The 72,089-nt window shown below is 40.7% G+C and overlaps 1 protein-coding gene across 1 annotated transcript; it reads right to left on the reverse strand.

The window, feature by feature from the left end:
• Positions 1–15,260: 15,260 nt before the first annotated feature.
• OLFM4 (olfactomedin 4) lies at positions 15,261–40,760 on the reverse strand. The gene is made up of 6 exons (XM_031615821.2): positions 40,673–40,760; positions 38,524–38,598; positions 33,649–33,801; positions 27,494–27,706; positions 26,419–26,572; positions 15,261–17,169 (listed from the first exon to the last, which is right to left on the reverse strand). Exons 1-6 carry the CDS (start codon positions 40,757–40,759, stop codon positions 16,376–16,378), a joined length of 1,476 nt encoding a protein of 491 aa, XP_031471681.2. The 5' UTR covers position 40,760; the 3' UTR covers positions 15,261–16,375.
• Between the last annotated feature and the right edge of the window lie 31,329 nt (positions 40,761–72,089).

Here is a 72,089-nt window from a genome sequence, read left to right on the forward strand (position 1 = left end):
CCCAAGGACGTTGGCTGGTTTATTCAGGATGCAGCAATGTGTTCTCCCTCCTCCCCACTGCCACCAGGTGTTGGTGGCTCCAGCTAAAGGCAGTTGGCAGGCAGAAGTCCTACAACACCTCAGTAGTGCTACTATTAAGTTTTTAAGCCTGCGCAGCTTTATACTGTAAGCTTGCACAAAAATTTGGCCCCAGTTGAAATCTTGCACCTATTCTACATTAAATTTTCAGAAGTCTTCCTGAGACGGCTGAGCGCTGTGATGGCTTTTGAAATGAGAACTGATAAGGGCTGAGTTGGGAAACAAAAAGGAAAAGGAGGTGGGAAGACCAATACTAGTGACATTGCCTAGGAAGAAACAAAAAGATTTTAGCATGATCGATACATTGGGATTTGCAGAAATTATTCAGGTGAGAAAAAAAATGGTTGTTTGATGTTCAGTGGCAGAGGAAGGAAAGAGGGCTTCAGAGGGGCTACTAACAGCTCCATTTTGTCTGCATTAAGCTTATGCTGATGGTTTCAAAAGCATAATTGCTTCTAAAATAGTCAAATTATGCATTATGAATACATTATCTCATGCATTTAGCCTTCTTTTTCTGCTGACAAATAATTCACAAAACAATCCTGATTTCTGCAAATGTATCCACTCAAAGCTCAGAAATTAGTCTAAAAACAGATCTTTAAAGCACTGAAACAAACACCTCCGCTAGTTCAGCTACATTAGTAGGTCAGATGGACCTTTCGTTAGATATTTTTTCTTGCTGTCTCTCTCTCACACACACACACACATACACACACACATAAGTCAGTACCTACTACACAGTCTCTATATTATGGCAGCCTCCTGAACGTTTCTCAGCTTACAACAGCAATTGCCATGGAAATGTTGTGACAATCCCCTCGAGGCAAATGAGTGGTCTACACAACAGCATTTCTGAGCTCAAGAGGTCCCTTTTCAAGGCTATATTGAATTGAGTAAGTCACACCATTACCGAGGCAGTCTCAAGACTGGCAGTGCAAAACTATACAGTGATCTGCCAGCCTTAATCGCTTTTCAGCTCTATGCAGCAGCCTTCTGGAAGTTCTGAGACATGCTTTTCCAACAGTTGTGCAGTATAACTGAAGCATTCATTGTTAAGAGGCTGTTTTCAATTTTTCTTAGCAGTCCCTTTTGTAGCAGGGTCAGCTTTTTAGGGAGGGTTAACTCTCCTTCGCTGTCAAAAGGACCCCAGTTTCCAAGAAAAAGATCCCACAAAATAAAAAGAATTCAATGGGCTATTTAAATAAAGTAGTAACATATTATCATAACTCTTTAGTTCTGTCCTTGTTCAGGACAGCTAAACTCATCTCCCACTTCATGCAGCTTTCAGGTATGAATCTTTTAGGGTCTACGAATTCTCTTTATCCTTTCCATTCTTTGGCTCTTCACATCTTTTCTCCTCCCAAGGTCTCTCTGTCATTTGTTTGATACATAGATATTAAAAAATAGTGCATGTCATGACCTATTGCATACCATCACCTTCCCACCACACTGGAACTGGTATAATCTACCCCACTTCAGAATATTGTCTTTTATGTGTGAATTTTATACTGGAGAGACTTAAGCTTTTAGTTATTGCTTCTAGGCAATGCACCTGGCAAAACAAATTTCAGGAACATTTCAACTTGGGAAGGGGATCTTGCTGGTTATACAGCCTGCCTGCAAGCTCTAAGTTCATGTCGTTTACACTCGGTATCCATCTCCTGGAATGGAGGATAGTCTACATCCGAGGTTTGGTTTAATGACATCTCTCACTGTAAGGGGATTAACTGAATATAAAAAGTGTGAGAGTGACAATCTGGGAATGTAGAAGACTTGCTCAGGGACAGAAATGACAGTGTAAGTAAGAACATGACAAGGACTTCAGTTCACAGCACATAACAGTGCTAAGTTTGAGGGGTCATGCCTGTAGGAATTGTACACATTCACTCCACCCTGACATCTTTGCTAATGTGACTAACAGGACTGAGTATTTTGGTGACAATGGTGATGTGGTGATAACTGTTTCTGCAGAAACCAAATTACAAAGATCTAATTTCATATAAGCCACCAAATGGCCATTTCCACAACCACAGCCCTTGGCATTTACAGGGAGGTCTTATTCACGATGCCCTTTCACCCTTTTCATCCCAGTTAGGAAATGATCATTATAGATCCCATTTTTAGAAGAGAAGAAACAATAACAACCTATGTGAATAACCTGCCCAAGAGGAAATAGTTCTTACAATTCATTCTCAGGGCATGTCACCTGGGCAGTTCCTCTCCACCAAAGAGACTTCAATACCTACATCCCTGAGTTGGTCAGACCCAAGACAGTCATGACAAGTTCCACAATCTATGTGCAAGGCATTCACTCATCCTGCCCAAATCTTAGATTGTCCTTGAGAGTCTCATTGCTAATGTTATAATGCATACTGGAAAATAAATGTACATATCTCATTGATTACTGGAACGACTGTAATAAAATTTCTTCCTCGTGCCTTTCTGTTGTCTTTCTTAGTTCTGCACATGTAATTTTCCACTCTATTGTACTTTCTCTGAACTCTGCTTTGAAGAGCTTTTCCATTTACTGAAATACTAAAAAGGCACAACAGTTTATTTGCACTTCCATTGTGCCTGCCTTCCTTCGAAGAATATCAACACAAATTACAAGCATTAGTGATTTTAGCCTCAATTCACTCCAGCAATATAATCGCTAGCCTACAGATGAGAAAACTAAAATGTGACTTGACCAAAGTCACATAGAAAATTCACTCCGGAAATTAGGGGTGTCTCAAGTATGCTGGAGGCCATAGGTACCACGAGCACGTGCACCAGAGAAATGCTGTGCATGCAATGAGACCAGCTGCTGAGAAAGGGGTGAGGATTTACTCCATATGAGTCTCTAGTCATGTAATGCTACGGCTCAGGAAGTCTGACCTATATTGGCAGCTAAGGGCTGCTTTAGAAGGAAAGGCTCAGAACCTAAGCCTTGATGTACTTACTATAAGTTAAGCCAGCACTGCCAAAAGCAAAAGGCTCTACATACAGGTTCCCGCCTGCCTAAATTTTAGACTAAAATGAAGAAAATGACTTGCATAACACCAAAAGCTTTCATTTCATTTTTTTTTCTCCTCTTGTCAATATCATCCCATGATACAAACAACTTATCTGCGCCAGGTAAAGCTTTTAATGATCCACTAAAACAAATTTCATAAAGTAATGCGTCACTTCTCTGTTTGGGGATTGTTGCTTTCTGGTGGATTTTTTTCCCCTTTTAGAGCAAGGAGAAAAAGCAATATAGGAATCAGCTGCTCTTATAGCAGCATATGCAATATACCAGTCTATAGTTTTTCTGACCCTAACTCTCACCAGTTGGCAGCAAACAATGCCATTAGACTATTAGAATAGAGTCCAGGTTGCTGATACTTGAGTCTAATTTAAACTTGAAATATTGGGTGTAAGATGAAGCTGTCCTACCAAATATTTTCAGTCACTAGCAAGTGTGGAAATGTGAAGACTTTGAAAGGGAGATTATCTTTCCAACTCAGCTGACCAAATAGGTGGGCTACATAAATTTTCAGAAGTTTATCAGAAACAACTAATTCATTCCCAAGTGCTTACATAGAGAATATCCTTATAAAAACTTAGATTCTTACTCTAGGATTGCTATACAAGTAGCTTGAAATTTAAGTTGATGTTAAATACAATAAACTAGAATGACTAGGCCTTACTTTATCTTTCTTATCTATTAAGTTGTGTTTTACTTTTACTTCAAGGAAAGCGTAGTCCAAAATTATTTCTGTAGAAGTCAAAATTGAGTTTCTATTCATATTATTACTGAATAGACATCAGTATCTATTCAGTAAAAATGATTATGTAGCCGACTTTCTTAACACAAATATTGTCGGTGCTGAATTTTCAGTCCTCCTTTTACAGTGTTAAGAGCCACAGAGAATGAAGTGTCATATTCTTCTTATAGCTGAATTCACACTGTGCTCGTTATATAAGTTGTCTGCTCACACATCAGAAATAGAGCTATCCTGAAAATGTAGGTGAATAATAGATTTGATAAAATATGTTGTTTTCATGCGATAGAAAGTATGTAAATTTGATTTTCATTTATTTGACATTTCGTCTGAAAAAAACAGGAATGAAACTTTCCAAATGGCACAACATTTCATTTCAGCATTTTCAAAAGGAATCTTTTCTGCATTTTTTATTTTAAAATGAGTTTTTCATATCAAAATTGACCTCATTTAAAAATAAGGAGATTCAACCGTATATGGAACATGTGCTTTTAGTTGACTACACATTTTAGTTATGTCAGTGTGGAACAAATTGTATCATTTTTGGGTCCCTGCATCTTCTCTACTGCCATCCCCAGCCACACCACTATAGAGGAGGAAAAACACTCCAGTGTGATATTAGTTGAGCTAGGTGTTTTTTCCCCATTATTTTTTGGCTCAGCCCTCAAACTGTGAATTCTGTACATTATTTTTTCTCATCGGGAACAAATCATTGGGTTAGATTCATTTCATCCAACTTAAGTTCCTCTGAATGCAACAGTAAATATCAGGCACTTACAAGATATGCAAGATGCAAGGTGTCTACACATGAAACGAGCTTGCAAGAAGCCAACTGAATACAGCTAATGGAGTCTAGAGAGATAATGAGGATGACCTGGAGGAAACACATGCATCTGAACAGCTGAGGAAATCTTGAGTTTCGCTGACCATGATGACTGAAGACCACACATTCGGAGCTTCTCTTGATCACTGTGTAGGCAACTACACATACAACTAGCTTAGATTTAACACATTCTCTAGATTGACAAAGTTGCACTAAAAAAATTATGTTCCATCTAATTAATGTGGATTTACTGTACACTAGCAAATGTGAATTTTGAATATTCACATCAAACTCAGCATACTGTGAGAACCATGAATAAAATACAACCAGTCACATCAAGTACTTCATGAGCTTTTTGATAACATTTCCCTAAAAAAGAAAAGTGAGTTTGTTTCTGTAATTAAAGTACTCATGCCAAATTAATTGCTGTGCTAAAACAAAACTACCCATTACAGCACTTAGTTTCACTCCTGGAAGCTTAAGCAGTGTTCTGACTGGCACCTGGGAGGTTGAAATTGTCATGTTTAGGCTGCCCAATGTAATGTCTGAATGAGGAGGCTGATTTCCCCAGGTTCCCTGAATAAATCACAGAGAAAGAACAAAAGGAACCAACCCCTTCCAACCCTACAGATGTTTTGAATTATTAGTAAATTTGTTCACTCACTCTCGTGGGAGAAATTAGGACTATGTGAGATGTCCTCAATTATCATGGCTTTCAGATAGGGAACCCTCACCCATCTATAACTGCTGTAGGAAAAAGTCCTACTCTTACACATCTCAGACATCTCTGGATCTAAACAACATTGTGGTCTAAGTGACATTCTCCTTCACCACAAATTTCCCAGATCTCCAATTACCCATGCACATTGAAAAGGACCTCTGTTTTGAATCTAAGCATTTATTGCCCACCCAAAACTCTATTGCCATCCAGGATTAGGCAGACAGGTGACGTTCAGGAGACTCAGTCTCGTTTTTTTCTCATCCGGCAGAAATTCCATGGGAAGCAAAATGTCCCTCTTGCTGAAAAGGCTTTTTGATGGAAGCAGAAAAAGGTAATGTACTGATTTAACGGTTATATTTGAAATTCACTTCAGTGTGCTGGGTCTTGTTCCCCCCACAATTGCCTCCCCCTTGTCTGGATTGAACAATCCCCCTGATGTGACTGCGGAGGTCCTTGAGATGTGCACCATATTTGGGACAAAATAATGCTATTATCATACAAATGATGCTGAAGAGCTGCCTCTGTTGTGCAGGCTACACTACAAAATGAATGAAAAAAAAAAAAAAAGATTAGATTCTGTGAGATCCTTCCTTGCAGGAACAATGTATTGTAAAGCAGATTTGCTTCATTTCCTTCAAAATCCCTCAGATAATGCAGGACAACGCTTTTCAATGGTTCCCACTATATGCACTGCGTGTCTAAGTAAATGGGAACATGGTACACTTCAGAAATCATTGTAAAGAATTACTGTTTATCTGGATAAGGAAGGGTAGGCTTGAGACCTGATTATGCCTACTGATCCAAATGCATTGAAAACTCTGTTCTCATTTTCACATTCCTCAAGTAGCAAAACTTGACATCTGTGCAAAAACTGTCCTGCCGAACAAAAAATATGGCTGCTGGTGCAACTAAAAGGGCTGGAGTTTGTTGCTAATGAAACTTTCCCCACATTTTTATCTGTCTTTCAGAAGAGTTTGCAGTTATTGTGTTTTGTTTTTTTTTTAAGTTCCCACAGGAAATCTCGGTGGTTTTATCTGCACTTTGAGGGTCATGTAAAAGGTTGGGGCGTGTTTGAATGCCAAAGAAATTATTCAAAATGCAGATTTGTAAATGAGAGCAATTATTTACTCAGAACAATTGAGCCTGGGCATAAAAGCCAGGAAGCACATATGCAGCAAGAGGGCTAGATGCCAGCTCTATGTGCTCGTTGCCTATCGGGGTGTCTCCATAGCCATATCTCTCAGCCAGTTACATTGAGGCATGAGGATTTTCAGTAACTCACAGGCTCTGACTGCTGCAGGGCTCTTTGCATCCTGAGGTCTGTGTGATTGTCATAGTCCATGTAAATACGGCAGCAGGGATATGTCACCTTGCACCTGGACCCCTGCTCCTGCCTGAAATTTGCGGTACTGGTTCTGATTGCTCTTATATCTCTTTAAAACTAAAGCTGCCACAGTCACAGTTATCTTATATGACTTGATGGTATCCTGGCAACAACCTTTGTTAAAGGACAGCAACACTGAATTTTCCTAAACAGCCTTTCCCATCCTGTACAATCTCACATGCATGCACAGAACACGCCTGCGATCTCCCTGGAATTATTGTATCTGTTTCATGTAGAGAAATGCTGAAATCAATTGTTTGGTCATTTGTGTAGTGAAATCTGTCGTCAACTGTAGTATGCAGCAGGCTGCAAATCATGCTGATATCATTATGCACAAAGAGCAGGTATTGAAATGATAGAGCATTCAGCTCTGCCTCCGAGAGATACCCCACTGCACAAAGTAGAGTCATATAATTGTTTAGAATGGAGGGGTACATTTTCAGAGTGCTTTGCTCAGCAGTTTATTCTCCTGACTCTGATTAAAGTTAATGGGAGTCGTGCAGCTGAAACCCCATGGATTGCACATGGTTTGATGACACAATACAGCTGCAAACGAAGGCAGGATTGTGAAGAGTCAGGTACAAAGTGGCAATTTTTCTCCATTTAACCATCATCTTTTTTTCAGCTCTCAGCACATTAACCACTTTTCTGCTGATCATGCCTGCAATGTCTAAAATCAAGCAGTGCTCTTTGGAGCAACCTGTTTCCATAGTGAGTGCAGTTACTAGTACCTACTGTAATGTCTATCCTGTGTTTTGTTCCCTCAAGTAGGAGGTTTTACAATGTGCACTAATGCAGGAGGGTTTTTGTTCTGTTGTAGACTACTCACAAAGTAATCCTTCAACAAGAGACATCAAATATCAGGTTGGATATTTGGAAAAATTTCTTCTCAGAAAGAATGGTAATGCATTGGAACAGGCTGCCCAGAGAATCATGGAGTCTCCATTCCTGGAAGTGAACCATATAGGTGTGGAACTGAGGGACATGGTTAGTGGGCACGGTGGTGATGGGCTGACAGTTGGACTACATGATTCTAGTGCTCTTTTCCTACCTCAATGATTCTACAATTCTAAGTACAATTGGCTTGGAAGGGAATGTTCCAGAAATGCTACCACTAAATTCTGTTAGGTGCAGTAGTGGTGTTTTTCAACATATGAAATAAACTTGTGTGTTTTAGGGTTACAACACACTTCTTGCCAAAAGTACTTCACAAAACTTGTTTTACAAGCTGTAAACACAAACTAGTTATTTAAAGGAAAAATGTGTTAAAATCTTACTTAATAGAGTATTTAAGTGCCAGAGAACTTTGGTTGAGCCTTATTTCTCTTGAAGACTATGAGCCCAGAAACCCTTTAGTTTAGGACATCCTGTCCAATACCCCACCACAGGTTGGCAGTGGAAAAATTTCTACGTCATATTTTCCAGATTCATTTCTCATACAACATGATTTCCTAGGCTATAAAAATGTATATCCATGACCTGCTTCTGAGTCAGAAATTCCAGTGGCGGAAGCTGAAGCTAAATACTGAAAAACCTATAATACTAAATAACAAAGAATATGGAACCAAGATAGACTGCTGGCCAACTACACAGTGCTTTCTTCCTCCCTTGCTCTGCTCTGAACCTCTCTATGAGTATTTCTTCACTACATCAATATGAAAGAGGTGAGGAAGTTCTCACTGATGTGGACCAGTGTCAGTTTGTGCCATTTGAGCTCAACTCTATTTCCCTTCTAATCTAGATAAAGCTAGGTTGTTTTTGGAGGGTTGCAAAATGCATTTTTTGTAATCTGCTTATGAATACACATTTCTATCCCCAGGAGGTGAATACATGCACTTAAAAAACCACTGATTTACAAATCTAGCTATATTAAAATGCTCATAGGAAAGCTGCTTTGCAACAGAAAGAAATTCTCTGCTCATACTTTTCGATGTGGAGAAAGGAAGAGGAAACAATGGTTAAAACAAAAAAGCAAGAGAAGATCCTTTTTTTTTTTTTTGTCTCCAGGTTCTTAAGCTGTGAACATTGTCCCACTTTCTGGACATCAGGCTAGAAGATCAGAACAACAAAAAAATAATTGCCATCCTTCCTGAACTCGATTCTGTGCCTGCAGAGGCACCTCTGAATCTCTCTGGATCTCTTCTCTTACTGGAATTACAAAGGAAAAAGCAGAAATTAGTATGAGCTAAGGGAAAGAGAAAATACTTTCTATCTCCCACAGAGAACAGACACACAGTTAAAGCCCCGAGGCCCTTGATAAGAAGACATGAAAGAATCGCTTCCAAAACATAATCCGGTTCCCAAAGATTTGCACTAAGAAATCCCTGCAGGAGCTGGCGGTGCCAGAAGCACTACCAATTCCCATTCCAGTTCCTATCCTGTGTGACAGGGCGCAGTGTGAAGCTACACAGAGTGCACCCCAAAGTTTCTAAGGGAGTCATGTTGCTTGAAGGGAAAAGACCCCAGTAGATTTCTCAAGGAAGGGGGAGATGTAAAAGAAAAGCTTTGCAGATAAAAAGATCTTTCACAACTTCCAGCTAACTTTCTCTTCTTCCCCATTTATAAAGGCACAGAATCTATCGTGAATATGAGGAAGGCTATTATATTTTCCCCTTCTTTGCATTGAGGTTTCCATGCTAAATTACTGTAGTGAAAGACTCCGAGGTCCGCAGATAAAAGGCACTATATGAAGAGCTAATCATTATTATTTCCATTTAAAAGAGCCAAAAAATATCTCCCCCCTTTAAAACAAACCTAAAATGGGGGGTGCAGGAAATGTTAAAACAAGGTGCATTTGATCTCTCCAAACTTTCCTAAGTTCCAAAGAGTCAGCGTCTTTAACGTCACTGTTTCTTGGGGGTATTTTTCATCACAATAAAACGATTCAGCAGAGAATGTTTCCATTCAAAACATTTCAAATTGCTTTCCTGTCAAATGTATAAAATGTCCTGCATTATGCATTAGAAGGATTTGTACCTCAGCTTTGCTAACATAAACAGTATTTCCAGCACAGGCAACTAATAGAACAGGTTAATGCTTTGGGGTCTGTTCATAATACAGATGGTAATGATTTGTGCTGCTTGTGTATGTGCTTCCCACATAAACATGAAGATCTGAGTTCTCCTATGTCAATCTTTCTAATGCTGATCTTCTCTCGCACAGGCAATTACACCACCTCTGTCTTTCCAGAGTTTTCTTTGGCTTGTCCTGGTTACATATCAGGAGATAAATCTTTGAGTCATATGGATGCATGCAAAATTAGCCAGGAACCTTGCAGGTTATCAAGGCTATGGCCCATCAGGTAGAGCCATGAAAAGTATTCCCATCTCTGTTTGCAGAGTGGCCAGCACAGGGGAAAGGCTCAGGAAGTAAATAGTCACATTAACATAGCCTGCTGTCCAAGTGCTCATTTTAGCAGCATGCTAAAAGAGCTATCTGGTTTTTACCTTCAAAAAGCTGTCTATTTTGCCAAATGAAAGAGAGCAGAGAGAACTCTGCCTTTGGTGCAAGAGGCACTGGCAACTTTACATCTTCTTTATTTAGGGCCAGCACTCAAGTGTCATTATAAGGAGCTGCACCACAAGGCACAGACATATCGTTGGTTTTCCATGCAATACAGGGAGACCTGAGCTTCTAAAAGGATGATGCAGAACAACTGTCATGCTGAGACAGCCAGAAAGAAATGCCAAAGGCTGAAGTCTCCTAGACAGTTGTGGCCACAGCCAAATCATGTACAAATTCACATAGCCCTCCACTCCTACAAAAGTATCAGAAGGGAATAACACAGGAGCTGGGTGCAGGGCTTGGCTGCAAATTCTCCACCTCTCCCCCAAAAACTGTATGACTATACAGGCAGGAATGCAATATCTCTGGAGCCTAAAAGAGAATGGCCACCTACTTCTGCTGAGTCTCTCTGATGAAAAGGGAATCCCAGGTCTTTCTGCTGTAATGGATACAGCTTAAGCCTGTTCCATATATACCATTCATGAATATTAGGCACAGCAGTAGACCTTGGAATTCTCCATGTTCTGCTTGGGCTACAGATTTAACCTCCTTTTTGTTTCTCCATTTCTTGATTCCTTAGAGCTCAATGATCTTTAAGTTTTTTTTTCAACCTAAGCCATTCTATTATTCTGTTATTCTATGATCTGGGAATGAGAAAACACTATCTATACATGAAAAGCATTTTCTTATATGTAAATGGTTCTTATGCAGATAAGAGTTAAGTGTGCCTTTGAATCCATTGCAGACAGACCAAAAAAACATTTCCAAGGTCCAGGTTAATAAGGTCATGTATAAAGATTGTCACTGCATCTTTGTCCTGCTCCAATACACAGAATGCTGAGGCAGCTGAGCCTATGGCCTGAGCAGCAGTCATGCTTATCTTTAAAATCTGCTTAATTTGCAGCAGATAAGATTTATGAAAGATTTCCCAGTTTTGAGGGTAGTTAAGTGCTCAAAGAGGCCACCTAGGGAGACTGTCACATTTCCAACATTTGAGGTTTTAAAGAACAGATTACACAAACAGCTGTCGAGGGCAGCTCAGATATGTATGTGATGCTGCCTTCAAGCAGAAGGGTGGACAAAAATATCTCCTTGGATCTCTATCTAGGATTCTTCCACTCTTTTGCACAGCTCCAGCCAGAAGTTTTGTACTTAGATTCTTGTTGAAGAGACACCTCCTGTCATCAGTGGGTCCAGTAGCATTGTCGTCTCTTTCCTTCTCTAGCATAGTATGTCTACTGAAGTCAGAGATGTCTGTGGGATATGACTCGGTCCTGCTGTTCCCTAGGAATCACATGCAGCAGGCAGAAGATAAAGTCTGGGAGCTGCTGTGCTGCTGACCACTTTCCAGCCTCATTGCTGAGGAAGAGCAATGATTTAAAGCCAGCTTTGCCATCACCCATGGCAAAATGCCAAGTACACTCCAACTGGCCTGTAGAATGTAGGCCAGTGGCAGGAGCCGTTCCCTGAAGACTCACAAGAACAGTTGTCCATACAGCTTTGCTTCCCTGTACGTGGTTAACAGCTTGCAAACTGGCAACAACCCAGCAAACAGAGAGGAAGGCAGGATTCCTGCTAGACACACACATTTGGCCTTACACGTGTTCACTTTTACAAAATGTAATGTTGTGATTCTTTAGTTCTGATCTCCCCAAACCCTGCTTGTCTATAAACAAGCACTTCACCCTATAAGAAGCAGAAGTTCTGGTTCTTCAACATCACAAGTTGTTTGGGAGTACTAAAAAGATCATGGCTGCAGGCTCAGCACACTTGTGCTGTTGGTCTTCAGCTCTCAGGGAACAACTATCATGCAGACACAAAAGTGTAAAGACGGAAAGGAAAGCAATCTAATATTTACCGGAGAAAAAGCAATCTTATCCCACAAGATACAAATTTGGGGAATCTTTGTAGCCATATTATCTGCAGATAGCTACTGAAACACTGTTTCCAGCAGAATGTTTACACAGTTGTCAGCAAGCATATTGTTCGCCTACTTTTCAAAGCCAATTTATATGCAGCACACGTAGCAGCATGCATGAAAATTCAGACAAAAACACAGATGCATGCAACAATCCCTGGCCAGATATTGCTGCTGTTTATTGTTTGTTGCTCAGAAGTGCCTAGGAGAGAGAAGGAAGGTAGCAGCCCATTGTGTTTGGCATTGTACCACCTCATGTTAAAATATAGGTATTTTCCACAAGGAACATAAAATCTCTACTTAAGATATAACAGACAGTAAGGGAGTGACATAAGGGAATGAATAATAAGAGAGTTTGTATGTGCCAACTTTATACTCCCATGTGCCAGCTAATTGAATACATGATGCAAATAAATACTAGTCTCCTACTGAAGGCAACAAGTTAGCTGTAATTAGCTGGCAGTTTATCAGGAGCTTCACAGAAGTTGACCTTGGTGAGAAATTTGAAGAAGCTCAGGCAAGGTGCTAGATAGATCTGTTTGGAGAGGGCACTACAGAGGAAAGTGTCACTGTGGGAGAAAGGGAAGAGTGTGTGGCTAGAGAACAAGTGAATGAAGGAGAGTGGCATCATATAGGCAGCAAAGCAGGAAGCACTTAGGTAACAGGGTAGCTAGGAGGAAAAGATGTGAAAATTCTAGAGTAAAGGAGGAGTTTGCATTTAACCTTCTTGACAGTAGGGGAAAATGAGAGACAAGGACTGCAAAAGGTAAAGAGGATGTATTTGTTGCTACCTTTGAACAGACCAGAGGGGAATGAGGTCAGTGGGTGACAGGAAAGCCTAGGTGAAAAGGCTCACAGGAAAATTTCTGTCACTACAGGCAAAAGCCATGTTGAAGAAATGGTATAGAGTCACCAATATAGTAACAGACAGTGCTGGGAAACATGCCAAAGGAGGAAGAAGGGGAGGAAACATCTTCCAGACAAAGCAGGAGTAACACTATCTACAAGAGAAGTGGCAGTGGGTACAAAGAGTGGAGCCTGCCCAAGGTTATGCGTAAAGGCCCAGTTCAAGATCATGCTTCAATTTTAGCAGTATTGAACCACATTCACCCAGGGCCCAAAAGGACTAGTCAAAGGGAAGCACTGAAAAGATGTATTACTCCCTCTTCTTGAAGTGCTCTGAATGGTTTTAAGAAGGCAGTGCTCTCCCTCTGTGTGTTTGCTTGTTGCACAGACCACAGCTTTGTCCCCTCACTTAGGGGCTGAGAATCAGGTGGCATGAAAACCACTAATCAACAAAATTACACTGAAGTCCCTGTACTATAGTTCACCATGCCACCATACAGACAGATGTCCTCTCTTCCAGGCTCTCTGGCAGGTAATATTTACATTCAATATTGTTTATATTCCCCAAAACCTCCACAGAGAGATGCCAAATCAATAGGCCAAGAGTTGGAATACAGTCATTTCATGCCTTTATTTTTTAAAATGACAGTTGTATTTCTACAATTCTGTAAAGCCTTTTAAAATGTTGAGAGAAGCACTGCTCCCTGCCAGGGCCATGGGGGGTAATAATGGGCCTGGTAGTCCCTGACCATGCCCAGGGCTGCCTGTGCCTTGACCAGCTCCCATGTCACCACCACAACCATCTGTCCCTCCTCCAGTGAAGCTGCAGCAGGGTCAGGCTCCAGCTCCCCACAGCCCTGCCCAGCCTTGCCATTGTCTAAGTGGGCCTACCCACAGGCCCATGTCCTCTGAGCAGCTACAAGGAGGTGCCCCACTGCTGGCTGGGGCTGTGGAATGGGTTCTGCCCACTAGGCTCTGCCCTAACGTCCCTATGGGGAGTCCCCATAGTGCCCAGCCCCAGGAAGGCCCTGCCACATCCTGGCACCAACTGCCTGAGAAGAACTGGGACAGGACAAAATCAAAGGACAATCCCAGCCTTGCTCTCCCTGAGCCAGCCCCTCCATGTGTTATATTAAATGTTTTCTAAATGCAGAGATGTTTCTTTTTTCCCCCTAGTCCTGAGCTACCAGCATCTCATCTGATCACGTCTCGTCTCATCTTCTCTGCAGTGATGTCGTGCTGTACACAGGAGACAGCTGTCACAATCCTGCCACCTCTGGGCCACATCACCCAAGCTCCAGCTGGAGCCTGGTGCCAGGTCACACTGGGTCTTGGTCACACCACAACAGAGTATGACAGGCATCTATCACATCCCTACCTCATTACCACCATGGAAGCATCTGATCCAGACACACTTGCTCCTTCCAAAGAGGAAAAGGCCAGACCACAAGAATCAACTCATGAAGAACTGCATGAATGGCAGTTCACTAGCCGAATCAGTCACATTCATGCTAATACCAACTCCCTATAAGAAGTGAGCTGAGAAACCTCAAGGTTTGTGTCTCCAGCGTTTCTCAGTCCATAAGTTAAATGCTGTTCACCTTCCATGAGACACAGAGATGTAGATGGAATTATTTATTTATTTACTTACTTATTTATTTTTGCAGTGTTTTCTCATTTCTTTTACAGCCAAGGCCTTACAGGAGCTTCTATGGATTATTCACACAGCAGCCTTTCCAGTGCTGACTGTTCAGATTACTGCATCAACACCTCCATGGCTTTCAAATTCATTTCACAGGTTTACAAGAAACAGATGCTGATACCTGATAAGTAGCAGCACCTGGCTTGAAAGCTTGTCATCAGTTCATCAGCTTCTAACATCTCCAGTAATATCTCAGCTTGCTGGAGAAATGCTACCCTAACCATCTAACATATTTCAGTGTGGCGAAATAAAACTCCTCTCATGAACTTGTTGACATACTGATTCACACCTTGGTGTTGTTGCTGGAGCAGCAAGCCCAATTGAGTGCAATGATACTCATTTAGTGAGCCTGGCTTCCTGTTGCATCCCCAAAGTTGTCTACTTGTCACAAGGAGTTTCACATGACTACAGTACAGCTGAGATTCTTTGAAATATTTTTTAATGAAAACAAAACTAGTTATTTGCATATGTATTACTTTTGATTATCAGAAGACACAAGCATATTTGCAAAGGTAGCGCAAGTAAATGAATGACATGAACTGCTTTCTTCATCATAGACTTCTGAATTTCAGTATTTCACCTTGTTTTCTGACATGATGAAGGTAAGACATTGATACAGTACACACATTCAAAAACCATTACACACCAGCCACATATAACAAACACATATCCAACTAGTTTGACCAGACTTCTGTTTTCCACAAGACCAGTGCTTTGCTGTAAGACAGAATTACACAGGGAATGAATTGGATCTTACAGTAACAACGCTCTCAGAAATCCAATTGCAGAATGGCAAAACTGCTGAAGAGAGGCACATTAAATAACACTCCTGTCATTCCATGGCAATGCATGATATATATATATAATTGGGCTGTGGCCAATAAAGTCAACAGAAGGATTTGAAACAGCTTACAAGGGCATAAAGGAAAGGAAAAGTGTGTTTCTTGCACTGCCAGGAAAGTGGAGCCACAGTGACCACAAAACATGGCTAGACTGCAGTAAGATCATCCCCAAGCCCAGACTTCTGCACAAGGAGTTGCTAAGGGCAACAAATGGGGAAGAGAGGACAGCAAAAGCAGTGCTGCAATTTTGGCCCTACAGTCCCTCCAGGAAGCCTGCTTGGTGCTCTGGCAGCTTGGGAGGGGGCTGAGGTGATGGGAGGCAGCCACAGGCATGGCAGCTGCCCCACTGCATCAGCTCTGTCATGGACAGTGAGCTCTGCACTGTCTCAGTCCCAGTGCCTTCTCTTCCTTACCCACAGTATGGCTTTGAACAGCAAAGTGTATCTCTACTCCCTCTCCTGAAGCCTTGAGCCCAGCTTCTTCAGCAAATATCCTATGCCCATCAATTTCCATGACCAAAATGCACTAAATCTACACTGTATATCTGCCCTCAGAGGCAGGACAATTGCAAAGCACCAAGCACCAATAAACACCAATCAAAGCCCAGTACTGCCAAGCATGATGCCACTAATACAACTGATCAGGGTGGTCAATTCTTTAAACGAGAGTAATCAAAGCAATATATGTAACACCCAGAAACACAGTACCTCAGACTAGACAAAACCTGTAGTGTTGATAGCATTGTCTAAAGGCATATCAGATCTCTTATTTCACTGCTGCCATTACACGTAATACTTGTGTCACTGAGATACTAAGGCTGAAAGGTCATATCATATCTTAGAAGGTAACCATCATTGTAAACATATAGTCTCTGATCTGTGGGGTTATAAGAAAGACTCTGGATTCTGTCTAATTTTTTATCCATGATGATACTCACACGACCTTCTTCGCCAGTACTTGTGTCATACATGTAGAAGATTTCCTCTTTCCTAGTGCTCAGTGTTCTTGTGGCATACAGAATGCCACATAACATGAAAGCATTGGAAACAGATGGCTTGTACTGTCTTGTCTGCCAAGTATTTAGCACATCAAGTGTGGTCTCATTGAGTTTGCTAATCACAATGTTGCCCATGCTATTTTCTGTTGAATATATTACCCACAGCCCACTTTCATCCACAGCAAAATCTATGTCTTGCCACGATACACCCGCGTATGAGAAACGGTTACTAACAGCAGCAGAGGGAAGGGCCTTACGCAAAACCACAGTGTTTGTATTTATATCATATTTGGCTATATCTGATGAAGAATAAACATGGTAGTAGAAAAAATTATTGTAAAGAGCAACACCACTTCCTTCCCCATAGGTTAGTCTTCTTTCATACTTTGGTTTAAACAGCAGCAAATCATCAAAGGAACCATAAATTCTAAAATATTCAAAATATCTCCCACCCGTGTCCAGTGGTACAACCCAATAGGTTTCTTTCTCGGGGTTGGAAGGAGAATAATCTCTACCCCAGGAACCATATTTGTAGGAAAATCCTTTCCAGTTCAGTTTTACAACATAGGGCTGGCTAACATTCAGCAGTCCACGGTGAATGCAGCTACCTGCAATGGAAGAGAAAAATCAGGTTTTCCAAATGTCATCATTAAGAGAGAGGTTTTGCATAGCATAGTCTCTACAGTGTGCTTACTAGGGATAGCTCTGTGGCAGAGCACAGACAAAAATACATAATTTCATGTGTAAAAGAGCTCCTTTTGGACCAAGGAGTGTTTCAAGCTGACTTAGAAAGTTGATTAAAAAAAAAAAAAAATGGAGTACACATAATTACTATGAATACTGTGAGGGGAAATAAAAAAAAAAAAAAGACAGGGAACATTCATCCTCAACTAGGATTAATTTGCAGAAATTAAGTTCTTGCTGCACCATTTCAGACAGGGGACAGGTTTGATGTGTGGTGCACTTGGAAATCCCCTGGTAAATACAATTTCAGAAGCATTTTAGGCTATTTTCTAATTCAGAATGGAGACTGTGTGAGATGGGAAAGAGGAGCATCTAATTTCTGTGTATTTTGTTGAGGAGGGGTAGGAAGGATAAGCAGCAGTAGTAATTCCAAGGCACCATTTCAGATTTAGCATTCTACTGTCAGAATCACAATTATGAAACAGTGCATCACAGTCACATGGTGCCTTCTACCTCAGGCCCTCAAATAAATTTGTAGACAGTGTCAGTTACAGCCTAGGAAATGTATATAGACGTCACTCCTAGATTTCATATGAAGCAACTCTAAAGAGAGTCTAACTTCAAGAAATGATTCTATGTACCAGAACAGTATTATTTTCCATGCATCAACTATGAAGCCATCTCCAGGAACATGGAAATATTTTTTTTCATTCTGCCATCCAAAATTCTACTTTTTTGCTCCTAAAGAACATGCATGCTTTTGGGATGAATAGAATTTATTTCACATTTACTAGGAACAAACCACAAATTGGAATATTCAATGAAGATGAACAGCATTTGTAAACAAATGTCCAAATGTATCTACAATAAATACTTTATTTTTAATGAATATCAATGACATTCTGTTTTCCTGATAAACTCTCAGCATCATCAGCCACTGGTAGAAAAAATTCTCCATTCAGAAATGTTTATGCACCTTTGCTAAGCCCAAAGCTGCCACTGGCAAAGCCAGCAGAATTTTTCAAGTGTAAATATTAGCATTCTATACAACTGCCACAAAAGGGTTCCACACTTTTCTTCATAAAGGTATTCCACCTGTGGGAGTGGAATTAGAAATGTCAAGTGACTGAAACTAGTTCACAGGCTTAATAGTACTCAGAGGCCTTCAAGAACCATTTAGATGTTGTATGAAGGGACGTGGTTTAGCTGGGAAATATCGGTGGTAGGTGGACAGTTGGACTGAATGATCTTGGATGACTTTTCCAACCTCAGTAATTCTATGCTTCTATGATTCTCTGAGGTTTTCCAATTCAATGAGGTGCTCAGCCTTTTTCCTTAAAGATGGAATATCTATCACTAGAATAGGCTCAAGCTTCATGTTTCAATTAACCAACAATTAATGGCACAACTGTTTGGTGCTCAGAATGCCTCACAGCACAGGAACTTCATTTACCACCAACTCTGGTGTCAATAACTAAAGTCAAACTAATCTTTTGGGTTTTTTTAAGAATTTCTCTGGGTACCGTGTCATAATTGCTTATCACCTGAATGAAAAGAGCTGCTGGTTATAAATGCAGTCTTATGAGGGAACATCTAGTATATATTTATTCCACATTATTCCACAGGTTATTCCACAACCTATGTCTCAGAGAAAAAAAGAAAAAAAAGAAAAAAAAGAAAAAAAAAGACAGAGAAACAACAGAGCAAAATTTATCTTCTGCCATCAAAGCTGACCATTCCTACCAAAGGGTAGAGTATAATTATGAAAATAAGTTGAAAACTGACAGGAAAAGCCTATGTGGTATCTTGCATTCAAAGACATCCTAGTCTTACTCCACAGATAGAAATGTGGAGAGAGTCCACCTAAGATACATACCTTCAAAAAACACTTGGAAACAAGATATTTTGTGAAAAGTGAACCATTGCAAATGCCAAAAGATCTTTTTGAGAGGTAGGAGAAGGTGCCCTTCTTCTGGAACAAGGACACTTGTAGTCTGATTATCCAGGCAAGTGCGTAACAGTTGTGTCAGTGTGGAAAGTCTATTTGAGCAGTGAAGCTCTCCATTCTCAATTCTCCATTCTCTCCTTTCTCAAAATGTAGCATTTACCTCTTTCCACTACATAACACCTTCACCCCTCACAGTCATGTGTGCACTTGTGCTCATGACTTGGGTGGACATGTGATTCACGTTTAGCATTCACTCAGTCTGTGAGGAAGGTGGGAAGCATCTTTGTGTTAAATATAAATCACTGTGCAGTGATAATGCCCCACACCACAATGGCAATTCCCCTGGGGTCAGCACTGAACCCTAGAGTAATCCTGGATGACTGAGTGCCTAGCTTACGGCAGAGAGGGTAACAGATGTTGCAAACAAACTCATGTCGTACCCCAGCCAATTTTAAGTCCTGAGATACTCTCAGCTGGAATATGTGATGGTCTTGGTTGAACACCCCTTCCCTCCTTCCAGTCACTTGACATTTTTACTTTACAGGCTGAGAGAGCTGGACTTGTTCAGCCTGAAGAAGAGAAGGCTGCAGGGTGACCTCACTGCAGCCTTTCAGTACCTAAAGGGAGCCTATAAACAGGAGAGGAATCAATTCTTTGAAAGGGTAGATAACTGCAGGACAAGGGGAAATGGTTTTAAGTTGAGGGAGGGAAGATTTAGTTTTGATGTCAGGGGGAAGTTCTTTACAGAGAGAGTGGCGAGGTGCTGGAACAGGCTGCCCAGAGAGGTTGTGGATGCCCCTTCCCTGGTTAGATGGGGCCCTGGACAGCCTGGTCTAGTATTAAATGTGGAGGTTGGTGGCCCTGCCTGCAGCAGGGGGATTGGAGCTTGGTGATCCTTGAGGTCCCTTCCAAACCAAGCCATTCTATGATTCTATTATTCCATGCCCCCAAGAATCACGGCTAATCATTCCTGGCTCTGAAAAGATGAGTACATGCACTTAAGTGCTTCACAAAGGATGAGCCCCTGGAGCAGATAGCTCTTTTCCAAATATAGAACACCAGGAAGGCACTGCTGTGTGGCCAGCCAGGCTGCATCTCTAGAAATGGCACATAGCACGGCTAGTGACAGTGCCTCAGCACTTGGCACAAACACTCATGTTTGGAGGTGCTTATACCTCAGCTCATGCAATGGGAGAAAGCTGAAGCAGAGAGTGCAAAATGGCTTGCAGCCTGCCAACTCCATGAATCAATTTGAACTGTGTTTTTCTTATATGTCTATTATGTATTGTTACCTCCGGCATGAGGGCTTCTTTAAGCTGGTGACATATTGAATATATTACAGTGATTAAATCACAATAAACGTATCTCAGAATTAAATGGTTATTAAATGCTCCAAATCTCGTGATTTGTTTAAAAAAACAGAGCACCAAAGCTTGCAGGTAGCGAAGCACTTCTAAGCTCATCTATATGCGACCTCAAATAATTTTTCATGTCATTAAGCAGAACACTATTCCAGATTTATTTTAATAATTCATACATTGTTTCATAAATAAAAAACAAACGTGTGTTCAGCAGAGAGACCTTTTTTTACAAAAGAAATAATAAATTATTATTTCTTCCCTTAAAGAGATCTCTCTGCTGAACACTTGTTTGGTTTTTATTTATGAAACAATGAATTATTAAAATAAAGTTAGAAGCATGTTCCGTTTTAATGACATCAAAAATTGTCTGAGGTTTCTATACAGAATGTGCTTGATTTTGATTTCCTTGAAACCTCTCGCAGATTTTTTTTTTTTTTTTTTTTTTTAACCAGAAAACTCAGTGATAGTCAGGGGGTGATTTGTCTTCTGCATGGGTTCAGAAGAACTCACTGCTGTTTATTCAGCCTAACCCTACCTCCCTGTCTGGATCTTGTGGGGAAAAAATGCACAAAGGAAACAAAGTGTCACGTAATTTTGTAAATATTAGAAGGTACTTGAAATAAACTCATATGCATTATGCAAACTTTCATGTCTTTAACTCCTTTTTGGGCTGTTTTAGGCTATTGATAAATTAAGTCCTGGTATTTTCACCTTCCCTTGTTTCATGCCTGTGTAGCAAATAGAGGAGAGAAGGGCTAACACATGTACATACACAAAGGTACCTTCTGCTGCCTGCATAAAGAACCAATATTTCAGCTCAACTGCTTACTAATCCTTCTGATTCATCAGAAAAGGAGCTGTCATTCAGAAATCACAACTGAAAAGAACCTGACTTCCCTGGCTGATGGGCTGCAGAACTGAGCATGCACAAAACATGCTGTTGGGTCTTGTTTCTCCAAGCAAGTAGCTGCATGTAATTGCAGAAGAGAACGGACCATACACGTGAAACCCACATTTACAGGAGCTCCCATTAGGGGAACAGAGACCATCAGCAGGCTGGTGCTCCATTCTCATATGTGCTCCCATGCATCAGATGTGCATCCTCCTCTCCCAGCAGATGACCCACTGTATCCAGATGTGTGAGCTGTTACCAGCTGTTACTATGGCTGGAGACACAGGAGGCAGAGCTGCACAGAGAAAAACTTAACTTTGCCATTTATGTCTCAGCAACATGAAAACCCAGAGACCCCTCAGTCTTTCACCAGCATCACTGGGCATGGGCTCAGCTGCAGTCAGAGTAGGCATAAGTTTACAGCACCTAAAAGGGGATGGACTGGAGGGCTCAAACTCGTCTGACCTGCCTTCAGGCAGCTAATAATTCAGCACCCTCTATGGTCAGCAGAGGCATGAGTGTGTTGCCAGAGGCAATTCAGCCAGTCCTGGAAAGAAGGCATGGGCCATTTCCCTTCAGGTACCTGGTGGCATCTCTTTCTGTATAGACATACTTGTTTCACAGCCCAAGACACCTCCCAAAAAACAGGTGTCTTGAGATTGTGCAGGACGTAAAATTTAAGGCAAAAATGTATTTGTTCTAAAACTCTGATATGAATGCCTGAGTTTCAGGATTAGGCTACATTAAGTCTTCCTCCTCCTGAGAACTATTCACCAGTAACCAGAAATTCTTAATTTCTTAATATTTCTTAATATTTCAAAAGCTGGGGAAAATGCTTTACTCTTTTTTTTTTTCTTTTCTTTTTTTTTTTTTTTTCCTTTGAGTTTTGTTTGACTCACTTCTCCCTGTTGCCTCTCTCAGATCATTTCAGTGAGATGTGACAAAAAATCTGCTGCAGAATCCTCAAAGAACCATCATGGGGTCCTTTCCTTTCTATATTTGTCCTGACACAGCCAGATGAAATCAGCACAAAGGAAAAACAAATGGATAAATATTTCTTCCCACTGGACTGGTGAAGAGAGAGAAGTTGTGCCCTGCTGCAGATAAGAAAGTTAGTGATGATGATGAGGATGAGTAACTATGTATTTACTGATTCAATTTCAGATACCCACATCTCCAGTTGGAAGATGGGGCAAACAAATACCAGAGATTTCCCTCAGATACATTATTTGAGAAAGAGAGGCTGCTCACTCTGGAAATAAGGCAGCAAAAGCCTTAGGGGACAGAGTCAGAGGGGCTGTGTTGTACAGCACTGAGAAGCAAGAAGCTTTAATTAAACTTGCCTTTAGACTCATAGTCTTAGACAGCTTGGGGATTATCCAAGCTCTCTCTGGTTCATATTGCCTACCCAAAATATGCAGGAGAAAGGAAGAAGGAGGAAAGAAAATGCAGTCTGAAAACAGGACAAAGAGTCAGTTTAATACAAACATTATAAATATAATATGAACTAAAAGCAGGGCAAGGCCAAGTGGTTTGGCAGGAATTCAAGGCATTCAGGCTTGCAGAGAAAACGTATGGAAATTTTGTTCAAATGCTCAAATGAGTGCTGGAGAGCTTTAAAGCACTAGGTGTGAGCATCCATGCAAAGCCTTCAAAGTGACCATCCAGAAAATGCAGCTCTCTCACATACTTACTCCATTTCCCCAAGCAATAATGCTGTTCTACAACCACTTGTTTCCATATACAGTCTGCACTACATAAAATTGCTCTACAAAGTCTCTGCCCAGAGAATATTTGCTCCCCATTAGGCACATAGTGTCAAGATATTCCAGTCCTGCATGGATTAGTAGCGTTGTGATTCCACACAACACTCATGTTATCTGTACAGCTGGCAACTCCAGTGGTTAGAAGAATTGCCAGCCCTCCAACAATGTGTCTGCTAGTCCATTCTGCCAGCCTTGGAATCATAGAATCGTAGAATGGCTTAGATTGGAAGTGACATTAAAGATCACTGAGCTCCAACCACCTTGCTGTGAGCAGGGTTGCAACCCAACAGGCTGCCAAAGGCTCCATCTAACTGGGCCTTAAACGCCTCCAGTGATCTGCTCAGAGACAGCCCTCAACCCACAGATATCTTCCAAGCCTTCTGAGTTTCCTGTTGCTGGAGGCAAGAGAAGAACTCACAAATGACACCAAAGGACATCCTTAGATGATGCCAGTGGTGATAGTTCACAATAAGTCACCAAAGCTATCGAAGTTCTAGTGATAGGACAAGAAGGGTATTATGAAAGGTTTCTTCTCAGAAAGAATGGTGAGGATTGGAATAGGCTGACCAGAAAGGTGGTGGAGTCACCATCCCTGGTGGTCTTCTTCCCTGGTGGAAATATGGCACCAAGGAACATAGTGGGCATGGTGGTGATGGGCTGGCAGTTGAATTAGATGACCTTAGTGGTCTTTTCCAGTCTTAATGATTCTATCATTCATACCACCTGGGGATTAGACCATCTAGATAATTTTGTTCTTTATGCAAAGGTGAGACATCTGGCACACTAGTTAGGAATAAGAAAATGCTAAAGCAATACCAATTTGGTCCCAGATAAACTCTATCCATCTCATCACCATGTCCTGAGAAGCAGTACTAATTAATTCCACTATAGTCACAGAATTGTAGAATCACAGAAGACCTCCAAGATCATCTGGTCCAACCATCAGTCTATCACCATGCCCACTAAGCCATGTCCCTATAAGTGCAGTCACTCTATACAGTTACATTTATTCCACCCCAGCGCTATTGACCTGTTCTGCACATGACCTGCCTATCCGTGCACAGAGCTGCACTGTGAAGTGCAGACCTCCCTCTTCTACTCTGTGAAAGCTCCACAGACACTCACGTCAGCTACACAGGCTTAAAAGCAGCTCCTGCCTCTATCATTCATGGAAGGACACAGCTTTCTTATTCCAGAGCTCGCTACTTTCCCACCGAAACAAAGGTTTGCTGTAGGCTTGAAGATAAAGAAGCTGTTTCTTTCCACACACCGTCACTCACAATAAATCAATGAGACGTCCTTCAAATACTTTTAAAACATTGTTGCTTTTTTTTTTTTTTTTTTTTTTTTCCTATTGTAGCATTCTAAGCCTTTGCTGAGCAGCAGAGGGGCCTTGAAATTTTGCTGTGCAGATTTTTATTTCAGCTTTTTCTCCTGCCTGATCCCCAGACAAGGTGATGCTTGTGCATCCTGCCAGGGAAGCACAGCAGCTGCCTGCACCACCATAAAGCCCTGAGGAGTTCACAGTAGGGATGCTGCTAACCCATGGAAAGCTTATATTTCTACTAGTCCCACATTCTCACCTTTTCAACAAGACACCTGAACTTGCTGACCCAAATGTGATGAGAGGTAAATGCTGTGGGTGCAAATCCGTGCACACCTCATTTTTTTTATGAGTTCCTTTGCATTTAATCTCACTGATTGCTAGTCAGTTTATGTGAAAAAGCAGGATTCTTCCTCCAGATATTGTGTATAATAGAGTGCTTACTCTTTTACAATACTCTGTCAAAAGGAATCCCTTGCATATAAAATACTCAGGGGATCAATGCAGCCTGGTAAATCCTACCATCTGTTAGCAAGTGGAAAGTTTGACACCTCAGCTTGTGGTTCCCAAGCAGTTTGCTCCAGCATATCATCGACTCAGAGTTCCTCAGACTGCAATTCACTTGCAGTGTTATTTTTCAAACTGAGCATAGGCCAAGACAAAAACTACTCCAGTTATAAGATAATTACCACACGACCTGTGAAAACAGTTTATGCTTTCTAGGATGAGAAGGAATGGCTTCGAGTTGTACCAGGAGAGGTTCAGGTGAGATATTAGGAAAATCTTATTCTCAGAAAGAGTGATAATGCATTGGCTGCCCAGTGAGGTAGTAGAGTGATCATTCCTGGAGTTGGCACTGAGGGACATGATTAGTAAGCACGGAGATGTTGGGTTGATGGTTGAGCTAGGTGATCTCAGTGGTCTTTTCCAACCATAATGATTCTACAATTCTATTATGAACTGTGCTTTTGGAATCACATATAAGCTCCAGAACACAATATTTCCTATCTTTATAAAGAGTAAAGCCCTATTTCCGCTGAAATCACAGAATCACAGAATCACTAAGGTTGGAAAAGACCTATAAGATCATCCAGTCCAACCATCCACCTATCACCAATGGTTCTCGCTAAACCATATCCCTCAACACAACATCCAAACGTTCCTTGAACACCTCCAGGGTTGGTGACTCCACCACCTCCCTGGGCAGCCCATTCCAGTGCCTGACCACCCTTTCAGAGAAGTAGTATTTCCTAATATCTAGCCTGAATCTTCCCTGGTGCAGCTTGAAACCATTCCCTCTAGTCCTATCACCAGTTACACGAGAGAAGAAATCAATAAGAAAACTCCCACTTATTTCCCTGAAGCCAGAATTCCCCCCTCAAGGTTCTTGACCTTTTAATTTAAAAGTAGAGCTTTTTGCCTGTGAAACAAAAGTAATCATGCAAATCTACCTTTCCAAGTTTGCATACCAACAGCTTTAGCACATCAGTTGTTGCTCATAAATTCTCAAGCAACTTTAAAACAAAATTGCCATGACATGACATAGGTCGCTTTCACAGGAACCATTAAAAATCAAAGCTGGTCTGAAAAAAACACAGTTTCCCACATTTAAAAAAAAAAAAAAAAAAAAAGGAAAAAAAAGTAGAAGTTATGGGAAGGGACTCGCTTTTCACACTCCAGATGAGAGGAATTTTACACTTTTTCCGGCTGAAACCAACTAATGTGTCTGCAAGAGTTTGTTTCCTGCCCTCTTTTTCATTTTGAACCTATTGATGAAAGATTAGTAGCTGCCTGCTCAATTTGTCAAGACTGGGTAGTATAATTACAATTGTTTCTAATATCCATGTATTATACTGCTCCTCATGACAAGACAAATGCTTACCTGGTGGGAAATAAGGAGGTGCTGTAGTTTTGTTTTTGCTCTCTTCGCACTCTCTCAATTGATTCTGAAGAAATGCAACTTGTCGACGTATTGCAAGGATATTGTTTTTGTCCATTGATTCTAGTTCATTTACCAATATAGTTAGATTTGTGATCTAAGGTGGAAAAGAAAGACAAAAAAGAAAATTTTATATTCCTGTCAACTTTATTTTATAGATATTTGTAGGCAGGTTTCATCGCATCACAGAAGATGCTGTAAAACAGTTCTTAAGGAATATATTCTGCCAGCCTTACATTTCCAGCAGTGTAATGTGATCAGCTTTATCTGCTTTGACACTCAGCTCTGTGCAAAACATAACGCAAAATAGTGTTAATTTATACATAGCGTAAAAGTAGGTCCTAGACCTAGTAAGTCCTAGACAAGTGCACACTATTGTATGTGAAAAAGTACTTACTCTTGTCTTGAAAAGTATCTTGAAATTTTATTTGCAAAGATAAGTGATGTTCTCAATCACCTACTTGATCTAGAGGACAGTGGAGAAACTAAAGATATTTCATTTTCATACGAAGCAATTATTCTCTCTAGGTGAGTGATTAATTACAATTTTGAAAATGTGATTTATAGTCCTCTGGGAAGGTGATAGTCTTTCCCATTTCTTGATTTCATATTGATTGGGTCACTGCCCTAGCAACCAGAAGCTAATTTTTTAATTATCTAAGTTAAAGCACAGAGGCTTTCAAGCATGGGTGTCAATAAATTCATATTTATTATAATAATTTAATAAGTTCATGTACTTAATGCTGTGCAAAAAAAATCTCTTCCAGGCAGAGAGTTGGCAAAAATAGAGGACTCCATTTGTTTGGATGGAGTTTTTGCTTTTCTGTACTCTGCATTAAGGAAAAAGGCATTAATAAATTTAAGGTCAAGCATTTCTTTAATTTGTTCTGATGAAATACTGAAGTAATACCACTGGCTGCAGTAGAGATAGGCTACATTTCTAGCACCTAAACACTAAAGAGAGTATAGACATTCTGTATATTGACTCCCTTTTGGCTAATTGAGATTCTAGCAGTACCTCCAAATATATTTGATCGATGATGACATTGCTCCCAACAACACTGGATTTCAGCTGAGTGACCAGCCTTTCTAGGTCACTGATTTCCACTTTCAGTAACTGGAAGTCCAGTTCTGTGTAAGATATGCTGCTCTGTTCCATATGCTCCACTCTGATGGTTATATTAAGAATTTGCTGTTGATATAGTTCAATCCTTTTTGAATACTCTTTAACCTTAAAGAAAGGGGAGAAAAAAAAAAAGAAAAAAAAGGTACATATTCAGGTCCAGGTTAGCGAAGAAAACAAGCCTGTTTGACACATTTATCATATTTCTTAGTACCCCATAAATAACTTACACATACTTGATATACTTACTCTTCACATAAACTACGTAAACAAAATGATCATCACATACATAAAAAATGTAAAACTTAACCCTCATTTATTGTTGGCAGTTCCACATAGTCCCCTCAGGAACGCCTGGGGATAACTGAAGGCAGAATTCTACTCAGAATCTTCCTTTTTTTTTTTTTTTTAATTCTTTGCCAATATTGTCTCTGTAAGCTAATTTTATCCTCAGTATGCCAACAACCTACATTGGCATTTTTTTTTATTAGGAAAGCTGAAGTGCATTATCTCACAAAAGCAACCCAAGGAGGCTGAGAAGTGCAACAAAGGATTTCCACGTTTTTCAAATTTACTTCTTATTAACTCGAAATCCAAATAGGATTTTAACCTGTGTTACATTTGAATTGTGCCAAAAGTTTCTAGAATTGGTTTTTGTTTCATCTTTGGGGGGTATGGAATGTTTAAACATAGTGTTAAAAATCAAATTGCATTTAAATGAAAGTGGAAATTTTATTGCAGGCTTTAGCTAAATTGATTTACATAGCAGCCTCTTCAGCCCTTGAACCATTAAACGGTTGTCCAGATGAATATGTTTTCACATATGTATCTGCTGAGGTAAAGGTCACAGCACATGCATTCCAATGCAGAATTTATACTGTAAGAATATTATATAGACTCGGAACATTCCTATGAAAATTTAAGTTCCTTTAAATTTAACACTTCAGGAAATTTCTCTCTCATATGCTTCATAGAAATCACATTATTTTTTTTACCTTTAAACCAATATAATCATATCACAAGAGTTAAGTAGGAGTAATTATTAGTTCATTGTACCAATAACTCCGTATTTATACCTCAACTGGTATTTGTAGTATAAGCTCCTTGTCAATTTCTGTAACTGTATCTTCATCAATTGAAATACTTTTAGTCCCCATCCTGTCAATCATTCTTGCATTATCTTAATTTTTTTCCCCACCATTTCTGGAATAGCCTTCAAAATCCTGTCAGGATGTGAAGACCACCGATTTGCTGTTTCTCTCAGCTTCTGAGACTGGAAGACCAGCAAATACACATCAAATAAGTCCATGTAATTTTTTCTGAATCTCTTGTGGTCTAAAAAATATGTATGGGAGCTCATGAAGGACAATAAGGATCTTTTAAGATCAGAAGATATCCAGAGAACTGGTTTAAGGAGAACCATAAACATCAAGGATCCCTTTTTTTAAAAGTATAATTTTCAGTATCAGCATAACTGCACTATAAATCTGAAATAAACAGGCATGCCATAACAAGCTGCAGCAGAAACACCCTGACTCATGATGGATGCTCTAGATCTCTTAGGCTAAGCCTGGGTAAAGAATAACTTAGATATTTGTTACAATGAAGGATCAAAAATGACAGCACAGAAAGACCTAGTTCCTCATATCTGGCTGAAAAGAAAAAAAAAAGGGGGCAGCTGGGATGCCTTATTTGAGTTGTCATCGTTACCTGTTAGGAGAGAAGATTTGGGCAATGTTCTTGGAAAACCAAAGTCTATATGGACCTTGCACTTTTACTGGTCACTGAAATCATTTTGGAATTGGAAGATATCCTCCAAAATAGTTTGAGAAAATATCTTTAAAGGTTAGTGTCTAAACTGTACATCTAGATTTTGCACAACAAAAAAGAAAGAGATATGATTGCATTCTGAAGAACATACAGCTGGTCCCTGTCTGAACAAAATTAAATTACACTGGTATGTGAAACTACAACTATCGTAGAGGTATTTGGAAATCTATTTGGTTCCTATTGGTCTATTAGGACTATTAGTCTATAATTATAACTAGTCTGTTTTTAGTTTAATAATTAGACTATTATTAGTCTAATAGTCCATCTAATAGTCCAAAGGGTTATTAGCTTGTCCCACACTTTGTTGCTATTAATATTACCAACATTATTAGTATTATTTTTATGATTGTTTTGTGCAGACCAGTCTACAAATAGCTGAAACAGATCCTTGGATTTAATGACAGCTACTCATTAGTGAGAAATCTGTGAATTTGCAGTTTTCTTCATCCAGACAACCATCCAGGTCTTTCAAGGACACCAACACAATACTGCATAGCTGAGAGCTGTCCATGTAAGTTGAGCCTGAACTAGCTCCAGCATTCTGCAGTACTCTGTACAGCCACACCAGTATCTCAATGGATTTAAGCTCATAGGACCCCTGGCTAATCATTAGACAAACGCAGTTTTCTTAGCAGTGATGTTTTAATAGATCTATACTGTTTCTGCAGATAAAACCAGAACATACACCGAGCACTGTGATGCAGAGTGGACGTTCCAGCCTGATCAGATCTGGCTCATGGATTTCTGTAGCTGAGAAATATCAGTTGGAAAAAAAAAAGGAACACGGTGTTGCTCTGTTGCTTGGCAGACAGATTCAAGCAGCTTGTAATTCCTGCTCTCCTACAGTATCTGTGTGCTAGCGACTGGCTGTTGTCTCTTGCTGGACTGGCACAGAAATTCTGTGCATGGCCCATGTTTAGGGACACAGACCAACAACTGGTTCTGTCTGCTGTCACACTTGTCATAAAAGCCTTAAGTAGGGCATAATGAGGGCAAAGAGCTTGAAATAGTCCTTTATAGGAAGAAAACAGAGCCATGTGATGTATATGTAGGGGAAGAAGAAAAAAAAAAGAACTAGGTTCATTTGTTCCTCCACCCTCATAGAATGAAAAGGGCAGGAAAAATCTTCAGTGTTCATACACCGTGTCGTTTACCTGCAATTGGTATTTATCAAAACAGGTTTTGCAGCATGCAAACAGACACTTCTCCAGCATACATTTGGAGACTACAGAAGAGGGAACTGAAGTGCAAGATGAAGATGCAAAAGAAGAAAAGAAAAGTAAACATGGGTAGATGAGAAAGAAGTGACAAACCAGGAGTCCTAGAAAGCCACTTGGCCTGGGGCTTCGGGCAGCTGTGACTTCCACAAACCCATAACGAGCCCAGCTGGCAAGCAATCTGCAAGTTGACACTAAGAAGAATTTCACTCCAGGTTGATCTATTTTGAAAACAGTTCTTCCTGATGGAGGGTAGGAGTGCTTTTTTCTCCTGTCTTTGTTAAGTGGGGATGTCATGACCATTGTGAGTTAAGTTCTGAAAAGTACTCTCTCTCCTTGGGATAAAGTGCTGATCCATCCCTGTTACTGAGGTGTCCTCTCCCCTTTCTTATTGAGAGGAGCAGCCAATTCCCGCTTTGATTTGAAAGGTTAATTTTCTTCTGTAATCATAATTATGCTGGCAAAGGTTGATGTGACAGAGGAAAAATTAGTCTGGTATTTTCAGCCTACAGTTTGCACTCATTTGGCGCATGAGAGCATCTCTTTATCTGCAAGCTTCCCTGCCTGCTGTTTCTATAAAAGGACCCCCTTGCTTTTTTGAATTAGTGTACAATCAGGCAAAAGGTTAACGATTCAATCAGGCTGTTTATCTGGGACTTGTAGCACATGGAAAGCATCCTTAAGAGGGCCCAATCCTGAAGCTCTTACCCAGGAAAATCTCTCACGAGCCTCAAAGAGTGTTTTAAAAGACTGAATAAAGCATGGGTTCCTAGTGTCCAAAAAGCAAGCACTTAATAGAAATTACCACCACTGTGGTGAGACTAGGTTGAGCTATAAAGACAGACTGGGATCTGAATTGCCAACAGAATTGCAGATGGCAGAATGATTCCCCAGGATTTTGTTCAGGATATTCTGTTCTAATAATGGTTAATAATGAGAACAAGGCTTTCTTTTCACTGTTCCATTATTTTCTTCTTTCTGTGAGTATTATTACAACCAAAGTAGTATATGGGACTTCACAAGAAAGAAGCTGAAGTGTTTGTGTGTACAGAGACTGATGCATAACAAGATCTTAGACTGCTTAAGTTCAGTTATCAACAGGGCAGTGCTTGGGAGATTTCTCCTTTCTGCAGAAAAACAACAACAACAAAAACACAGAAAAACAACATCATAACTGATATAATTTGCACACATACAATTACGCCAAAATACAATGTTTGTTTTTATTTCTGACCCAAAGTGTCTCTTTGCCTGTATCACGCTGCAGTGTATGTCACACTTCATCTAACCAAATGCATTGTAACACTGCTTGGCTGATTGGTCTCGACAGGATAAAATCCAGTGAAGCCTGAGTGAGGTCAAGAATTGTCACTGTCTGCAGCTAGAATTGAAAACCAAGGTCAGCATCTACCCTGCAGTACACTGCTGGGCACCTAAAGACAATACAGTTATACCAGTTTATACCAGCTGGCAGCTTGGACATTAAAGTTCACAGCAGGGATTCAGCTTGCCCTCACTTGAAAGATGAGTTTCAGATACAAATTTAGACATCTAATTTCAGGTATCTATAGTAACCTGTGTCATCCTATGAGCAAGATGCCTGAAGTCCCTGTAGTGTCAATGGACATCTGAGGTTGTCCACACAGAAAAATCAAGCAGCAATTGAAATGCACTGCAGATCTGTGAGGTTGGCAGATATGCCACTCATCCTAAATGGAACATGCACTGCTCTGAGGATAGTACTGGTAAGAGGCCAGTTCCACCATGGCAAGCAACTGGGAAAAGTGGTACAAAAACACCTTGAAGAATCACACCAAGTTTCTGTTTGGGAATCATGGCCTTGCTCTTTTCCCAGTGCAATTAGTTTCAAATGCTGGCAGTGACCACAATGGGAACAGTACAAAGATCTAAAATCTCAGTGACTGTCATGGATCATTAACTGAGCAACACCTCCTTCCTGCAGGAGGACAAGTAACTCCAGTGCTTGGGAATAGTGGGGCTTCTGTCATCTTACCCTCCACAACCCCACTGAGAGCTGAAGGTGCTTCATCATCAGCTTCAGTTCTTTCAAATCTGGTTATTTCAACTGATCTTTCCATAGGATCCTCTGCCTGTTGCTGTGGTGTTTTATGCTTAATTTCTTATCTGTTCCTGATTATACCAGAAGAGGTTTATGAATATTTATGGTTAGAATTTATAATTTAATGCTGTGCCTTTTCTGCTGATTAATTCAAGGACACTTCATTCCTTAAGATGCCCGGTTCCTGAAGAAAACACTTTCTGCTGGACACCTCATCTGAATCCTGAATGTTTATCCACCACCAAAAGTCGAAGCCTTACTTCTGCCCTCACAGGCAGCTTCCCCCATTGCACTGCAGCATGTGTAGGTCTGTCTGAATTCCTCAGAAATTGATTTCATGCGACAAGCACCAAAGTAGCAGAAGAGGTATTTGTCTTTAAAAATAATACATAATTCACCACTCTCCCTGCCACAGCCTCAGATGTTGACATAGAACTTTGTTTGTTGGATTGATTTTTAATCCATGAAAACAAAAAGAGTGAGGAGACAAATATTCACCCACTTCCTCACTCTGAGATGTGTTGACCTTACTCCTCCTTCTATTCATTTCCCTCTTGTAATCTGGCTGGCTGGATACAAATGATAACACAAGAAACAGGAGGCTTGGCTTCCTCCAGTTCTGCATAGCAATCACAAACCAATAAGAATGAGCCTAAAGGTAAAAATACAACCCTCCTTCCTAAAATGCCATGCGTCTTTAGCTGCAAAGGCGTAGAAAAGAAACTAAGGATATTCAAATGTATGACATGCTACAGTGTCAGAGATTTGAGATTTAATCAACCTTCTCCCTGTCCTTACAGAGCCCTCTTTCCTGCTGTTTGAAAGGCAGGTCACCAAAAAGTGCTGACTGCTGTACTCTTTCACGGGAAACCATTTTTCAGCCCAGATACAGTTGTTATATTTGCGAGAAAAGAACACCTTACTTGAGAAAGCTCTGCCTCAAATTTCTGCAAGAGCGTTGTGGCTATCATTTGCAATTGCTCAGCCTTCTGCACAGGAAAGGTGGTATCCGGCAAGTACACAGAGCACTGACAACTTCCATGGTCATCCAGAGAGCCAGTCACGTTGGCAAAGAGCTGCAAAAACAAGGCAATAATGAAAAAAATGTTAATATTCTTCTCTAGAACCAATAGCTAATGCCTGGCAATAATCTGACAATCATAGGATTAACAACTTTGCTGATAGTTTTTTTTTTTTTTCACCTTTCTATTCCAAGGAATTCCTATTATCTGGTAATTTTATTTTATTTTATTTTTGGCTTAGCATTACAAATCTTTCAGAAAAAAAGTTAAATGTTGCTGTAAAAATGTAATCTTCGGAAAAACAGAAGCATATAATAGTCCTTACTTCCCCAGCCTGCAATAAGTTACCCAGAGAAGCTGTGGGTGCCCCAACCCTGGAGGTGCTCAAGGTCAGGTCTTTATGGGGACCTGGGCAGCCTGAGCTGCTGGGTGGCAATGCCCATGTCAAAGAATTGAGACTGGATGATCTCTGAGGTCCAACACAAGCCATTCTATGATCCTATGAATCTTATGGACAATTATCCTAAGAAAATGAAAGAATTTTACCAGGAGGTGAGAAACCACACAACAGCAAGACAATAATAACTTAGTAACTTATGTCCTACATTTACTGCTCTGTTTATCTGAATTGAATTAATCAAATCATCTAGTTATTTCCATGCATAGAGCTGGAAGCAGCAAAATAGAAAAACAGTGAGTGGGAAAGTTTTGAAAAGAAACATGCTTTGTTTGAAATTTCTTAGCCAGCCCCAGCAAACAGGCATGAATTTAATTATTTACTAGTGAAAGGCGAAGAACTAAATATTCAGGCTCAAACTAATGTAAATATACCTTTTTTCCTACAGTGTTGAACATCACACTACACATCACAGCCAACTCATCCTCAGCCATGGATAGCTTGCAAAACTATGACCCATACCATTAGCATGAATTGCCTTGTCCTGGCTGTCTGCACACTCAGGGCATCACCACCGGAGCAATGGATATGGTGTTTGGAAAGGTCAGGGCTGGCAATTCATGATTGTGCCATAATTTATAGCCAAATCATATAATTTCCACTGGGTTGAATTCAGAGCATGTTTGGGGCAGTGAAATATTTGGGTTTTGTTTGTACAGAAAACATTTGCCAGTTCATAAACCTATCACAACTGTATTAATAAATTTATTTATTGTTACTTTAAAATATTCTGGCACATACTTCAGTGCAGCTGCATATTTTAAAGCTAGAAGCTTGCTCTTCAAATATACTTTTCTCTATAATCTCTCCTCTTGCCTTGCAGAAATACCAGTGTTATTCATCTATTTTCTTATTCTCCCTCCCTCTTAAAAATCAAAAGAAGCAAACAACAAAACTATTAACCAAAAGACAGAATTTCAGCACTTCTTCTTTCACTTTTTCACAGTGATTTCAATTAACTTCCTCACCACCCAACCAGCCCAGTGATGGCCAGCAGCAAAGCCCAAGAATAGAGCAGCAGCAAGAAGGAATGATCCAAGTTCACACTTCTGGCAACCTCTTTCTGCAGCCATAACAAACAGCATGTGCCTCATTTTGAAAGAAATCATGAAAAGATGTTTTATCTGTGTTATTCAAGCACCATGGTCCTTAAAACTTCACTCCAGGCCAGACTACTGAAGACATTTAACATGAAAAGAAGCAAAGAAGTATCTCGTAGGATGCAAGAGTGTCCCAGCGCGTCGTTTCTCTTGATTTCCTTGCCAGATAGGTTACGAAAGCACTTCTGAATATCACACTGAAAACATACTGCAAACTGATTCTGAGTACCTTTAAAGATACATCTAACAGAATGTAAACTAGTATGAAAAATAAGTCCCTAAGTCCTTTGGTCTTAAGAAGGTCACTTGGGAACTTTTGCATCTCTGATTCCTCTACATAGGCATGATAAGGATGGTACATTGCTCAGCAATAACGGGAGAATAAATAGGAAGGGGAAAAAGAACAAAGAAAGAAAGAAGTATGGCTTACAGAGTATCTGTAGGACTGTCATGTGCACTGGCATGCTAAGTGTCGAGTGGAAGGTCTTGTATTCCATCCTTTGCTTATATAACACAGATATATATGTGTACATATTTAATATATATGCATGCATATGCTAGAAGAGAGTATACTACACATAGAAAAGCATAGTATGTACTACACATATGCATGTGTTTCTATATCTAGAAATGTGTGAAATATAGGTTTTACATTTCACTAAACTACAGTCCTAATAGAGCCATCCCTTTTTTTCTAGTGGTACAATGCTTATTCCATATGTCAAATAAACTCTTCATAAGTTTACTCAAATGATCACCCGAAATGATCCTGCAGAAAAACCTCCAACTTGGGCATTCAAATTCCCTATGGAAAAACAATCATTCTATTTTAATATTTGTGTTGAAAGAGAGCCTAGATTTGAAGGCACAGCTTCTCTGCACTCAGTGCTATTTATATGCGTGCCAAGAGACAATTTTCCCAATGGAGAAGACAGCCTAGGCAGGGAAAACTACTTCCTCTCTTCCATTGACATTGCTAACTTTAGGATTATGATATTGATGAGAAAAAGAAGCATTTTTTAGTTAAGATCCTCTTAGTCCTCTTGGGTCAGCAAGTGCTTCAATCAAGATATAATGTCAGTCAAATGATGACCATATAGCAAAAATGTCTTTCCTTATCCTATGGGAAGATGCACAGGACAAGCTGTTACTTTTGGTGGCTTTGTGTGTTTTTTAAAGTTTAATAATTTACGCTGAATCTTTAAATGAGAGCAAACTGTCCTAGCCTACAGCAAGGACTCGACAGCAACATTTCACTGTAAAATTAAGCTGTTACATATACATATTTGAAGCTATGAGAAATGTTTCTTCCCCACATCCTTTCAATTTAAGAAAGATACCAAGAGCCAACAGGTACCCAATCTGCTGAAAACCAGAAAATGTATTCAGTTACCTAATCTGCAAATTAGAGTTACATCCCCAAAACAGCCTAACAATTTCAATGCTTCATTTCCAGTTATTTTGCATCCCAGTGGCATTCACAATTCTGAATTAGCTTCTCGCTCTTCCTAAGACAGAATGTGATCCACAGAAACCATATGACAAGGACAGGAGCCATTTCAGCTGTACTATAAGGAGATGGATGGGTTTGGGGTCCCGCTCCTAACTCCACTTAACTTTTTAAGCTCTCAGCTGGAGGTGGAGATTTAACACTCTCTTTCAAGAGGTTTCTCCATACATCCTACACTGGGCTAGCCTGGGTGATGAAAACCTGCTGTCAAGCTGCCTACTGCCTTTGACTTGAGCTAGAGCTGTGCTTTGGGTAAACACTGTTCTTGATGCTTAGGTTTCAGGACCACCCAGAGCAATTGTAGCCTGTAGAATCATCTCCAAAGCAAACATATTACTGAGCATGGGTGGCATGAGAAGGTGGCAAAGAGATTCTGAAATCCATAGACCTTGGACTTGAGCACTGTACCAGAATTCTCAAAAATCATGTTCAAGTCCCCCTACAAGTAAATAGTTGAGTAAAATTTGAACTAAGTAGAACAGGGAGAATCAAGATTTTCTCACTCTCATCAGCCTCTAGAGGACACTTTTAGAGATGACAGAATATTATTTCAAGGCCCTACTCTCATTTGCATGAAGAAGACAGAATTGAACAGAAGTCTTCCCCTTCCTCCAGGGAGGTCATCACCACCAAACTGTTTGAAAATCTGTCATCAGATCTCTGTGGCTCCAACTGTTTCATGTCTGGAATGCAATTCAGTAGTCGTAAGGGCTGTATCAAATCATTGGATGTGACCAAAGCACAGAATGACGTGGCAACAACACTGACAACTTTGGGAATTCATCTCTTCATAGATCCTAGATCACAGAATCACAGAATTGCAGGGGTTGGAAGGAACCTCCAGAGATCATCGAGTCCAATTCCCTTGCCAAAGCAAGCTCCCTACATCAGGTTGCATAGGTAGGTGTCCAGGGGGCCTTGAATGTCTCCAGAGAAGGAGAATTCACAGCCTCCCTGGGCAGCCTGTTCCAGCACTCTGTCACCCTCACCATGAAGAAGTTGTTTTGTATATTCTTATGCTCCAGTTTATGGCCATTTCCCCTTGTCCTGTCCCCACAGACCACTGAAAAGAGGTTGGCCATGTCCGTTTGTGTCCCACACTTAAGATATTTATAAACATTATTAAGACAATCTCTGAGTCTTCTTTTCTCAAGGTTGAGCCAGTTCGCTTAGCCTTTCCTCACAGGGGAGATGCTCCAGGGCTTTTATAATCTTTATGGCTCTCTGCTGGACTCATTCCAGGAGATCCTTGTCTTTTTTGCATGCTGAGCCCAGAACTGGAAACAGTACTCAAGATGAGGCCTGACCAGGACAGAGTAGAGGGGAAGATCACCCCCCTTGACCTGCTGGCCATGATCCTTTTAATGCACCCCAGGATGCCATTGGCCTTCTTGGCCGCCAGGGCACTCTGCTGTCTCATGGCCAATCTGTCATTCGCGAGGACCCCCAGTTCCGTCTCCACAGAGCTCCTCTCCAGCAGGTCATCCCCCAACTTCTACTGGCACATGCTGTTATTCCTTCCCAGATATAAGACTCTACACTTGCTTTTGTTAAACCTCGTCTGATTTCTTACTGCAACATCTGGGTAGCCTGACTTACCTGGATTAGGGTTAAGCCTCCAAGTGACTATGCTGCATTTAAAAAATGCATGGAAACTTCTTAGTTATACTCTTTTTCAGACTTTATTGAACAGTTAGCAATGGTCATACCTTTGGGGAGGTGTGCTGGCTGGTAGTCTTCTCATTAAGCTGAGTCAGATATTGAAGTGTGCTGACAGGAGGAGTCTAAAATGGAAAGGAAAGCCTCTTTCAGTGCAAATTCCTGCATTTGTCACCTTCTCTTCTCCACCATCCTACAGCTACAAAGCACTTTGATTTTACTATGGGAGCCATCCCCAGAAACTATAAAATTAATTGGCTTCTCTTGACAACTAGCATTTCCCTGAGCACACTGTCACTTCTCAGACACCTTGTTCAAAAGACAGGCTATGTGAGGACAGAGGAAGGCAGGGGATGCTTAGCCTGCTCAAGAGGTGTGAGCTGGGGCCCTGACAGACAGATCTGGCAGATCTGTGTGGCAGTCAAAAACAACAGCACTGTGTCCCCCTACCCTAAATTCACAGACTGCTGTTCTTCCAGCAGTGACATCTGCTCCAGGCCGCCCAGATTGCGGGGCCAGTCTCTCAAAGCAGGACTTGCTGCCCCTTCAATCTAAGCCATCAGGTTGCAAGCAGTGACAGCTGGGACACGTGTCCCACTCTGCTCACAGTGGAAGGGACAGCATCGAGCCATGGGGAAGGAGCACGAGGTGAGCTGCCACGTTTCTCAGCTGGGAAGCTGATCCACCTGGGAGTTTTTTATATAATAAAACAACATACATCCCTTTTAATGTTCAGATGTGAACATATGTGCCTCCCTGTCACAGAAAGGAGAGCAGCTGTCACTGTGGCATTGTGCATCCCTGGAGGTCTGCCACGACTACACGGAGTGTGCTGAGGATGGTGTGCCATGGTGATGCAGCATACTGCTGCTGAAAGGAGAGCCTCATCAAAACCTGTTACAAGGTGGGAATTGCAGCAACATACCCCCAATGTCAAATGGTGTGACAGACAAAACAACAAATGGGCTTCCCCCCAGGAGGACACCTGTTGCTCAGTATTGCCGCATTTCCCAAATCCCAGCCCCCATTCCTGAGCCAGAGGATGATGGGGAACTCCAAGTGGACAGCAAAGGGGACAGCATGGACAAACTTTTGTAGGACAGTTTATCAAAGCAATCCATTTGAACAACCATATGTGCATTCAGGCATGGTGTGAGAGTAGGTAGTAGCAATTAAATTACACAAATGCAGAACCAGCTCTAAGCTAAGCAGAATGAGAAGAAATATCTCCTATTTAAGTTTCCTATCCTCAGTTTATCAACATATATTTAAATCTCCTTCTTGACTTTTGCAGCTCTCTGTTCATTATGCAGGTAAATGCACATTCCAGGAGGTGCTGCATCCACTGCCTGCATTCACAGCACTTCGAAACTTCAAAAAATGTAACTAGGTATTCCAGGTTGGTGGCTAAACCAGACGTATCAGAGTCACTGAGAGACAAAGTGGGAGTATTCCTAATGTTAACTGTAGAAATAGTAAAAGGCAGCCTCTTGGGTCAAGCTAAGACTAAATGTTTTCTTTCATTTGGGAATGCTTAAAAGCTATTTTGCAAACTTTTTCTAATGACAATTTAAGCCTAGTTCTAAGTAAAATGAGACCATAGAAAATCAAAACAAATCTCTCACTAATTCCATTTTTTGCATATTTTCAAAGTTTTCTCTTCTCCCCTCCTTCCTGTTACTTGTTCCTGATTGATGTCTTTGACTTGAACTTCTATCGTGCACAACCAGATACAGTTTTAGGGGGAAGAGGGAGAACACTCCATGCAAAACACCCAGCATGGCTTTCATGTGCCTGGACAGCAATTATGACAGCAATCAAGCAGTTGGGAAAGCCCCCGCCTTCCAACTCCTTCCACATCAAAGATGTGTATCCTTTCCTCTTATAAGCCCTTGCTAATTAATTAGAAGCTATACAGAGCATTTAATATCCACTGAGATCCTCAATGGGAGTTGCACTCATCTAACCAAAGGCAGAATTTGACTCTGATTTTAAACCCATGCCTCATTTTCACATTTATTACCCAGTCCCTGTACATTAGTCGAGAGGAGGATGGAGAAATACTTTAAACTTTCTCCATGCAAAGATCTCAACATTTATCTAATAACTTCCCAACAACCTGAAAAGATTTTTGCACCAATCTAAACGACATGAGAAGAACTAAAGGCACAAAACTTGGATGATGATATCCCTTCTTACCACTTCTGTAGCTGCCATCGTGGTTGCCTGTGTGACTGTGCCCTGCACACACACAAGGAGCAGCAGAGCCACCTGCGTGTTCTTCATCTCTGCCAGCAGATGTGACAGTCAGGGGAGTGGGAGCTCTTTTTATCATAGGGGCTGGGGATTTCCCCAGCCAAATCTTAAGGAACTTACCGGATATTTTATGTTTTTTGAAAAATGATGTCGTAAAATCTAATGAAGGCGTCACATTACTAACACACAAAGACAAGTTACTCACTGTCAGAAATTAACTGTCACCCGATTTCCTGAAAAGAAAGCGTTCCCACATGGTGCATTATCTAATCTTAATCGTGGTTATGTAGGATAACAGGTGCTTATTTGCTACAGCGGGTTGTAAGAACTTCCTCTTAATGTGACTCAACCACAAAAATTCTCATAGATCCGTCCTAAGATATGCAGACAATACAGGTCCGGGTGGTCTTTATTCCTCTTCATAATAACAGAAAAAAGCAGATCAGATGAGACATATGCAACAGAAACACCCTCCATATACTTGAAAGCCCAACAGACCTTTTACAGTAAGTTAAATGTGGGGTCTCAGCTCTCACACAGCACAGGTGGGAAAAAATTTCCTCCTATTGATATCTTGTACATTATCAGCATGTACCCATTAGTGCTTACTCATACATCAACACTGTGTTAATGCTTAAGCAATTGCTCTCTTTTATGGAGTTTCATGCCAGCTGGCCACAATAACTCATTGTTCTGTCTTTGAAGCTCTGACCCAGAGAGATAAAAAAATCTGTAGACAATGCATAGCCTCACACTCTCCAGCTGCAACTACAGCTACAGTACTACTGGTAGTTGTTTTCTGCCATCCCCAAGGCATCCAAACTTCCACGTGAGATCCACACTTCCACCAAGCGACCGGCTACAACCTCAGTGGAGTCAACTGCGAGTCCTCAACTAGCAAAACAGGGATTAAAATAACTCTTCAGACTCTGTGGATGACTTAGAAAATTAGCTTGGGAGGAATGTTTCAGCTGGGACAGAGAAGATGTCTGTGCACTTGCAAAAGAAGCCAAGAAGCCTCTAGACTAGAATGTGTTATCTTATGTCCCTTCCTGTCTCAGTGCCTGTATCATCAACACAGCATTTACTGTTTTCTTCTTCATTCTATCAGACTTATTTCTTCTCCTGGATCAGTGGCAAATGGCTGCAGTAGTGTGTAAGTGGAGAAAGTGGTTAGGAGACCCTTATTTTCTGCCAGCATTGGAACGCAGTGGTAAGAACAGGAGCAGCAATATTACCTCATAAAATACCTCTCTCAAACAGCTTTCTTGTTACTGTCATAGCATTATCGGCTCCAATTTATAAACAGAAAAGCTGAGGCTTATGGTAGATCCACACTAGAAAAGTCTTCAGAGAAATGAAGTCCACGAAGGATGACATGTTTTAACCACAGCTTTGCATAAGCATAAGCCCCCAAATAGATTCATGAAGCTAGCAACAGCATTTTTTTTGAGTAGCTCATTTTGTAGGGCAAGGACATAATCTGTTCTTGCAAAACACTTTTTTGTAGCAGAAGCAGCATTTCCACTGGAGGATTTCATGGTATAGCTAGTAATTTAATGTAAGGTAGACAAGACCTGGGAGGCATGCAATAGTGTCTAAGCTCAAAGAAGCAGAGACATGGTGGCAAAGCAAGAAATGGAATTCTCTTTCTCCCAGGTTATAAGCAATCCACTCTCCTAGGGTGAATCACAGTCCTTTGAAGGGAATGCAGAGGCCTATGCTGTAATCAGTGTCTTTGACAGGGCTCAAACCCTGAGCCTCCATCCAGGAAGAGAAGAAGGGCTCACATCAGAGCAATTATAGACCACTAACCATCTTCTAACAATACAAGAAAAACACTTTGCGCCCATCCAGAGCAAACCAGCATATATGTAATTCAAACAATGGGTAAGTAATTGGCTGATATTGCACAATCACCACTTATTTCTCATCTGTCTCTTGGTGTGATTAACTAATCTTCTCCAAACAGAACTGAGGGATATCCTGGAAACAGATCAGTCCCAAAAGGTAACTCTGATAGGGTTTAGTTCCTTACTAATCTTGGTGGGTCTTAAACAGCCCTCCAATGCTGCCCTATTAGATCTTCCTTTGACAAACAACTCCCTTCCTTCTTCAGGAAATACTCCTCTGGTGGGCTGCAACCCAAGTCTCAGTATATTTTCCCATTCTAGACCCAAAGGGCTCAGAAAAATTTCAGACTCATAGAATCAGAGACTGTTTTAGGTTGGAAAGGACCTTAAAGATCCCAGGAGATTTCATCCAATAGTTTCTCAGACAACTTGAAGCACACTTTCCTGAAGTTCAAGGTCCAGACTCCACTCTTTGCCAGACCTGTGCTCCTCAAGATCACACTCAAACATGGTATGGTTGCTATAGCCCAGGCTGCATCCAATTTTAACCTCTTTAATGATTTCCTCCACACTGGTGAGCACCAGGTTCATCAACACCTCACCTCCGATGGGTCAATCCAACGCCTGAACCAACAATTTATTCTCAACAGACTCCAGGAGTATCCTGGATTGCTTGCAGGTTGCTGTGATGTTTTCCCAGCATATAACTGAGCAGTTGAAATCCCACATCAGGATGAGAGCCTGCAAGCACAACACCTCTTGCAGCTAAAGCAAGAAGGCCTCATCAGCAGAATCCCCTTGATCTTGTGGCCTGAGGTTACCCCAACCACCAGATGCCTTTAATTGGTTCATTCCCTAATTTTAACTCACAGGCTCTCAGTCTATTTATGACTATTACTCAGAGACATCTTTTCACTGTCTGTCCACATCTTAACATAGAGGACAACTCCCCCAACCCTCCTACATTGCCTATCCCTTCTCAAAAGCTTTTAGCCCTCAATCATAGTATTGCAGGTGAGCAATTCATCCCACCTTTTTTTCCGTGGTAGCAAGAATATGGCAGTTTTCCAATTGCTCCATGACTTCCTGTTCCTTCTGGTTATTTTCCATGCTGCGTGCATTGCTGCAGAGGCAATCCAGCTGAGCTATCAGTGGCATTACCTTCTTGGAGAAGCCCCTACACACTCCTCTGGGACAAGTCTGAAGTTTCTCCCCATTGTTTCCTAAAGTGGAAGTGCTTCCTGGCTCTTCCATCACTCAGCCAGAAGAGCCAAGTACATCTCCTTGCCCATCCAAGTCTAGTTAAAAACCCGGTGATGAGTATAGCCAGCTTGCTGCTCAGGATATTCTTGCCTAGACTGATCTGTTGCATCCCATCCAAAGTCAACACATGCCCAATCTATCAAAGGAGCATCCTTGATCATAGAACTCAAAGTCCTGAGCATGACCCCATCCATGCAGCCATTCATTCAACTGGGAGGGCTGAGAACAATACCTGTGCCCCAGATTGCTTCAGCAGATTCCCAAGTGACATAATTTTTTTTTTCTGATATTTAGGAATTTCCTAGTTGTAGCCTCCTGTGACTCAGCTTGAAAGAGCAGAAGCAGAGAATAATCCTCTGGCTTTGTCATTACAGGTAGTCTCTTCCTGATGTCCCAGATGTAGGCCCTTGGCAGGCAACAAACCTCTCTAGAGAGATTTGGCTCTCTAGAAGAGACCCAAAGGGACAGGTGCTTCATCATGTGAATGTGAAGGAATCAAGCAAGCTGCTATAAAGGAGCAAGCTGCTACTGCAGGCTGCAGCATGTAGCAGACAAATGCAGATTTAAAGGTAGCCTTGGGCAGACAGCATAGACACAGCTTATGAGTTTGGAGTCTGGATCTCTAATCAGGAGAAAAACCTGTTTTCTAAAAGTAACAATGAGCCTCTGTTTCTCCAACAGCTTGTACAGCAAATTGACAGCAAAGTACACCTAACAGCTTCTCAACGGTTTTTCTTTCATCCATGATAGCCACTTCTGATCAAGAAAGCAAATATCAGCTAAGTAATGATAGTTAATCATTTGCTTTGGTAGTTTGTCTTGTATTTCTGTTTATACAAGGATTAGCAGAGAAAACAGGGACCTACATTTTCTTCCTAGACAAGGCATAATTACTATGAAATATAAATATCTCATTCAGCTCTGTGTAGCATCCTTCATCTGAAAAATAAGTCTGTCTTTCTGTCTGCATTTTGGAGGAAAGTTTACTTGCAAGTCATAAAGGAAGGTTGTACTTATTTAGGAATTTCCACCTAGAAAAACAGATGTATGTGGGGATTTTCTCTTTGTCAAATTGCACCCACCATTACTTCCTCGTTGTGCAACAGAGCAAATGGTCAATTCGGGGTGAAGTCCCTGGTGCACAAAACTTCTCTCTGACTTCAGAGGAAGATAGATGTTAAAAAAAATAAAATAAAAATATATTTTTTAGTCTCTCATAGGCCTATTCAGCAGAGACCTTCTCAAACCGAGCCTAACTTAGACATTATGTTTATTACAGCAGGGATTACTGGGATTATTATTCAGCAGAGAGAGAGATGATTCGCACCATCTGCTGTCCACAGCTATTGGCTTGATCTGAAGTCACTGCAGTCAAACACTACTTGGCCATGCTTGGTGGTATGAATATAACCCACCTACATATAAAAAAGAAACTACTTGCCACAGGGGCATGATTTGAGATTAGATGCTTTAATAAGAACAAGAGACAGTCAGCTACTACAGGAAGAGGGATCACATTATATACATGGAACGAAAGGCACAAAGATACTCTTTCACTCAGCTTAGCAGGCCAATGACAGGATGAAGAATTGAATGTAGGTTTTGCATCCGGGTTCTATCTCTCAAATAATCATCCCCTAATACATTCATTCAAGCTTACGTGACAATGTCAAATTGTTTCTGAACTGTTCAGGACATGCCCAAGCACAGACTTATGATATACTTCCTTACAAAAGAAATAAAAAACAAAAACAAGAAGTTACAAAACCGGCTGTAGCGTCTAATTCTACTAACCTGATAGAATGGCTCAGAGAGTACTGCACTGCACCTTACACTTTGCAAGTCTAATGTAAAAGCGTTTCCACTCTTTGCCCGCAGACGTGATAAGACACCGAGTCTCATGGAATCAGCATTCCAGTGCCTGTCGTCCAGTACCTCGTACGCTATGGATTTAGCAAAGCTTGCCTAAAGCTTGTAAAATCCATCCTCCCCCCAAAGTATGCATTTCTGAAGTAAAGCCAAGAAGACAGAAAAAAAAATACTAATTCAAATTCATCCTGTGACACAAGAACACGACAGTTAATATTCCTGTTTTCTTTTTATTTTTAAGGTGATTGCAAAATGGTTCTTCCTGAAGCTAACTAGTTTGGGCTTCTATGGTTATAGTATCATCACACAGTAAAACAAGGAGGTCGAGGTGAGCAATGTTCTTTGGTAAGACACCATGTAACGACTGACACCATAAAATCCTGCTGTTTCACAAAATCAATGTCAGACATAACTCAATACTTCCATGCTGGTCTTTTTATACATTACTTGCTTTTTTCCCCTCCAAGTGACTCACATGCTTATGCAGTGTACTTTGGTGTCAGCTATCAAAAAGATCATCTTTATGGAAGCCATCATGCAAATACTTTCATTTAATCCCTTTATCAGTAGCATGTCAGGTTAGTGTTTTAAAAGCTATCTCTCTGTGCTATGTCCAAAAAGAGAAAGTGTATGAGAAATGTTATCACTTTAAAAAGTGATTTAAAAAATGGTATTAGTGAGGATGAACCTCAGTTTACCAGGACTATAGCAAAGAGGCATCTCTCTGTAGCAGACTGAGACACAGGTACTATATGTGGAGAGGGCAAAATATGCCTTAGAGCTTTAAAAATGCTGCTGACACAGGCTGAGCTGATTGAGCTGCCAAAACTGATGGGAAAAAATATAAAAAAAAAAAAGATTACCTGTAATGTAACCTTCACTTGAAAAGACATAAGAGGAAGAAGACAGCAGGTGAGATATATGCCAGACAGAAGGATGAGGAATGATTAGCACCAGATTTTGTGTCTTGACAGAAGAGCTTGTTACTCTTTGCAACAAAGCAACCTAGAGACTCTTGGATAAATTAATTAATGTCTAGCCGCAATCTGCCTGTAAGTTCAAAGCCAAAAGGAATTAGGAAATGCAGTCCTGGTCTCTAAGAATTAGAAGACAATCAGCAAAATAGAGGATGACAAAAAGGAGAGAGCATAGACAAAAAATAGCATGTTTTATTAGAGACCATCAAAATGTATGAAAAGCAAAAGCTAGAGGAGACAAATGTGTGTATATGAAACAAGTACAGCAGTAGAGAAATATGCTGTCATGAGCAGTAAGAATGAAATCCTGCTGGAGGACATTTAAGGAAAAGCAATCATAGTTTCATTAAGACAGAGTAAAACCAAGCGTAAGGTAATTTCATACAGCATGACAAAGAAAGGCAAAAGAAAACATCTGGGATGAGGAGGGTCAGAGGACAAGTAAACTAGGAAAGAGGTGTATCCTTACACTTAGATTCAGATACATTTACATGAAGGGCTAGTCACATGTGTAAAGGCAGGAGAAACCAGCATGCATATGCTTTCAAAGAAGAAATAATAATTGCTTAACAATAACCTGGGGCAATGACAAAGCAGGGGGCTTGTTATGGCTAACAACAGATAACTGCTCCATCAAAAGACATCCTGGAAACAGAGCCAGCATGAAATAGAAATGAATGATTCATTTCACTATTACATTGAAGATAAGTCAATTTTCAGAAGTAAAACTTAATGCACAGTTTTGGAAGACTCCAACTTTCTCATCTGAGCTGCTGTTTTTTTTTAACTCTTAAGTATACTGCAGTTGAAACTCTGAATCTTGTGTTTAATGCATGGCTCTTTTCCTTGAAATCCACATCCAGTGATGAGAAGAATCACTGTACCTTCAGAAGGATTTGACATTCATATTTATATCCTCGGTCTGGTCATGGTTTGAGCCATGACTTCAATCCCAACACTTACAGGCAGCGACATAATAAAGACTTAATACAGAAAGGTTCTTGAAACATCTGTTCCACATACCACCATATTGCAGATTCCAAAACATTCCATCCCCCTGAACAACAAGACCTTTATTAAAAAAACAAAAGCCAATTCTCTAATGCCTGCACATGCCTCTGGCTGGTGAATATAAACACAGACATTTGGCCAAAGGGAAGGTTTCCAGCTGGTTTTATGACTCTGCACGTTCCAGGCAAAGCACTACCTCTGTCAGCTTGAAGAGCAGCACTAGACTCATGCACTGATGGCCCCAGCTGCTCCATGAATGAGAAATGGGGCTGGCCCATGCAGGAGGTGGTTGGTGAGTGTTTCATGATCACAGGACTCAACGTGCACATACTCTGATGCACAGAGTTAATAGCAAAGGAAAAATGTTCTCGTCCTACAGTATAAGCCACGTCTGAATGATGTAGTTAGAAAATCAGAGAATCACAGAATGGTCAAGGTTGAAAGGGATCTTAAGGATCACCTTGTTCTAACCTTCATGTCATGGGCACTAGACTGGGCTGCCCAAAGACTCGTCCAGGGATGGGGAATCCATAGCTTCTTTGAACAACCCATTCCAGTGCATTCACCAGAAATCTAAATCACAGAATCACAGAATCACAGAATGACCCAGGTTGGAAGGGACCTCAAGGATCATGAATCTCTAGCCCCCCTGCCACAGGCAGAGCCACTAACCTTTCCATTTAATACTAGACCAGGCTGCCCAGGGCCCCATCCAACCTGGCCTCGAACACTTCCAGGGATGGGGCATCCACAACTTCTCTGGGCAGCCTGTTCCAAACACCAACCTACCAATCTCATAGAAAAAAATCTCTCCTCTCTTAGTATAAAACTATTATCCCTTGTCCTTTCATTATCAGACCATATAAATAGTCAGTCTTTATCTTGTTTATCAGCATTCTTTCAGTACTGGAAGACTGCAATGAGGTTTCTCCTGAACCTTCTCTTCTCCAGACTGAGCAAGCCCATCTCCCTCAACCTTTCTTCACAGGAGAGGTGCTCCAGCCCTCTGATCATCCTTGTGGCCTTCTTCTAGATCAGCTCTAAAAGTTCCACAACTTTCTTGTGCTGGTAAGCTCAAACCTGGCTGCAGCACTCCAGATGGAGCCTCATGAGGGCAAAGCAGAGGGTGATAATCATCTCCCTCACACTATTGATCTTGTTTCTTTTGATGCAGCCCAGCATATAGTTGGCACTCTGGACTCACACTACTGGCTCTCATTGAGTTCTTCATCAACAATCCAAAGTTCTCCTGCCCTCAATCCATTCTTCACTCAACCTATATTCATCCTTGGGATTGCCCTGAACAAGGTGGAGAACCTTGCACTTGGCCTTGCTGAACTTCACAGCGTTCATGTGCACCCAACTTTCAAGCCTGTCCCTATCCCTTTGGATGGCTTCTCTTTCTTCTACCATATCAATTGAACCACTCAAACTAACACGTCCTCCACTTCTTATTATTCCCACTCATTTTGAACCTCAGCACAGGGTTGCCTTGGTCATCCTGAGGTGATGAGATAAATAGCTTTTCAGAACAGTTCTACTGGTACTTTCCTTTTTACAGATACAAAAACAATCTCTTCTCATTTACATAAGAAATGTAAAGTGTTATATGTGCAAGCCCACTAAAAATATTAATGACCACTTGCTTTTAAAAGACAAAATCTTCCGAGCTTGGCATGGAAATAGTAAATCCTCCTTTACAATTTCATCTTCAGCCAGATAACGCGATGAAGACAACATGGAAAATAAATGGAGCTGAAATAAAAAATGAGGAAACTTATAGATTATTGGCTAAATATAGGTGCTACTTGATTTAGCCACTAGCTTCATTAATATTTTCACATTAATATTAGATTACCCTGAGGAGACCCATAACATGTATTTCAAAGACCTCATTGACTCCCAGCAAGGGGGAATATTCTCATGCCTTTCCTGTAGCATTCACACAGATTTAAACTTACCCTACATCTACTTAGCTGCTTGGAGCATTGTATCACCAGAGCATTAAGATATCCAGAATCAAGGTGTGGCCATTGCATCTTCAAACGGACTGATAGTGTGCAGTGCAGATATGATGCATTCATACATGAGATAGACTACACAGGGACTTGAATACGATCCAACAGAATAGATGAGGAGATATTTGCATGAGTAATTTCTTCTTCTCAACTACTTTAATCACACAGGAGTTAGCAAAAAAAAAAAAAAAAGTGCTCACACCCAGATAATTGTAGAATAACTGAGGTTGGAAAATACCATTAAGATCATCTAGCCCAAACATTGACCCATCCTCACCACGTCCATTAAGCCATGTCCTTTGGTGCCACAACTACATGGTTCTTGAACACCTCCCTGGACAGCTGTTCCAGTACATCACCACTCTTTCTGGAAAGAAATTCTTCCTAATATCTAACCTGAACCTCTCCTGGTGCAACCTACAGCCATTAATCCTCATCATACCACTGCTACATGGGAGAAGATGACGATCCCCACCTCGCCACAACCTCCCTTCAGGTAGCTGTAGAGAGAGATAAGGTCTTCCCTGAGCCTTTTCTTGTCTAGACTGAATAATCCCAGTTCCCTCAGCCACTCCCTATAAGACTTGTGCTCCAGAACCTTCACATCTTTGTTGCTCTACTCTGGACACACTCCAGGGCCTCAATGCCTTTATGGTACTGAGGGGCCCAAAACTGAACACAGTACTCAAGTTGAATCCTCACCAGGGCTGAGAGAGGCTATACCTTGAGTACTATGTTCGTAATGCTTAACTGTAGAAAATAAAGTCCTCATTTGGTATTGTAAACTATTCATATACTTTATCTTCCTGTACCTGTAAACACAGATATGAACGCTTTGGGTTTTGCAATAGGCGCAGTAATTCATTCTTGTCAGATATACAGTTTGCATAATGGCAACTGCAAGCAATTCCACAGCAGCCTTGCTCTCCTAGAAATAAAGAGATGGACTACAGGACGATGGGCATTCTGGACAGTGTGGAGGAGGGATAAATCTGCAAATCTCAGAATAGGATAGGCTCTGCATCACCTGCAGCTGCTATTATGCAACTCAATCTGCTTCTCAGAACAAATTAACATACTCACTTTCAAATTTTGAGATATCCAAAGCAAGAGAGCCTGAAGAACATAGCCTGGCCCAAGTAGCCCACCCTCTCCATACCCTGAGGAATCTTGAGCAAGAAAAGCTTTCGTACAATGCTGTTTGCTCTGTAGCATGCACACTGATTGTTTTCCTCACTGTTAGGACTACTTTCGGCTTTCTCCAGAGAAAGAAGAAGCTTCAGTGTTTATTAGTCCAATCCATCCTCTGTTGCAGGGAGCTGAATCCAGTCGTGCAGAGAGCATAGGTAACAACCCCTGTATTAAAGCATTTACAAGGGCAAATGCCTCATTTTCAGCCTTTGATAATAAAGCTAAATTTCAAGTGTCTGAGCTCAGTGTTTGTCTTAATGTTTTTTTAAGACTCAGGAGGACCAGAACAATTTTTCTGTTGCTATTGCTTTTAGAATGAGGTTAAAGGAGAACAGACAGTTCTCCTGAATGCTGTTTTTCTGTCAGAACTGTGAAAAGCTTCGCTGGCTTTCAGAAGGAGCCCAGCATTTAAACAAACCTAATGCAGAGACTGAAAAATATTTCTTGCAGAGTTCAAGGAAAAAACAATCCAATTTTTCCAAGTTATGAATTCACATTTTACAGAAAATTATAAAATACATAATACAAGGTCATTAGAACAGCGGGGGAAGATTTTAACGCACAGACCCAACAGTGAGTTGCTGAACCATGTTACCTCTTAAATGTCTTCTAACAAGTCTCTGGGCCTGGTTAATCTATCTGCACCATCAGAAGATGATGCAGCACACACTTGCCCTCCTGCAGCAGTTGAGTGGCCTCAGACTGGTCTAAGGAACATAACATGTGCCCCCATCTCAGTTCACAGCCCAGTTTAACATGAGTGAAGTCAGGTTTGTGCTAAAATGGCACCCTGTGAATTCAAGTGGTAAGACCTGAATGAGAACATGCTTCTGCCTGCTATCTGCCACCACAGTTAGGATTTTATAACAGAATCCCTGCAATAAACAGCAAGGATGAAGAGAAGGATGGAGAAGTGATAACATCTTGAATCACTATAGGTTGAATTGTGCAGGAACGTGAGTTGGAGGACTCAAAGGCTTGCAAATGTAATTCAGAACATATGGCATGTTTCTGAGGGCTTGTTTACACAACAAAGTGTATTTAGTCTGAGACAGTGTCAACTTAAAGGAAAATAAGACTCAATCATTTTTTTGCATAGGCTCTCATTTCAAAATGTAAGTGACTAACTCTGAAATTGATTAGCCCACTCTGATTCGAACTAAGCAAATTCATTAAAGAAACAGTATCTATAGGTTTAGAGTGCCCACCTAAAGAATGAATAGCACGGCTGAGTCTGGCAGGACCTCTGGGTCCCCCTGCTCCAGACCCTACCCCAGCAGGGACACCCAGAGCAGGGTGCCCAGGCCACGTCCAGGCAGCTCAAGGAGGAGAACCCACAGCCCCTGTGCAGCATGTGCCAGTGCTCCGTCACTGCACAGCACAGAAGGGCTCCTGGTGTTCAGAGGGAACCTCCTGTGTTCCAGTTTGTGCCCATGCCCTCTGATCTTGGCATCGGACGCCACTGGCAGACCCTGTCTGCAGCCTCATGGCCTCCTCCCTTCAGGTATTTATGGGCATTGATAACACCTCCCTGATCCTCTACTTCTCCAGCTGAGCAGCCCTGGCTCTCTCAGCCTCTCCTCATAAGAGAGAAGCTCCAGTTCCCTAATAATCTTCGTAGTTGATCCAGTGGAGGAGACTTCACTGGACTTCATCCAGTAGTTCTACATCTCTCTTGTACTGAGGGTCCAGTACAGGTTACAGTACTATATCTCTCTGTGGACAAGTTTGGAGCAAATTCTCAAAGCACTTATCAAGAACAGGTAAGAATGTACCACCAGAGGAAATGATGGTCAAAAGGAAAGATGAACAGTGATAAAATGTGGGTTTTGTTTGTGTTTTTTTTTTTTAAGAACCATAATGTTCATCTATTTAGCCATCAACAGTTGTAGATGCATTTCTTCACGTGCCTTTCTGAATAGTCAAATCCATAACTGTAAAAGATATGTTTTTTTCACAGATCTTGGCCGTGAAACTTGTTTTTTCTTTACAGTTTGGATTTCAGCTTTTCCCTGAAGGGTAATGATTGTCATTCCATGAGCTTGACAAGCACCCATCTGCACCTCTACGTACTAAAACCTCAATCCTCTTTCTGTAAGACATATTCCCAATCACTGCTTTAGCAGAACAGCAGCTAATTTCCAACGGCCTGTGGAAGCTTGCCATTGGATTTGGAGTTTGCTGCCAGGCTGGTTTCTGCCAGTTTATGACAGTATTTGCACTGCTTTATCATCATGATCTTACTAGGAGTCTGAAGAAATAGTAAAATGGTATTTACACAGCAATAAACCTTGTTCTCACACAAATATATTATACGACATCAAAATAGTTCATTTTTTGCCTACAATATTGATGATTCTTCAGCATCATGAATGATTCTGTTCATTCCTCTATAATTACCATAAAGTAATCTGCTACATTTTCTGTTTCAATTGAAATTTTTAAGTAACAGCATTAAATCCTAGCCCAACAGGACTTCATTTACAAATCTGATCTCTTCAGTTGTTTACTTGAAATATGTATTTTCACCTTTTTTTATAAACTCCAAATGAAGGTAAAAGGACTCTATCCACTTTAAAATGCTACTGAAGTTTCTGAACTCATCAGTTTTTATTTTAATGGAATTCACACTGCTCCATGCGCAACGCATTAAAAATGGTGGTGAAACGTTCATCTCCTTTACACCCCTTGCTCAGTATCTGCACACCTGTTCTCATTATCAGTGGTATTTCAAAGAGATGTCAACATTTCACCAGTGCAAATCTAAGGAGGAGATAACTCTTACCATCTAGAGATACCAAGAGAATCCAAAATCTCTGACAAATGAGTCCTGGCAGCTCATGGAATGAAATACACAGAGGTTTCTGCCTCTATCTGTCCACTGCATCACCCTGCTGGAAGTACCACTTGTTAACACTGCATGATGTGTGATGCTCCTCAAGCCTTTACTCACTTCTTAGCACCTCTGCTGAGAGCACTGGAGGAGGCAGCCTTTTTGTATCCAGGATTCTTCCTCTTTGCCTGCCCAGATAGAACACAGGGCAGAACAAGCAGTACAGAGTGGCAGAGTTGTGATGCCTCGTGTGTGGGTGTCAGTGGTTTCAGCTTACCTCAGATACACTATCCAAACCAGGTCAAATCCATCACGTCAAAGCCAGCAACATTACAAGCCACTGGCAGAATCCATTGCAGATGTCAGACTGTAGGAAGAGAAAAGCACAGAGGAGAGATGCTTCTCATTTTCCTGCTACATTCACACTAAATGCAGTATAGATCTTGCTCAAAGAGATTCCTTTCTGTTGGATTTTCTTGCACCTGTTATAATCTAATTAGGAGAAAATAGGACTTATCTTGCTCACATTACAAACAGAGGCAACGTAAATGTATAAACCCTTCTCTTACATTCCTTTTTTTTTCCATCTGAAATGCCAGAAGTCTGGCCTGTGAACCCAATGTGTAATTCTCTTTTGCATAGCATGATGAATAATGGATCAAGGTTATATCTACCACAGATGAAAATCATGCTGTTCTGAAATCCATTCACTGCTTCACGGACCCCAAATCCTCTAGGTGCTATATATTTCAGCTGTCATAAATCCATGTAATGTTCCTCTGCATGACACTATTCATTTAGATCACCAATTTAGTTAAAATGACAGATGTGAAAAAAACACATGTAACCAAACAACTCCCCAGCGATCGCACAGCTGCTGATGCTGAAGGGACTGTATGCTTTATTCTGCAACAGTCAGGCATTTACCACCTGCTGCCAGACTAATGTCAGGTGGAGCTATGCAGAACTCCTTCAGCTTACTTGTGTTCAAGCTGTTCATTCTCTTCATGTTTCTTGCAGGCAAATGAAGCGCAGTAGGTGGGATCCTGCCTCACTGTCCCTGCAGTTTGCAGAAGCCTCTCCATTGTCAGATCAGGGCCCAGAGACTTGCTCTTGACAGATGAGGAAACCTAGCAGTACACGCTTTCATCTTTCTTTGTACAAAACCCTGGTGCACATCAGGAAGAAATTAATGTAAAAACAGAAAGAAAAAAAAAAAAAAAAGGGCAACAATCTAAACAAATGGCATCTATTTCCCCTATCTTTAAAGCCAAGGTCCTGCCATCCACAATCTATCACCCCTACCTTTAAAGCCAAGGTCCTGCCATCCACACTACAGATGAAATGTCCTTATTCTGTAAGTAGTCTTGGGAGTCCTCAAAGGTGGTTTAGGGAACTTTTGAAACTCAGCTGGGCAAGGTATAGCAAATCAGCCTATTAGGCTCCTATTGAGCAGTGCCCTTAAGCAAGAGCTTATGACCCACTAATGAAAATAGCCAAGTGCTTTGATGAATTGGGTCTTTAAACAACAAGGAAGCCATATTTCAAAGTGGCACCATGTATCTCTAAAACGAGCATATGGCTCTTAATGTTCTCTGAAAGGCTTTTATTTTACAATATGCATCAATTTATTCTGCAGTATCCAGTTTTCCTCCATTTTTAACATAATGAAAATTACCAAGAAAAACTAAGTTTGCTTCTCTGATTGAACAAACAAAATGTTTCCAGATTATATCACTTTTTGCTATATAATAAAGAACAATCACAAGATGTGCTTTCTTCACATAGAATTCATCATTATCTTGAATGGGAGAAATACATGCTTTTCTGTTCAAATCATTATAAATCAGCTTTCATCATGAAATTTGTGCATAAAATTAGCCAGCCTGATCATCTAAAAAATGAAATGAATCAATGTAACATTGTTTTTATATGGCATATTGTCATCATTCATTATCAATTTAATTTTGCATGTGTTCTGTGGTTCGATAGGCAAGTTGTGCAAAGGAAAAAAAAATTCTTAAAGACTTTGGCACCTACAGCTAAGCTGTTAAATTCATATTAATGCATCAAAACAAGTAATCAGCAACTCTGAAAATCAGGTCATTCATTTTTGTGTCTAAAGATAGATCTAGATGACTAAGTTTAGGCATTCAGAGTTGAAAAATGTTCATCCAAACGTGTCATCAGGGAGAGCTGAATAGAATTCTAGAAGAAACACTAGAGACAAAATTTCTAAACGATAACAATTTGGATGATAAATAGTATTATAATTTATTATTCATATAATTCTATTGGTGTGCCTGGCATTCTAAAGGCAAGAGAAGAAATACAATAAATATGCAATTCTAAATATACATTAAAGACTAGAACAGAGGCTATAAAGATTTAGAACACAATTTACTGGTGTTCAGCTGATTTGTAGTATTTGTCTGAAGAAAGGATTTATGCAGAGATTTTTAAAAAGGTAAGATGACACTTCTGAGTTTAGAAACAGACAGAAACACAATCAAGAAAAATTCTTCAACTTAGACCTAGATCCATAAAGTTATTTAGGTGCATAATTGCTACATCAACATCCAACTTCTCACAGGCATCAAGGGGAAAACAAGGGGAAGTAGGGAGAGAATTCATCTCTAAACTCTATAGAGAGAAAGGTAATTCCAAAGTTCAACTTAAATTACTATAAGGAACGTGTCTTAGAAGGATTCTGGATATGTCTATATTTATGTTAATTAGAGTGGAAAATTGACAATTAGCTTCAACTAGACATCTAACTTTTAAAGGTGAAAGAAATCCCTTTGCTGGTGCCTACATCAAAGCTGTGTTCCTGTATTTCATTCAGAGTGAAGAACTGAAAGGTAGATGCTGACATCTAAGTATTTTGAGCGCTCAACAGTCTCATGCGTTTGTAAGAAAATGCATGACACCTCTAACCAACTTTTGTAAAGGGAACAGTCACACTCCTGATGAAGTGAAAAGCAAGTGTATTTGAACTGAGGAGAATATCACAGATAAAATAGTCTGGTTTTTAAAGAATTATTAAGCAATCCATATATTCCTGGTGAATCCCACTCTTGGCAGGCTGTGTAGTTAGCAGTGACCACTCATTTTTTGCCAGCTTCTGTATCTGGCCTCCCAGCCAGACAGTATAACTGACTGCCTTTCCTAAGGATCTAAGAGCCTTAATGAAGAGTTACTGATCAAATTTAGATGCTAAAGAAAATGCATTATGGCTGGGACATTCACACAAATAACTTACTAATAACTGCTCATTTTGCAAAGAGGAAGACTAATGTGGTTTAACAGGGTCGTGTTTCAGTAAAACACACATTTCTATCCCTATAGAGGAATGTGTCATCCTACATTACAGAGAAACCATTGTTTTTATGTCTAGGGAGAGCACAAATGCAGTGTAAAATTTTTGCATGAAGACAGCAATGAGACCAGAATCTAGAAAGCATTTTAGATGCGTAATCCTGCAATACCTCTAAGGAAAAAAAGATTACAGATGAAAGTTCAGCTGTTTGACTACTTGCCAATCTCAGAGTAGCAGTGAACCATCTCTGAGTCCATCTTCAAAAGTAACAATACATCTTTGTGGAGTCTTTCAAGATCAGATGGCAAATCTTATCAGTCTAACCCATACAGATGTCAAAACTGAGGCTTAGGCTACAAATGATGTAGCCACCAAATTCTTTTATAAAGAGCAGAAGTGTGAGATAGTTCAGAGTGGATGAAGATCAACTATATGAAATAGGAAGGATGGATTGCTTCTCTCTCTCTTTCTTTCTCTCCATCAGTCTAGAAACAAGTTCAGCTAGATTAGGCCAGGCAACTAACTTGTAGACAGTTACATTTAGGTATGATCAGTGGAGGGAATAGCCTACAGCAGGGAATAGCCCTGAAGAGCCAGGGTCAAAAAGATGTACAGGAAAGGTAAATGAAGTTGGTTGTGTGGAGGCAATTCAGCTCCTTGCTGCCTCCCCTGTAATGTTCTCCTCATGGTCCTGTTTCAGTAAGTCTTTCATTCTTAGTCCACCAAATCAGGGCAGGTTTCTCACATTGCCAGCCAGGAATAGCTGTGATTTTCACCTGGATCTGAGGGCCAGACAGAGTGAAAATGACATCTTTAAGAGAAGAATTTTGCTGAAACACAAGTAATTCTTACAATCTGCTTACCGAAACAAAAAGGGTAATAAAAAACATGCAAACTTCAGCAGTAGAGAAGCAAACCAATATAAACGAGAAGCAGACATTTAACTGGCTTCACCACTGCAAAGCAGCATGTAGAGGCCTGCTATCCTCACAACACAGCTAAGCAAGCCCTGCATCAGCTGGCTACCAAATCTGAAAAGCACAGGCTGTCAGTGCTTTCCTGACATCTCTAAACTCCTACAGGACTCCTACCATGCCAGTGGTGCCTCCATCTTTGTACACTGCATTTCCCACCAGCAGGTCATGCAGCAGTACAGTTGTGGGGGTGCGGTGGATACAATACCAGCTCCCGATCTCCCCTGTCATTGACAAAATTGACTACCTTGCCACTGCTCCTGAGCAGCCTCTGATGAAGGACTCCTACTGGGAGTTGTCATTTTGATAGAAGGCATCGGTGACCTATTTTTTACTTCTGACACCTCTGGCATAGGTCCCACTCTTCTTTCTATTGTCTCAGTACATCTTTAACAAGAAATATTAAATTCTCACGTTGTCAGAGTCCTCTCCATTCCAGCCCTCCTTGTAGCAGGGTGAAATAGCAATAATGAGACTGAATAAATCTGCAATGCAGTGAATATTGCTTTCCTGCGGGCTGCTCAAGAGAAAGCACAAAAACTGTTTTGTATCCTGCAGCCTCCGTCACCCTCATGACTTGGGTCCAGCTAATCTATGCCCAGAACAAACATCATGCATCAAATTTGGCAAAACCACCCCCTCTCCATGAACAAATCAATAGAGCAAACAACAACTTCACAAACAGAAAACAGTGTTTAAATGCTATAATAATATGTCTGCAGTAAGTCTATTATAGAAGAGGGGAGAGAAGTCATATTGAATTATAAGTTTTACACAGTTTTTACTAACTTTTTTCTATTATGGACTGGACAATTTTTGACAACTTACCAAGGCTAATATTCTTCTTTAACCTGCTCAGTGCTGACTGGGAAACAGAATAAAGAGGATGTTTACAGTTTATGGGTACATCTGTGGTTGCTGCAGCTCATAAGCCAAATTCATATCATTTAATTGAGTGCCATATTCCACCAGTCAGATACAATTCCCACAGTTCCCATGTTAAATAGCTTGAAATTGGACCTATTTGAAGCAGGGTTTCAAACTTAGCCCTTCTTGTCTTTCCAGACATCTGAAAAGAAAACCATAATTTATAACCATGTGTTATTCTGCTACTAAAGCAGCTAGATGAAAAGGAAGAAGTCTTCATATTCATAGGGCCTTCACACAGCTACAGCGTGTAACCTTGGTGACTTCCAACATCAAATGAGAAAAGACAATGCTCGGACTTTTAGCTTTTTGCTTTGAGCACTTCTGATATACAATGAAATCAGTTCTGAGCATCTGGTCTTTTTAACCCCTTACACTCAAAGGTCACTTCATTTTTCAGCAAAGATCTGTTGATACTAGAAATATAATTTCAGACTTATTAAGAAAGGAAAACAGCTTGTGATATGAGAAATTGGTTACAGTGGGGTTAGATGCTTTTCTGTTCCTTCCTGTTATTTACAATTTTACTGAACTGCTAAAAATAAAAATTCAAATTAACTCTGACCATTACATGACATCTCTTAGAGGAAACATGCAGTATGGTTCATGACAGAATTAGCGATTTGCAAGTAGCTCAAGGTGTCTTTTGTCCTTCCTTCAGGCTTTTATCTTGTGGTTTGACTTTGCTTTGATTGATTGTATTTGAGCCACTACTATTTTTCTAACTCGGTCAGGTTCTGGTACTCATGACAGCAGGTCCCTACTGTCACTGAAGTAAAAAACAGATACCTAAGAAGTTCAGCCTGTACAAATAATTGGCTGAGAAAATGATGTAACTTTTTACATTTTTATAATAATATCCTGTGCAGAGACGAAACCACCTCTCAGAATCCCAATGCAAAACTTACCTCCAAACTTCCACCCATACTGCTGATACTGGTTACAGTGCATCTGCCTGCATCTCTTTGCCAGTGAATGGCAAAAGTCCTGTTTCTGTTTCAGCTTCTTCAAAAATGGACATTTCCAAAACAAAATCTGTGGTGCTTAGTGTCTGAAATTCCTTTTTGGCATATGTATTCCCCAATATTCTGAAAGTATTTTTGTGACTGTAGTCACCTTGAACATCCACTCAACGTGAACATCCATCCAGTCTGCTCAGAATCAAACTGTTACTGCAGTTTATATTACAAAGCTGGTAACTATAAAAGATCCACCACTCTTGCAGGCACTAAGGCTTTGTTTAATTAATTCAGTTTGACTACCAGGCGCACAACTCAAAGCACATGAATTCAGTACATTATTCAGAAAGCTGAGAAAGAGGTGGGAACGAAAGAACTAATTTCACCTAATTTGAGACAACTCACTGGGGCACTAAATAGGGAATTTAGTCATCTTAAATGTTTTTATACTATGAAAAAAAAAGCAAAGGAGATATCTCCAGAGAGCAATTCATGTTAAATCACCCTTAACTGGCACTGTCACACACCCCCAGCCCAATGCTTCAGTGGAGGATTCATAAATAATACCAGAAGGGAGTCATCCTTTTTAACTGCTTCTTGATTACCATTCACACCAGAATTAGCATATCAAGGTAGGAAGAAACACATGAATATTTATTACCTCCATTCCTACATGGAAGCTTAAATGAAGAATTTGCAAGAACGTGAGGAACAGACCTACAGGTATTATTTATACGCCTAAGTAAAATCTCTGAGCTAAAATTCTGATGGCAAAGTTCTGACTTTGAAGAAGTGAGAAAGCCACGTTTCTGAGCATGTTATTTATGGGAGATATCTCTGAAATAATAGCAACAATCGCCCTAATTGGCTGCACTGACAATGAGTGCAATCCATGGAGCACTTGAAAACAGGCAGCTTGGAAACAGGGGAGAGAACAGCTGAAGCTGGCTGAGCAGCAGCAGCTCACAAGCCAGCCAACAAACACTTCTTGGAGAAATTTTAACACACATTAACTCCCAGGACTTCTTTCTTTTCAGCCTGAAAATTTTTCAAGTGGCAAAACTGCCATCCTCTGCTCCATCACCAAGCCCTCCTTTCCCACAGTCAGTGGGCTAAGGGACTGCAAAGCAGGTACTGCTGGTGGGTATTCTGCCATCCTCAGGCATCATGCATGGCTTTCCCACAGAAAGGCGTAGGGTGGAAGTCAACCTGTCTCAGCTGTTCTGCATCTCAGCTAGCCATGTGTAACCACACACACTGCCTCAGCATCATGCAGCCCTTCCCAGGCTCTCCTGTATCTCATAAGCAACTCAGAAATCTTCTTGAATGAAGAGAGGAACAAATCTACCCTCGAAAGGTTTTAGACATGTACACCTTTCTTCATTGATTAGAGAAAAGAAGCAAAGTGGGAGCATAGTATAATCAGCAGGACTAGGAAGGGGATTGCCCCTCTGTACTCAGCACTGGTGAGGCTGCACCTTGAGTACTGTGTTCAGTTTTGGGCCCCTCACTACAAGAAAGACATTGAGGCCCTGGAGAGTGTCCAGAGAAGGTCAGTGAAGCTGTAAGGGGTCTGGAGCACAAGTTTACAGAGAATGGCTGAGGGAACTGGGATTGTTCTATCTGGAGAAGAGAATGGTCAGGGGAGATTTTATGTCTCTCTACAACTACCTGGAAGGAGGTTGTGGTGGCATGGGGTTGGCCTCTTCTTCCAGGTAACAGTGATAGGATGAGAGAGAATAGCCATGAGTTGCATCAAGGGAGGTTCAGGTTGGATGTCCTAGGAAGAATTTCTTCTCAGAAAGAGCGGTGCTGCACTGGCAGCACAGGTTGCCCAGGGAGCTGGTGGAGCCACTGTCCCTGAAGCTGTTCAAGAACTGTGTAGATGTGGCACTGAGGGACATGGTAGCAGGCAAAGTGGGGATGCTTTGACAGTTGGACTAGATGATCACCTCCAAATGTTTTGCAGGAGTATATAATTAAGTTTTATTTTTATATTCATTTATGATTGTCTGTCTACGGAACATCCCCAGGTGATGCCTGAATTTGGCCCACTAACCTGTGAATGTGATAAAAGTTCTGCTGTGTATTCATAACATCAAATCATGCATCACCAGTTTAGGCAGAGTCAGGTACAGGGAGTATGAGTAAAGGGAGTTTTCTGAGAAGGAGAAAGGTAGGGAGGAGAGACAGCATGGACAGGAAAAACAGAACAAGGAGGGGGAGATGCAAAAAAACGTCACTGAAAGCAACTTTCACTGCAGCTTAAGATTAATGATTGCTCATCCACAAGCACTCCACAATCTGAGGTAAGTGGAAAAAGCTAGAGATGCCGCTCAGTAGCCAGCATAGACCCTTGCAGACATAAAAAGCAGTACGCTGGTGTTCCCACTCAGACATATAAAACCAATGTGATGTATGTAGCTTTTAAGTGTTGGTGCGGTATAAAAGTTTTATTGCTGCTTTGGCTTCAAGAAAGCTACAAACCTTGGTTTAGGAATTGCAAGCCCCTGTAAAAATGGTTATGAAAGGCATTTTTCCTAATCATGTTAGCAAACCCTTCTCTCCATTTTCCCTCTCATTAAAAAGCTTAAATATTTTACAGCTATAGCGTGCGGGCTTATGTCCAGATTACCCTTCATTAAATGACTCTTACAGTAGCTGGATACAAGCCTTGTCTATTATTACACACCAGCTAATTATGTCTCCTTTGTTTTCATTTCATCATTTTAAACAAAGCTTTTAGGGACCCAGCCACTCAGTGAGAGGTGTTGCCAAGCTGAACACATTTTCAGCAAATCCCAGCTGGGCTGCATTCATTTCATCTGATGATCTTTGCAACATGAAGTAGGTCTTCACAAAAATAAAAAGGGAATGGGAGGGAGAATTGAAGAAAAATAACAACAGTGTCCAACCTGTAGTGCTCTTCCTGTGGCTTAAAGCAAAGATGACTTCTCACTGGGAAAAAATCCAGCAGGATGTCAGTGAAGAGTGAAATACTATGTACAGTCATTCTAGACATCATAGCTATGCTATGTGAATGACTAGTTCTATCAAGCATTTTCTGATTTCTGACAGCATTGCTGTTTTCAAATTATCCCAGTAATGTTTCCACAGTGTATTATTATATTCATGGCAAGAAGAAGGGTAGGAGGTCTGAAAATTACTTCCCTCCTGGCAGTGAATTGTCATTTATGTCCCATGTTGAGCCAGCTCTTTGCGTTGCCTGAGAAGCCAAGGGAGCCAACAAAAAGATCTGATTTCCCCAGAGCTGGGGGCCAAGGGAAACGATTGGGCATCTGAAGTCTCCCTAGGGTGCAAAGAACAATACGAAAAGGCTTTGCTAAAAAGACCTATCTTTCAGTATCTGTTCAAATAGAATCTACATTTAAATATTATGTTAATTACTCACTCTCATGTAGAATACATCAAATAATCAAAATAATCATATCAGAAAAAATAACAAGCATTGCGATGAGATTTTTCATGTGCAAGGTGGCATTTTATTCTCTGAGAATAGTTTATAGGATGGCTGACCCTCGCATCACAGAGCTAAAAGCTCATCTGTGACATGATAGAGAAGCTAAATGAGAAAGGGAGCGGTTTGTAGGGATCTCAATTATCGCCCCTTTCTCAAGGGCATTTTGTAATTCTTCTTTAACCTTTTTGACTGTTCTTCTACCCTTGTACGCCTTTCTTGACCATGTAGCTTTCTGGCCTTCCTTGAGCATATGCCACATACATATCTCGCTGAGAGAAGTTCTGCTATGTTCCTGCTATCCATGCTTTTTGAGCTTGCAAGTCCCACCCTTTACTTTCAAGCCTTAGAAGATTTAGAGGGTATGAAACCCCAAAAGACAGTAAATTTGAAAAGCTTCTATTGTTAGCAGTCTAAGACTTTATTGAGTTCTTAAGGGACTATGCTAAAAGTTTTGAGAAAACAATGTCACCGCTAAGGAAGTCAGTAGAAAACTCACTAAAAATATGACCATGTCTCTACTGAATATCATGTGATGGTTCATCTTCTATTAAAATCTGTCAAATAAAAGTCTTTCTGTGGCATCCTCTGCCATCACATACTCTTGCTACATTTTGAAAGAGAAACAGTCCTTCTGTGCCTCCTAATCTCTTTCCCATGTAAACAGGGAAAGAAATGAGACGACAAAGGCAGCAGGTAGAGTCCTTTGTTCAATTTTTAGTTTTCAGAAAGAAGTTCTGCATAGGTAGAAATGTTCCTTCTTTTCTCTCTTAGTTCCTGGTTGTTCTCCAGCTGAATAGGATCAAGGCTAACCATTCTTCCCCCAAAAAATCAGCTTCAGCTGGGCAAATCATTTGCCATTGCTTTTCATCCCTAACATGGAGCCCCCAGCACAAGAAGGACATGGAGTTGCTGGAGCAGGTCCAGAGGAAGGCCAAAAAGATCATCAGAGGGCTGGAGCACCTCTCCCATGAGGACAGGCTAAGAGAGCTTGCGGTCTTCATCCTGGAGAAGAGAAGGCTCTGAGGAAACCTTATAGTGGCCCTCCAGTACCTGAAGGGACCTACAGGAAAAAGACTTTTTATAAGGGCATGTGGCAACAGGATGAGGGGAAACAGATTTAAACTAGAAGAAGGTAGATTCAGTCTAAATATTAGAAAGAAATTATTTACTGTAAGGGTGGTGAGACACTGGAACAGGTTGCCCAGAAAGGCTGTGGATGCCCCCTCCCTGGAAGCATTCAAGGCCAGGCTGGATGGGGCTGTGAGCAACCTGATCTAGAGGAGGTGTCCCTGCCTATAGCAGGGGGTTGGAACTAGATGATCTTAAATGTATCTTCCAACCCAAACCATTCTATGATTCTATGATTACCTGAGCAATATGACCAATGCACCAATACACTTTTTCTTTCTCCATCAACTTTATCAGCCCTTTTTCTAACACCCAAATTGATGGCCTGCTTCAGATAGATCCAAGAGGCAAGAAGGCACCTTTATCCCCCACTGGTACAGGACAGGAAGCCACCTCCCATCTTATTGGCCCACAAAGCATCATCATTTGCCTCACACAACAGCAGTGAAGAATCATATCTTCCCTCCCCGTGTGTCAGATGCATGAAATATAATAGGAAAATAAAAATCAGTCTTGCAGAAATGTATCTCTGCAAGCCCCCCAGTCAGGTTACATTTCCAAACAGTGCATCTTTTTCAGAGATATTTGTTCATGGAAGAGAGTAATATGCAAAATGAATTCTCTTTTGCACATGCAGATGTTGCTTTGATTTTCTTCTAAAAGAAAAATTCCTCACTTCTTCCAGGCTGAGAGGAGAGGGCCAATCACATGGTGAGAGCCCCAGAAGCCAGTGAGTATCCTTGTCCCGTAGCTTGGCTTTGGCAGCAGTACAGCAGGGGTCGCAGCAGCTGTTGGAGAGCCTGCCTGATGTTGTCTCTGGTGTTTGCTATTATACGTGCCAGATAAATACCATAAAGGAAAGCCTGTCAAGCAAACCGTTTCCTACTATTTGGAAATTAGCTACCTTTATGCCGTTTCTAAAACAAATTGTTTCCATTATCAGAATATTTCAATGCATCCACAAGAAATCACCACACCGTTTCTGGCTTTAAAACAGTGGCTCTTTTTCCATGAACAATTTGACTCCCTTCTTCCTAAGATTCCATTCAGGAGAAATATTACAAAAACTCAGGTACAAAAACATTGCAATTATTTTCTTGTGTTTTTTGATACCCGGGGAACAATTTGTTTCTCTTAATTTCAAAAGAGATAAACAATTAATTAAACTAATGAGAATTAACAACAACAACAACAAAAGTACTTCAAAGGATTTCTGATCTATGGGAAAAAAAAAAAACTTATTTTTGTTCTGATGCGAAAATGAAGTGTTTCTTCGCATAAATAATCTCACTGAAGCTGTCTGTATCTTTAAAATGTATTCCCAAGATTGTGGCTTTGGCAAATATGGGCTTCAAACTGTAGTTATTTTGGTAGGCTGATTTTGATATGTGCATTTGCTTGTAAAATCCTTTGTTAAGTCATTAGCTTAGAGCTAAGACGTAAGTCCAGGATGCTCTCCAGTAGCAAACTGGACAAACATTTGCATGTCTGGCAGAAGCACACAGACATAGGCTTTTTGACTGTAGCTTTACTAATAAGAAGAAAAAAAGTGAATTTGCTGGTCCAAACGTCTCCCTTAGCAAAGAAAACCCTGCAGGGAAAAGAAAACACATAAAAATGCACTGAAGCAAAGTAATGCTCCTTGAAGCTGACTGTGCCCCTAAACTATGCTCCTGAGATTATATCCCGAGGCAGCAGGGGGCATGGTTAAGAGCAATTCTCTCCAGCTCTGAAAGAATGAAGGCAAGTGTCAGTACTGCCATAAAATCAGTTCATGGATGATTGCTCCCAGGACGACTCGAAGCAGCGTTGACATGAGTTTGGACATTGCACTGGCGAGGAACCATCCCTAATGGCTTTCCATCTGATCCCTGGCTGCAGGGTCACTCGAGCCACCACACGAGGTCATGCATCCGATGCGTCAGCGTGCAGCCAGCTCGTAATGGTGACACTTGTTGCACTGTGCAGAGAAGGCTGCCAATCAGGCAAGTGGAGCTTAAGATACCACACAGATCTGGCAGGCTTCCTTGTACCCTGTTAATCCACTGTTTCTGTACTTTTCACAGCCCTTTTGTGTGTTTTTCTGGTTTCAAGGTCTGAATCACAGCTTGATCATCAGTCAGATCCTGTTAGCATTGGACAACTTAACATGTATCATCATGACATAACAGGACTGGTAATTATTTGTTCTTTTCAGTACGTGCCAGCCTGGAGAACATGGACCTACACTATGTATATTATATACACTACACTAATGGTATCTCTCTCCTTACTGCTTTGTTTGTACACAAAATTTGCACTGGTATAATTAAAAGTGGTTTCCAAATTGTTTCAGCACAGCTTCTCTGTACAGGGACACTTTCATCAGTTATTTCATGTTAGACTATCCAGCATGGGATTCAGTCACGTGAAGCATTTAAGATACTGCTGCTCACCAGCTGCCATCTGTCAGCTGAACCATGACAACATACTCTAAACACCCTACCCCTAGTGTCCAATAAAATGCTTAAAAGGCCACTCTCGTGCTTTTCTGACCAGCTTTTAAAGATCACACAGCACCCTGGGGCATGCCAAGAATAGCTGGGGCTTCTCAAGCCTGCTTTCCAAACCAGCACAGTGGCTCTCCATACTTTCTGCCACTACATTTAGCACCTTCAGCTCTTTTCCTCTTCACTGCGCTATACAGCAGGGCTGGACGTCAAGATTTTGATGGATACCAGTGTCTATTTACAGTGAATGAGTATTCTAATTGCAAGCAGACACACACTGCGAATGGGGTTAATTTCCCTACAGTCCCTGAAGGACATCAGGAAGTGAAAGAAGGGAGACATATGTCCTGAAATCCCAAAATGACTAAATGATTTCCCTTTTGCATTGTATTCTTCTATTCTTCATGAAAGAGATGATGAAAACTGGATGACCATTGGTACAACTCACCACTGTGTGCTGAAGCAGATCTCACATTTCAGGCACATCATGGCAGTGGCTCTGCCCTGCCAAGAGGCCAAACCTGGCCCAGACGTGCACCCATTGCTCAGCAACCACCAAACCATCAGTGTCCTATGAATGTGGTCTGGACTGAAACCAGGGCATGGGGAGAGAACAGTGCAGTGCTGTCTCGAGCTGTGGCAAATAATTTCATGCACGTTGATACATTGGCTAAAGCACATCCTGTGAGCAGAAAATATGCAACCATGCTTTGAGAAACTTGAGAATAGGTTTCAAGATCACTGTAGAAAGTAGTTTTTTAGTATATTTGCAATTCCTTTTTCAGTTAACGCATATAAATTACCTGCAAATTTTCAAATGGAAAGTAAAGAGTTGCAATCAGACTTTCAAATCAAAGAAAACTTTGATCATGTCTTTCTACCAGACTTTTATAAGCCCAATCTTAAAAGAGAAAAATATCCCTCACTTCACAATCACATCTTAGTCATGTCACCAATTTCTGGCAGTACATACATTTGTGAACAATTATTTTCAAGGTTGAAGTAAAGGAAGAATAAAATTTCATCAGAAATCTCTGGCAAACATCATGAAATCTCACTAATTGCAGCTGCTTCCACTGAACCCTAATGATGCATTAGTTATGTAAAAATCAAGGTCAAATATCCCACTAGTGCAGTGGTTTTGTTGCTCTCTTTTTTTCTTTTTTTTTTTTAAATAAAAGTATCAAAAGTTAAAAATAAGTTTTGTTATATGTATGCATTAACTGTATTATGTATTTTATAAGGGCTGTTCCAGAAGTAATGCCTCCTGTTCTATTATGTTGACACACTACACTGGAGACAGGTGTTGTATGTATGACAGATGTAATATGGCAGTAGAGGCTGAACCTTCCCTCCAATATTCCATTGCATTTTGTTGTTGTGTGACAGATGGCAGCAGAGAGGTAGTCTGACAAAATGGCATCTGACACTGAAGAGTATACAGAGAAAGGGTTTGTCACTGAATTCCACCGTGGAGTAAAAATGGCATCCATTGACATTCACTGATGCTTGGTGAACATGTGAGCACAGTGAGGTGGTGGTGGGTGGTGCATTTCGGCAGTGGCAACGGTGACAGTGGGTCATCTCTACCAGTGCAATTTTGATGAGCATGACATACAAATTCTTTTTCATCATCAATGAAAATGTGTAGCTAGAGGTAGTGATTGTGTTGAAAAATAGTTTTGTAGTTGAGAATTTGCTTGATCAAATAGTGTTACTGTGGTCTTTGTATTGCTTGTAATTTCCATGGAAATAAATAGGAGGCATCACTTTTAGTCCAACATATATATATATATGCATCCCAAGACAATTTCTTTTCAATCAGCGTGGACCAGGCAAGCCAAAAGATTGGACACCCATGTATTATACCAAAGAATGGTCTATTCTTGGGATTTTAACATGGTACTAGTTAAAATTGACAGAGATACTTATTCTGCACTAAATAGCTGTGAGTAATTAGATCCTGCAAGCACTGAAGCATCCACATGATTTTTACTCATGTGAATAGTCCCATGAAGTTGGAAGATCATAAATCAGCAAGTTTTCCTCTAATTTCTGTAGTAGAACTTTTATCTGTAATTTTTAAGTAGCAGCACCAACATGCTGAGAAGAGGATTCATCCAAGTTAACGCTGAATGTCTAAAACCAAGGTGTCTAGTCTGAGCTAATTGCTCCAGGCTAGCCTAGTCGGTGAGAAAAGTTAAGCACTTTCAGTTGGGTGAGTCGTCTCTCATGCAGTCGGTGTCTAAGACATGCCCTTTGGCAGTCCCAGCTTCTTTCTGCTGACTCTAACAGGAGCCAAAGGTGACTAGCTCAGAAACAGACATCATTTAAACCACAGATTTCCAGAGGCAGGTGAGATGAATTCTGTCCCATATATTTAAGCAATTGAACTTGAATTCTTTGAAAGTTCCCCTGTAACATCAAGAAATCTGTCTGCTTTGACTTGTTCCAAAAGGACAATCTAATCATAATTCTACTTAACTTTTCTATGGAATTAGACCAGGGTGCTCAGCATTTTAGAGTGGAAGAGCTTTCCAGAACAGTTACATCTACTGTATGTCTCTCCTCACTGCTATCCAAATGGCTTCTCCCAAATATCCCATAGTCACTATGTTGGAAAGCAGAATGGCATACTACCAGCCCCTGCTTGTAACAGTTGGGTGCCTCAGGCACAACCAAGACTGCACTCACAGGTTCCAATCTGTGCTTAGTGCTCTGATCCCACTTGTCCCACCTCTGATACAGCATCCAGGCATAACACAGGTGCTGAACTAGAAATCACCGCAGTCATAAAGTCATAGAATCAGAGAATGGCCTGGGTTGAAAAGGACCACAATGATCATCTAGTTTCAACCCCCACTGCTATGTGCAGGGTTGCCAATCACTAGACGAGGCTGCCCAGAGCCACATCCAGCCTGGCCTTGAATGCCTCCAGGGGGGGGGCATCCACAACCTCCTTGGGCAACCTGTTCCAGTGTGTCAACACCTTCTGTGTGAAAAATTTCCTCGTAATAATCTAAATCTATCCCATTCCCTACAAGGACAGAGAGAAATAAGGATTTTCCTTCAGGAATGCTGGAAATACTGCAATCAGCATTCACCTTACCAAATTCACATCTGCCCATCTACATCTGACCTATTAAAACCATCAATCACATCTGGGTGTCTTTCCTTTTCACAGGCACACAACAGCACCATAGTGGAAGAGTTTTAACTCAACCACCTTGAGCTGCCTATGAATGAGGCACATGATCTAAGCCAATTGTTCCCTGGGCTTCCTTTCTCCATAGTCAACAAAGACAGACATTTCGTGGTGCTCATCAAAGGCTACTCACTCCTTTCCTAATGCGTATACCTGGGAAGAATGTACTGCACCTTGGAGAATTCTACTGAAAGGGAAGACAAAATGGCTACCTTATGCTAGCTACCTTTGTCTTGTTTTGTGTTTGTGTTGTTGTTTTTTTTTAACAGCTAAAGCTAGAAGAGATGAATCCCACCTGAAAACTGCAAAGCAATTCAGCAGGATTTACTAAAAGATCAAAAACATATGCAATATTTATTATTCATATCCACATTAAAAAGACAAACCAATGTCCTCCCTTAGCTATAGACAGTGGAGACTTTAAATAGAAATCTATAATGTTACATAAATACTTAAGACCTACTAATTTTCCACTTGTTTTAATTAGCCATTTATCATAAGATGAAACATTCAAAAATTCTTACTCTGTTCCCCAGTGTATGCCTGTCTTCGTCTTCATGGGCTTTCAGCAATGAAAAGAATTGGTAACTGCTGGGATGCTGGGTTCTTTTTGTAAGAGACAATCTACTGTATTTAAGATAAATAATGTTTTCACTGTGTTGGAGGGTAAATTTTGATGCAAGCCCTTTTCAGGTCACAATTTAAAGATATGCAAGAGAAGGAAGGCGGGACAGGGGAAGACAAATCAGCCGATCTGAATACAAACATCGCCTTTCTCACTCCATACAGAGTCTGTAGATCCAAAGGTAGTTTGAATTGCTCGGAGTCTAAATGCAGAAGTTAGACCCCTGCAGTACAAGCAGGATGAATCAACCCACACTGAGCTCAGTGCTGCTGCAACTGAACGGCTCACACAAATCACACTGGCATTTTCAAAGGCAACGTAGGTCAAATCAGCTTTTTCAGAGGTAACGTAAGTATATCACAGGTACTTAGTAAATACCACCAAGCGATAAGAACACTGCTAGTGTTGCATTAGAATTGTTATTTCTCATAGTTACCTTTGCAGATGGGAGCTCCCTAGACAGAATCCAGCCTCTGATTAATTAATTCAATTAATTCTTTAAATTCACAGAATTACTTCTCGCTTTAGTAAGTTTGAGGACTTTCGAAGGACATCAATGTCTTGCTTTTCTTCTATTTTTAATTAGATTAGATGTAATTTTTGTATTAAAATGAAAAGGAACAGATGTAGCTATGTGTGCCAATGCTGAATCATAAAGTAATCTTATAGTAAACTGCCAACGTTGACTATTCAAATCTAATCACACTATGTGCATTTCTAAATTTCATTCCCTCCATTATTTTCATTCTGATCTGAATACAAATATTGACCACGGATACCTTGATCATTTAATTTTTGGTATTTTGGCAGTTCTTAAAATCTCTCAATACCATTAGAAAAATTCACCTTCTAATGCAATTTATATTTATATAAATATATATATATATAGTTATAATTTTATAACTAATTTATCTTATTAGTTTCACATCAGGTTTTCTCATAGTAGCTATAATAAGGTGTTTACACCTCAGCAATAGTTTTTATTCACTTTTGGATCCAGTCCATTGCAAAAGTATTTAATTTGAAGCCAGATTCTCTCCCCAGCAGCTCGCTAGCAACACTGGAGTGCGGCAAGTTTTTGTGTGAAAAATAGACAAAAACATTTCAACCTTGCTTTTGAGGCAACAGATATTTAAAAGGCCACTGGAACAGATAACACAATCTTCAGAAAGAAGTGCATTATTCTGCTTTGCTTTCTGAAAGTAATAGGTTTGTAAACAATACCATGAATGTACTTT

Source organism: Phasianus colchicus, chromosome 1 (assembly GCF_987193195.1).
Source record: "Phasianus colchicus chromosome 1, bPhaCol1.hap1.1, whole genome shotgun sequence".
Classification (NCBI taxonomy): Eukaryota; Metazoa; Chordata; class Aves; order Galliformes; family Phasianidae; genus Phasianus; species Phasianus colchicus.

Bases quoted from the DNA above. Each gene is read 5' to 3' on its own strand.
- OLFM4 (XM_031615821.2), bottom strand. From the start codon at position 40,759: ATGAAGAACACGCAGGTGGCTCTGCTGCTCCTTGTGTGTGTGCAGGGC. The intron at 27,707-33,648 runs GTAAGGTGTTCT...CCTTTCTTTAAG, and splicing joins TTGAGGCAGAGCTTTCTCAA to GTTAAAGAGTATTCAAAAAG. The intron at 17,170-26,418 runs GTAAGCATTTGT...CTTCCATTGCAG, and splicing joins ACCTCCTTATTTCCCACCAG to GTAGCTGCATTCACCGTGGA.